This window comes from Leptodactylus fuscus, chromosome 2, assembly GCF_031893055.1.
Source record: "Leptodactylus fuscus isolate aLepFus1 chromosome 2, aLepFus1.hap2, whole genome shotgun sequence".
In the NCBI taxonomy this organism is placed as follows: domain Eukaryota; kingdom Metazoa; phylum Chordata; class Amphibia; order Anura; family Leptodactylidae; genus Leptodactylus; species Leptodactylus fuscus.
Genome location: NC_134266.1, coordinates 30510878 through 30582966, shown reverse-complemented (window position 1 = coordinate 30582966; position 72089 = coordinate 30510878).

Here is a 72089-nt window from a genome sequence, read left to right as displayed (position 1 = left end):
GGTCAAACTGTGACGCCTGCGCAGTTGCCTCTGCCAGTGAGACACCAGCAGAGCCGAGTGCGCTTCTTGGCCAGCGGCCATTTTTGGGAAGCTGCGCCTGTATTGAACTACTAGAGCAAGAGTGGCCTCTCAAAAATGGCTGCCGGCTGGCATGCGCACTTGACTCTGCTGGTGTCTCACTGGCAGAGCCAACTGCGCAGGCGTCGCAGTTTGACCCAGATGGAAGACAGAAGACAGAAGAGGTGTTTGCAGCTGAAGATGAAGGTGTCTCAGGAAACAGTTCTCTGGCAGCAATGGGGACGCCCTCATGGCTGTTTGAGCGCTGGGCCTGCCCCCATTGCTACGAGAGAACTCATTTGCATACCGGTAAAAATCAGTATTTCTATGGAATGGCGGGCCGGAGGCGACTGAGCAAGGTAGGAGACGAATAGCCTTTCTTAAGGCTATTCCGACATAGTAATTACAAAAAATGTTGGTTTTGTGGTAGAATCCCTTTAAATAAGATATATTACAAAGTTTCTTATATTCACCTGCACTATTCACTTATGGCTTTATAATTTGACTTTAATTGGCTTAAAGCAGATAAATCTCTCAAATCCCCTACAGTAAAAAAAAAAAAAAAAAAAAATTCAACATTTGAAAAGTCTTACAAACCCAGAGGTGCGGGTAACCAGATGTTATATAAGGAAAAAAAATAGAAAAACTCATTTAAAAGTCTCATTTTCTGTAGCAAGAGACCAAATGGAAAACAAAAAGGAAGCAATATCTATGTTAAGTTCTCTCCAGAGGAATCTGTCAAAACCCAAAACTGAGAGAATCTAATCTAGCCAATAACATGTCAACATGAAATGAAGTCTGACACTTCAACAGAAATTCGTATCTGCTCCAGGATCAACACTCTGCTTGTAGAAACATTTCTCAAGACAGCAGAGACCGCCTGCCTAATTCCTGAAACGCTAAAGTGTGGCGGTGTAGTGGATTTTAACCCCTTCCCACTCTATGCCATACTATTATATTATGCTAAGGCCTCGATCACATCTGCATTGGCAATCCGTTCGGGGGGATCCCCATGTGGACTCCAAACGCACTGGCAAGTGCCGTGCAGTGAAAGCACACGGACCCCATGGACTATAATGGGGTCCGTGTGTTTGCCGCGAGATCTCCGCAGGGAACATGCGGACAGGAAAGTACTTCACAATCTACTCTCAATTTATTAATCTAAATATGCTAGAATTCTGGTTTAATTCTGTGCATGATGAAATCTGTCCTGCATATTTTTACATTTATTATGTATTTTAGACACTTTCTGTGACTCTCAATAACAGGCTTGGTGCCCAAGGGGCACACCACAAAGCCCCTAGCGCTACGAGCTATTAGGCTGGTTATTGGGTTACTGAGGAGTATATTATACTTGTTCTAGAGGAACTGAGGGGGACAATATACTGATTATGGGGGCACCGAGTAGGCCAAGGGGTGACCTACTAGAGTCCTGAAAGAGTGGGCAAATTTTCTGTATCTAGCGGAATGCTCCCACATCCGCCAGGCTTGGCACTTGGTCAGTTTTTAGGTAACATAGGTATATTACGTGCAAATCATGTGTCAAAGAAGGTGAGTGACCACCATATTGCATGTCCATGTCACTAAATGATGTTAAATTAAATGAAATTCAACCCAAATAATAGGTAAACATCTAGGTGACAACCTTATGGGCTTTGTAATAGATTCAACTATTCCCACTCGTTGGCCAACATCAGCTACGTGAAGAACAATATAGCTCAGTAAAGGCTGAAAAGAGCTTTAAAAGACTCCTCAAAAATAGAAAATATCAAAGAGTTACAGTGGTGTGCAAAAAATTTAGGCATATGTGGGGAAAAAATGCTTTAAAGTAAGAGTGCCTTCAAAAATATAAATGTGAATAGTCTGTTTCTGTCAATTAACAAAATGAAGTGAATTCATAAATGAGAAATCTAAATCCCGTCAATATTTGGTGTGACCTTTGCCCTTTGCCTTCCATTAGCTCTTCTCGGTACTTGCAGACAGTTCTTGAAGGATCTCGGCAGGGAGGTTGTTCCCGCCATCTTGAAGAACTAAGCACAGATTTTCTGTAGATTTAGGCTTGTCCAATCCTTCTGTCTCTTCATGTAATCCCAGACAGACTGGATGATGATGAGATCAGGGCTCTGCGGGGGCCGGATCATCACTTCCAGGACTCCTCCTCCAAAGAGCAAAGATCACACCAAATATTGACGGGATTTACAATTTCTTAATTCATTTAATTTTGTAAATTGACAAAAATAAACTCCTAAAACATACATTTTTGAAAGCATTCTTACTGTGCGGCATTTTGTTCACTTCTGCCTAAAACTTTTGCTTGTACAATTCCAACATTTGTATTTTTTTTTACATTAAGGACAATGCTGTTCCCTATACACACAATCTATCTAGAGCCAAGAAAAGCCATTCATATATGTGAAAACCTAGATTGGAATAGACTCTTGTAGTATTATAGTGATTAGCTTTCACGGGAGCCCAAAAATGAGAAAGGCGAGCTTATTCTTGATAGTAGTTGTTTCATTCTCCCTTTGCACGTATTCAGCTTAACACACCATCTACTTTCCTACTGAAGAATAATTAGATGCCTAGTAACATTGGGAAGGATTTATAGATGGGCAATGCAGGGTGCTGACGTCAGCGTCTCCAAGACATAGGAAGATAAAGTACATTGGGGAACGCTCAGCTCTTTGGGATGTATTATAGTTCAGTTGTGTTGTTTTTGCTAGGAAAGTCTACGTTGCAATTGATTATTTCTTAAATAACTATCACCTCCTATAATACCGCATATAAAGATTAGGAAATTGTAATATTCAGACAAAAATGGCTTCTTATTAATAGATGGATACATAGGAGATAAGAGGACAATGCGACTGTAATGGGATCATCATCTAAGTACTTCATTTCTGATTAAGACGTGTCCTCTTCTGCATATCAATGATCAACGGTCTATCAATTATCAGCCTGGACGCAACAACATAAGCAAAAAGAAGGAGATGGGAACATAGAAGAGCCAAGAAGAATGCACCAGGAGATGGAGCATTTTTGCCCTGCATTTCCCAAAGCAGTGCTGAACCCAGCCCCTCTGCTGCCTGAGGCGGTCGATCAAAAGATTGGCGCGATTAGGTTTTTCTTTTGATCGTCCGCATCAGGTAGCAGAGGGAAGGTGTTCGTCTATATACAGTCCTATGAAAAAGTTTGGGCACCCCTATTAATCTTAATCATCTTTAGTTCTAAATATTTTGGTGTTTGCAGCAGCCATCTCAGTTTTCTATATCTAATAACTGATGGACACAGTAATATTTCAGGATTGAAATGAGGTTTATTGTACTAACAGAAAATGTGCAATATGCATTAAACCAAAATTTGACCGGTGCAAAAGTCTGGGCACCTCAACAGAAAAGTGACATTAATATTTAGTAGCTCCTCCTTTTGCCTCTAGTCGCTTCCTGTAGCTTTTAATCAGTTCCTGGATCCTGGATGAAGGGATTTTGGACCATTCCTCTTTACAAAACAATTCAAGTTCAGTTAAGTTTGATGGTCGCCGAGCATGGACAGCCTGCTCTCAAATCATCCCACAGATGTTCAATGATATTCAGGTCTGGGGACTGGGATGGCCATTCCAGAACATTGTAATTGTTCCTCTGCATGAATGCCTGAGTCGATTTGGTGCGGTGTTTTGGATCATTGTCTTGCTGAAATATCCATCCCCGGCGTAATTTCAACTTCGTCACTGATTCTTGAACATTATTCTCAAGAATCTGCTGATACTGAGTGGAATCCATGCGACCCTCAACTTTAACAAGATTCCCGGTGCCGACATTGGCCACACAGCCCCAAAGCATGATGGAACCTCCACCAAATTTTACAGTGGGTAGCAAGTGTTTTTCTTGGAATGCTGTTTTTTTTGGACGCCATGCATAACGCCTTTTTGTATGACCAAACAACTCAATCTTTGTTTCATCAGTCCTCAGGACCTTCTTCCAAAATGAAGCTGGCTTGTCCAAATGTGCTTTTGCATACCTCAGGTGACTCTGTTTGTGGCGTACTTGCAGAAACGGCTTCTCCATACAGCTTCTCCTTGTGCAAAATACGCTGTATTGTTGACCGATGCACAGTGACACCATCTGCAGCAAGATGATGCTGCAGCTCTTTGGAGGTGGTCTGTGGATTGTCCTTGACTGTTCTCACCATTCTTCTTCTCTGCATTTCTGATATTTTTCTTGGCCTGCCACTTCTGGGCTTAACAAGAACTGTCCCTGTGGTCTTCCATTTCCTTACTATGTTCCTCACAATGGAAACTGACAGGTTAAATCTCTGAGACATCTTTTTGTATCCTTCCCCTGAACAACTATGTTGAACAATCTTTGTTTTCAGATCATTTGAGAGCGGGCTGTCCATGCTCGGCGACCTTCAAACTTAACTGAACTTGAATTGTTTTGTAAAGAGGAATGGTCCAAAATCCCTTCATCCAGGATCCAGGAACTGATTAAAAGCTACAGGAAGCGACTACAGGCAAAAGGAGGTTCTACTAAATATTAATGTCACTTTTCTGTTGAGGTGCCCATACTTTTGCACCGGTCAAATTTTGGTTTAATGCATATTGCACATTTTCTGTTAGTACAATAAACCTCATTTCAAACTGAAATGGCTGTCGCAAACACCTAAATTTTAAGAACTAAAAATGATTAAGATTAATAGGAGTGCCCAAACTTTTTAATAGGACTGTATATTATGTCCCACAGAGGCCCCTTGAAACCTCTATTATGCCCCACAGTTTCCCACCCAACTCTATTATGCTTCATAACCGCATATACTTACCTTTGGCTGAATTGCTGGGTGCACAGGACATGGAGGAAACTCCAGTGGAGCTCTGCCTGGACAGCGGAGTAAGCTGTGATGTCACAAGAGACTCCTCCCCTCACACTCCGATGCTGAGGGGGAGGAGCGGCACAGCAAGCTGATGTGTACAGGGAAACTTTTACAAACAGCAATCGGCAGCCCCCCTCCTCCTAAAGCAGACCCTGGATAGATGCCAAATTTCTAAAGGAGCTTTGATGACATCATCACTGACATAATCAAAGGTCCTTTAACTTTAATATTGTTTAGGTAAAAAAAAAAAAGTTCTGTGGCTGCCGCCCCCTCCCAAACTGCTGCCCTGAGGCAGCTGCCTCACGTCGCCTCATTAGAGGTGCGGCCCTGGCCCAAAGCTACCTGTAGGTCAATTCACACCAAAAATTGTAAGCAACTTTACTTTAATGATACTTTTTTTTTTCTCAATGATTGAGATTTTAGCTTTTTTTCCCCTGATATTCCAATGAGCTGTTTCATGCAACAATGCATCAACATTTTTTTCCCCCTATCAGTATGTCTTTGGAGAATATGCAAATCTGTTTTCCAAATGGCACACTTCCTCTTTGGAGGAAACCCAAACAAACATAGGGAAAACATACAAACTCCTTGCAGATGATGCCCTTGGCAAGATTTGAACCCAGGTCTCCAGTGCTACAAGGAAGTAGTGCTAACCACTGAGCCATCATGCCGCCCTACACTTATCACACCAGAGAGCTATACTTTCCATCACCCAATCCGTCCACCTCTCCGTCCCTGATATGATTGATGTGCATGCTGCCTACCAGAGATGGGCGAACAGCTTTGACCCAAGCTAGTTTGGAGCCAAATTGTTTGTTTTTTAATAAGATTGAACAATTAAAATTAATCTCAGATTAACTAAAATAACCACCATGCCATGCATGGTGTAAAATTATTATACTCTGGGGCCTCTTCAGATCACAAAGTATAATAGGTGGAGGTCCATAATAATAATAAAACATATTCACCTTCCCTCTCCTCTTTTGGGCCTCCTTGCAGTGCCTGATGCTGTTCTGGTGATGACATGTGCCTGTGGTCACCACTGAGACCTATGCTTGATCCACAGTGGTCACATGGGTATACTGAGTTATGACGTAATGGTGCTCAGTGGGGTTGAGCCGATCTTGAGATTTCAAGATCGATTTTAAAATCTGATTTCCGATCATTTTCCAGCCGATCTCGATCCCGATCTCGATCGTGAAATTTGCTCGATCGCCGATCGGAATCCGATCTTTTCCGATCCCGATCTTCAACCCTAGTCAATGCTTTTCTATGGGAAAAGTCACTTTTAGGGTTGAGCCGATCTTGAGATAACCTCCGATCCCACTGGAAAAGATCGGGTTGGAATTCCAATCGCGATCGTGAAATTTACTAGATCGCCGATCGGAATCCGATCTTTTCCGATCCCGATCGCTCAACCCTAGTGCTCAGCCTGCCCATGTGACCATTGAGACCCAATGACATATGATGTCACCAAAGAGAACAGGACAAAGATAGATGCCAAGAGGAGGCCCAAAAGAAGTGAGGGTAGATGAGTATAGATGGGGTTTTTTTAATTTTTTTACCCCACACCTGGGCCTGGTGTCTGTAGAAATCTCATAGTCTAATAATTTCACAAATGGTTCGTTCTGAACCTGTTCTACAAAATCAATCAGGGACCCAAGCCCCCTGAAAGGAATCTTAGGAGGTTCGCCCATCTCTGCTGCCCATCCCCTGTCAGTCATAGTAATAAGGTAACTCTCTGATGCGATGGCAATAATGTCAATGCCCCCATTGCACCAAACAGATCATTAGCATATCAGGCAAAAAGCTAATACAGAGGCACCGATCGGGATACATAAAAATGTGTTTTATTCCCAAGACTATCTGACTGTACTTATACTTTCCCAGGGACTGCTGGCAATACTTAAAATGGTGCATTTGCTCAGTCACAGTTTGATACCCAAATTTGCCCCTAAACTTGACAGGAATAGATCCAGACATTGTATACCTGCCTCAACTACTGGACTGCCCAATGTAACATTGTTCTGTCTGCCATCTTTATTCGCGTTCAATAATGTATCGCTCTAAGGCTCTATTCACACAGAGTAACGCCAGGCGTCATTTGTGTGTAATTTGTGTGTCTTTTACGGCCGTCATAAAACGTTTACATAGAGTTCTATAGGAAAAGACATCTGTAATTTACGGCCGTCATTTCTCTCAAAGTCTGCATTATACCTTAGGTCATGTGATTCTTCTCCTTTGCTTTCTCCATGCTTTCACATGGTGGCTGCCATTTTGGCTAGTTTGTTCAAATTAAACAACAAACATTTTTGGAAAGCTCCGAACCCATTTGCTCATCTCCACTAGCAACTTCTCATGATAAAATAATTTGATTCACCGGATATTAAGGACTACATCTGTTACTGTATACGATTACTTCTGTATTACATTGACAGTCTGCATTCTACAGCCAACGTTTCCTATTCTAGAAATACCAGTGATTCTTGAACATCCCATCCCTAGACCTCTCTGATGTACCCTTCCTCTATTAACCCTCTTAGAAGTGTATGAATGAATTGAAAACCGGGTGTTCCCATTCTTGCCATCTGTACACAGTCTGATACGGACACTGTCGTCTCCAATGGATAAGACCCAGTTATAAATAAATTCATAAATTTTTAGGAACATTAAGCGGAACAGCGCAGTGCAGAGTTCCTAGAAGAGACACTTCAGCATTGTAATTTCATGGAAAATACATATATTTTCTAAAATGGACTACTCAGATGAACTGTCAGGTCCTCTTTATACAGAAATAGAAGAGACAGAGCTATAATTGAATTTGCGCATCTCCAGCTTGTGCTGCCAGATATCGGCAGGGAGTATGAATGGGCTGTTGATGTTGAGGTTTTCATTTGTTTATTCGCTTGCACTTGTTATATGAAGTCCTGAACATATTGCTGTGGGAGGCTGATTCTGATGCAAATCTTATGTATGATGTTCAGGAACCGAAACAGAAGGTAGAAAGAAGAACGAACACTATAAAGGGTGGGCGGAAAACTAAGCCCACAACTACAAAGTGATTTATTTCTATGATTTTATTATCTCTATGTTAAAGTACAAACATAAAATGCTGTATATATATATATATATATATATATATATACTACTAGGAATATGTTTAGTGCACTCAATTGTCACTTTTCATGTACAATCATTTTTCTAAAAGAAGCCATCACCTGATCCCAGTATGGAATGGGGAACACCCAGTTTGGTAAAGCCATACAGTCCTATGAAAAAGTTTGTGCCCCCCTATTAATCTTAATCATTTTTAGTTCTAAATATTTTGGTGTTTGCAGCAGCCATTTCAGTCTGATATATCTAATAACTGATGGACACAGTAATATTTCAGGATTGAAATGAGGTTTATTGTACTAACAGAAAATGTGCAATATGCATTAAACCAAAATTTGACTGGTGCAAAAATTTAGGTACCCTTATCATATTGATTTGAATACTCCTAACTACTTTTTACTGACTTACTGAAGCACAAAATCGGTTTTGTAACCTCACTGAGCTTTGAACTTCATAGCCAGATGTATCTAATCATGAGAAAAGGTATATAAGGTGGCCGATTGCAAGTTGTTCTCCTATTTGAATCTCATCTGAAGAGTGGCATCATGGGCTACTCAAAACAACTCTCAAATGATCTGAAAACAAAGATTGTTCAACATAGTTGTTCAGGGGAAGGATATAAAACGTTGTCTCAGAGATTTAACCTGTCAGTTTCCACTGTGAGGAACATAGTAAGGAAATGGAAGACCACAGGGACAGTTCTTGTTAAGCCCAGAAGTGCCCAATGCAGCGAGAGAACTCTCCAGCGCCGCCTCCATCTTTTTCTGGAACGGCCTCTCTCTGCGTCTTCATCCGGCCCTGGATTTAAACTTCTACGCATGCACAGATGGCTCTGCCATCGGCCCTCGGGCAGAGCCAACTGCCCATGCCCGTGGCTGCTTACCCCAGCTTACTGTGTAAGCTGCATACAGTTCTTGAAGGAACTCGGTAGGGAGGTTGTTCCCACCATCTTGGAGAGCTAAGCACAGATCTTCTGTGGATGTAGGCTTGCTCCAATCCTTCTGTCTCTTTTTGTCATCCCAGACAGACTGGATGATGATGAGATCAGGGCTCTGCGCGGGCCGTATCATCACTTCCAGGACTCCTCCTCCAAAGGGCAAAGGGCACACCAAATAATAATGGGATTTAAATTCTTCTTTTCTTCATTCACTTCAGTTTGAAATATAAAAAACAGAAAACTTGAGAGTCTTCAGTAGTTAATACCTTTTTTAATGGCTAACTAATAATGATGACAGATTACAAAGTTTCGAAGCACAAGTCACTTCAGTTTGGTAATTGACCAAAATAAACTATGAACACTTCTATTTCTGAAAACATTCTTAGGTTGCAGAATATTTTTCCATATCTGCCTGAAACTTTTGCACAGCACTGTATGTATGAACATACATCGCTTGAGGGCAACTGATTAATATCTCATTTCCTAATGCAAGTGAGTAGAATTTGCCGTATTCTCAGCAGACATGATGTACACCTCTATAAAAGCCTCTACCAGGTGTCAAAGCACTTAACACTTTCTATCTGTCAAAAGTAAAATTCACATTAAGTGTTAATTCGTGCCAGAAAGGTAATATCCCTGCAGCGGGAGCCATAAATTATTGATATTCCTAATTTTGATGCATTACAAAAATAAAGGATAATAATATTTGAGAAGTTTAATCTTTCCAAATCTAATTCTGGTTAATTAAGCTACAAAAATACAAGAGAAGGTATTCAGCCGAAACATTAATAAAAATGGAGATTTACTTAAAGTTATACCAAGGTGGATTCAGTCTCAACATTCCTTCTTATTACTGAAGCAGAGGTATATAATGTCAGGGGACAGACCATGCATGGAGGACCCATTTTAAAGGATCTGTTCTCCAATGGGCTTTTAGCTGCCACACGAATCTCTGATGGAACCAGGGGTGTAACTTAAGGGGGAACAGAGGGTGCAGTCGCATCGGGACCCAGGGGCCTTAAGAGGCCCATAAGCACTGGCATCAGTACTGAGATTGCAGCTTCCATCTGGCCCATAAACCAAGGAGACCCAGAGATTCCCCTAACCACACTAAGGTGGACTAAACTCCTTAACCTGTAACCATCACTATCAAGAATTTTTTTTTTTTGTAGATTGTGAGCCCCACATAGAGCTCATAATGTACATTTTTCCCTATCAGTATGTCTTTTTTTGGAATATGGGATGGAAATCCATGCAAACACGGGGAGAACATACAAACTCCTTGCAGATGGTTTTTTGCCCTTGGCGGAATTTGAACACCAGGACTCCAGCACTGCAAGGCTGCAGTGCTGACCACTGAGCCACCGTGTGGCCCCACTATCAAGAATTTTCTGTAGAGATGAAGTAGGGGGCCCCGGACAAAACATTGCACCGGGGCCCACAAGACTTTAGTTACGTCACTGGATGGACCATTTACTCCATCAATGGACTAGTAGCCGATTTTCAGAACGGACTAGTAGCCAATTGGTCAAAGATGTAGCTAAAAAAAGTTTAACCATAGACCAGGCTAAGATCTAAGATGTGTCAACTTTATCACAATTGCTTATGCATTGTTCAAGACATGTTACACACTTTTGGCACACTTTATACCACCTAATAGTTGGCTTCTTCTATGCCAATATGTTGCTCCAAGATTATAATCCATGGTATTGTATTTGGAGCCATTTCTTTCCTGCTAATCCCCAACCATTTCCATCTAAACCATGATGGAATTGTGATGGAGCCCATTAAAGTTGGCGCAGTCCATCAGGCTCCACTGGCGTCCAACACATAACAGATCCGGCACTTCCTACGATGGAACAAACCAATAGAAATGTGAACCCACCCTACCTTAGTAAGTTGAGCCGGTTGAGCATGTTTCTCTATATTACAAAGAATTCATGAAAAGAAATCCCTAAATTACAGATTTCCTCATTATAACCATTGCACATTTGTCTTATGACCCATTATACATCTTTTTGCAATTTGCATCTTTCCTTCAATTTTCTGGGACCTTTCTGACACTTGGAAATCTCTAATTGAAGCAATATTACTGCATGTAATTGAAGCAATATATAAGTGGTCTCAAATGTATCTCAATATAAATGGTAATTTTTTACCATTTGTCTGTAAAATCAAACTTGGATGAACGATGGAACATTTTTGACATAATTTATCGATGAGATGTGGTAATTCCTAAAAAGTAAATCTTAATTTTCACTATACTACACCTCTCTGTATATACGATGCACTGTACTGTGCCATGATATTGAAGTGAACTTGGACTACTAGTCGATGCCACTGCTGATGTCATCAAGACCAAAAGCCAATAATTTTATAATGTGACATATTTAATAAGTTCTACATAGTGACTGAATGAGGAAGACTGGCAAAAGAAAGTAGGTGGTTGGAATCTAGACTGAGGGGGCAATGCTAAGGAAAAGAGAAATGCCATTAATATGCATAAACTTGCTGGGAATCTGTTCCTTTTGGAATAGAAATACTAATTTGGCAATTAAATCCGCATCATGATATTAGACTTTTTAACTGAGTCATGCATGATGTTAAGGATGCTGCCCTCTAGAGGGCTGCGTACAGAGTGCACTGTTCTCCTAATTACATCCTGGAGAATAGATTTGCATATTTTTTACTCTAAACTTGCCTTGACAGATACATTGCTCCAGTCCATGCTGCAAATTTTTATGGGTGTAATAAGCAGTCTTTTGGGGGTACCTTCATAGGATGCCGATCATCTGCTCCAGGACAGCTCCTGGTAATGCTTACATGCATGGAGCCGTGCGACTCAATCGCTGTACAAAGTATAGCGTTGGCTTTAGGTACTTCAGTGCTGACTCTCAGACTTCAATGGGGCAGCACTGCAGTACCTAAAGCCACCACCACACCATAGATGACACATAAGGATAGGCCATCAATATTAACAATGATATAATCCCTTTAAGGCCATGTGTTAGTCCTGACACTCTCCGTACAAGACTTTGTACAATATACTTTCTGTATCAATTCTTCACAGATTTCTAGTTCTCTGCTTGCTGCCATTCTTTGTTTACTTCCAGTAGATAAAAATCAGTCCATGGTCATGTGATTTACAGTCCATGGTCATGTGACGTACAGTTGATGGTCATGTGATTGACAGTCCATTGTCATGTGATGGACAATCCAATGTCATGTGATGTAAAGTCTATGTTCATGTGATGGACACACTGGTGCACAGCTTGTTACAGATGTTTGATTACTTAGATGTGACTGTAATGTGCTGTGCCTCTGTGTTGTCCATCACATGACCATGGTGTGGTGTAACTACCGCCATAGCAGCAGAGGCAACTGCCACAGGGCCCGGGACATTAGGGGCCCGGTGACAGCTGCTACCGCTGCTATCATTATACTCAGGGGTCTTTCCGGACCCCCGATTATAATGATCGGCGGACCGGGAGAGGTAAGAAACATAAAAAACACTGTTACTTACCTCTCCACAATCCGTGCAGGCTTCGGCCTAGTCATCCGACGTCACATGAGCCAGGCCTGCGTCCCGGGTCATGTGACGTCCGACGTCATTGAAGATCGACTACTTCGGAGGCCGACAGCGTAGGAGCTGAAAAGACCCCAGAGTATAATAATTGTTTATGGGTGTTCATTATGGGGCATAATACTGTGTGCAGGGGCCACTATGGGACATAATACTGTGTGCAGGGGCCACTATGGGACATAATACTGTGTGCAGGGGCCACAATGGGGGATAATACTGTGTGCAGGGGCCACAATGGGGAATAATACAGTGTGCAGGGGCTGCTATGGGGTACAATACTGTGTGCAGGGGCCATTATGGGACATAATACTGTGTGCAGGGCCACTATGGGGGATAATACTGTTTGTTGGGGACACTATGGGGGATAATACTGTGTGCAGGGGCCACTATGGGGGATAATACTGTGTGCAGGGGCCACTATGGGGAATAATACAGTGTGCAGGGGCCACTATGGGGCATAATAAAGTGCGCAGGAATGCGTAGGAGGGGGTCGGTCGAGCTCATTGGTGTCAGTCGGGGGGGGGGAGGGGGCATGTCAAAAGTTCGCCACGGGGCCCCGCCATTCCTAGTCACGCCACTGTACATCACATGACCATGAACTGTACATCTCATCATGACCATGTACATCTCATAACTAGGGACTGACTTTTATTCACTAGAAGTAAACAATGAATCATAACAAGAAGAAATCCAGAAAACCGTGAAGAATTGTAGAACTTTTCCTTATGCAAACAATCAAATTTATTTACTGAAATTGGACCACCCCTTTAAGACCAGGCCACAGGCACCATTGGGGGACAGACAATACTTCTGTTATTATTTTACTATTATTATTTTTACTATACTATTCTAATTGTTTTTTTTTTATGTTTTTCGGGTCTCCAGACAGCTCCTAAGGGTGCATTCACACGGAGTAAAATGGAGTGTAATTTGGAGCGTTTACGGAGCGTTTACGGAGTGTATACGGAGCGTTTACGGAGCGTTTACGTAAACGCTCCGTAAACGCTCCGTATACACTCCGTATACGCTCCGTAAACGCTCCAAATTACACTCCATTTTACTCCGTGTGAATGCACCCTAAAACTACAACCACTACATTTCAGATTCCTATTTTTTGACAGTCACATTAAAAAACATAGCCTATCCCTGTAATATTCCAGGTCGCGCATCTCTATAGAATTATTTGATGAATCGTCTGCATTTATTTGGCGATCCAGATTTTTTTTTTTAACTTAAAACAAAGGATAAAAAAAATATAATACATTGTGAAAAGAATTGGGAGCACGCAGGTTAAACCCATCACAGGACAGTGATATTATTTCTCCGCCATTCCCTATAAATTGCCAGAATGGTCTCTCTTTGCGACGAAAGTAATCCACGTGAAATCAGGTTCAGACAGCGCTCACGTCTTCTCCATTTGAGCTTCAATTGGCAATACAGCAGATGAAATGAAGTGTGCTAAATTCAGATTTATGCATGGTTTACTGTACGGATTGTAGTTTGTTTTCTTCCTAAAAGGTGGACGCGAAGCAGAAGCTCGTAGATGAATTGGATGGCCCGGTATGTTCCAGGGCACGGGCATGACCTTGGTTCCATTACATTATTTGCTTATAATGACTATTTATTACTAGTACTGTATAGCGGCAGTGGCGTTCCTGTATATTGCCGCTGCCAATCCATATTACAATCCATTCTATTTTTGGTGCCAATTTTTGTGCTTTTCAAAGCAAAAAATAGATTCACTCTTCCAGTTTAACCCTATGGAACCAATTATATTCCCGACAATGTGAATGATAGGATGTGTCTACAGGGCGTATCAGCACTTGGCTACGCAGATGTGGTTGGTATACTGTAGATGAGGTGCTTATGAATATAAAGCAAGGACTTCGGAAAGAGCTTGGTTTAGGGGCCAAATTATGGGATGGATGGTGAGGTTTTGCAATCCAGTCTTTAATAACTTCTTGATGCTGGTGGTATGATCGTCAATGATGTAAATAATGATTACATAGTAACATAATAGATAAGATTAGATCAAGTCCAACCTATAAACCTACCAAGTTGATCCAGAGGATAAACCCAATGATGCTAATTGCAGGAAAAATGTCACCCAAACTCCAAATATGGCAATTGGACTAAGTCGTTGGACAACATGTCACCAAAATCTCTAGTTTTACACATTTTCACAGGATAGGTAATAAATGTCTGAGTATTAAGGGTCCTTTCACTGGGACCCCAACAGATGGCAAGATCAGGGGTCTTGTGCCCCCATTTACAGGTAGAAGCAATGGTGATCTTAGGACAACACCCTTAAAAGAGGCTGTGCAGTTTATTTTTACTGATGACCTGTACTCAGGATAGACTATCAATAAGGAATAAGGGGACACTTGGAACCACCCACCAATTAACAGTTTGAAACGAAGGGTCTTAATAGAGCATTGTGACCTCTTCATTGTTTGCATTACACCCCATCTGTTTCATTGCGCCCATGCACTGTAGTTACAGCTTCACTTATATAGGATGAGGCTGTAATTACATTGTACGGCCACTAGTAAACAGTCCAAGTATGACATGAACAGTGAAGAGGTCACGGCGCTTGCACTAGATCCATGGCCCTTTGAACTGTTGGGGACTAGACTCCACTGATCTCTCATTGATGACTTAGATCTTCAATTAATCTCAATTGGACAACCCCTTGGACAGTGTATAGTATTATGGAAAAAAAAATCTCTAATTCATGCATTTAAAAAAAATATATACTTATAGAATTCTCAATGCACAATGTATCATATTTTGGCAATGTGGTTTCTATAGACCCTGTGAACAAGCCTTGAGTTACAAAATCTGGTATAGAGTTAGGAGATATCTGGGGACTTTTTTTTCACAAGGAATCTGTTTCCAGAATTGAACAAGTATTGACTAATTTCACTATCTAAGGGAGCATTCACACGGAGTAACGCGGCACGCAATTTGGCGTAAACGCGGCGTTAACGCGACGGCAAACACGGTCCGTATAACACGCGGCGCAAACGCGGCGCAAACATGCCAAATTGCGTGCCGCGTTACTCCGTGTGAATGCTCCCTAAAATTGGGTGAGAAAAACAGAGATCAGCTTGTGGGTAGAGATAAATATATATAGTTTTTATGCTAAGTTCACACCTGCGTTTGGGTTTCTATTTCTTGGGTCTGCTTGGGGACTCGAAAAACAGGAACCCAATCCGCATAAAAAGCGGTTACCCGCAGAAACCTGCGGACCCTATAGGAATAGAGAATAGAGTCCCTGAACGGAAATCGTTGCGCGGGTGTGAACCTAGCCATATACAGCTTGGAGGAACTGGAAATGAATTATGACCATATCAGATTTTTATTCCATTTCTGTCATGCATTTTTGTGGGATTTGACGAAAAAAGTTGACCAGGAACTCCATTTCTGTTTTCTGAGTTATAATAAAATTTGACCAATGAAAAAATTCTAATAAAATAACAAAATAACTTATATTTACCAATTTATATCCTTGTTGTTCTATCTCCACCATCATGGTGGTCTTTACTACTCTACAGCAATGACATGACTGTATACTCACATGACTGCTGCAGCTGATCCCTGGCCTTAGTTGAATCAGACACATGGGTATATGGGCATGTCATCATTAAAGGGATCCAATCTTTCAAACACATTTTTTCTGAGTAACACATCAGAATAACCTTAAGAACGGCTATTCTTCTCCTACCTTGCGTTGTCTTCTCCGCGCCGCCGTTCCGTAGGAATGCTGGTTTTTGTCGGTATGCAAATGAGTTCTCTCGCAGCACTGGGGGCATCCCCAATGCTGCGAGAGAACTCTCTCCAGCACCACCTCCATCTTCTTCAGCAACATCTTCTTCACCCGTCTTCTTCCGGAGCAGGTTTCAAACTTCTAGGCCTCGGGCACAGCAGACTTTGCATGCCCACAGGCCACCCAGGCCACAAGAAAATGGTCGCTTACACGTTATTGTAAGCGGACATTTTCTCGTGGCCTGTGGGCATGCACAATCTGCTCTGCCCAAGGCCTAGAAGTCTGAAACCGGAAGAAGAGGATGAAGAGGCCATTGCTGACGAAGATGGAGGCAGCACTGGAGAGAGTTCTCTCGCAGCATTGAGGACGCCCCCAGTGCTGTTTGAGTGCTGGGGCCCGCCCCAGTGCTGTGAGAAAACTCATCTGCATACTGACAAAAACTGGGATTCCTACGGAACGGCGACGCAGAGAAGACAATGAAAAGTGGGAGAAGATTAGCCGTTCTTAAGGCTATTCCGACGTGTTACTCAGAAAAAAATGTATTTGAAAGATTGGATCCCTTTAAGTATAATACAATGTGGTCCGAAACTAGTGGGTTTTTGTCGCATATTATTTTTGTTTTAATGTACTGAATAAAGATTGGTTTTATGAATATTCTCGGATGTTGTGGATCATAACATAATAACATGTGACAGTAATTCTGCTTATAAATGATTTCTATAGTCTCCACTGTTTATATCATAATAAATCATTTGACCCATGTCATCATGTCTGTACATTATATTCTATATTAGTACTTTGGCATAATCCTGCATTTCCCTGCAGTCTTATCATCTGTGGATTTCATACACGGATACATCGGACCCCCCCTCCGTCTTCTACAGCACAGAACACATTCCTTTCTAAGCTAATTGAATGTCTGATGAGTTTTGCCGGCCATTCTCATTTCCATAGATTCTCAATGGCACTAGAGGTGAAGAACACAGATAGAAAGATTTTTAACTATTGTTCCATCCGAGCCAAGAGATTACAAGTAATAGTCTTAAAATTAAACCGGATTCCATTAGAAAATTAACTTTTCATTAAACATATACAGTGCACAGAATCACATTTTCAATCCAACCTTGGATTTACATCAAATCGCATCAGTCTTAACTGTTTGATCTCCAGAAAAACAAGGTACTTTGTCATTTGTAGCATCTAAAAAAAAACCCAAACGGAAAAACCGCTGGTTAGACCAGAAGTCACACATTGCTTTCAAGGGATAAATAGATATTAATGTTGCATACAGTGCCAATGTGTCCTTCCTTATCTCTCCTCTTGGCTGGACATGTCCAGATATGTGTGTCACAGGATAAGTAGCTTTTCAAGGCAATAGTGTTGTTATGGAATTATTCCACTTAAGCAGTTCCCAAGGTGATAGAATTGCTGTTTAACTAATTACCTAATATGCAACAGGTAACTCCCAGGACTAAACCAGAAAACCTATGCAGGCAAAGAGAGTGATAGATAAGCTGAAAACCAGGAGAGTATAGGAATATCCAAAATGACAGCAGAGGAATTACAGAGGTCAAGCTAGGGTTAAGTCACAGATAAAGTCAAATCAGCAAGAGATTGGATAGCCAGAAAAGTAAGCCAAAACAAACCAAAGAATCCACAGAAAACAGAATAAGATAGTGACAGTAAGTTCAGAGAACATAGAGCCAGGAAACTACTGTAATCACAGGAAGGAAAGTAGTGCCAGAGCTAGGTATGAATACCCCGCCTCAGCTCTGCTAAGACGACAAGGCAGCGCTCCAATTAGCTCTGCGTCTCAAAGCTTTAACCCAACCAGAGGTTGACTAGTAGGCAAGGCAACCTTAAAGTGACGACTATGAGCTGTGCTGCACTGAAAAGACGAACAGATGCAAGTAGGAAGGAAGGAGAACAGATACTGAGATTCCTAACAAGTGTTTTCTGATATTGTGTCACAAAGTGATATCCTATGTATGTTTATGTTGCAGACTTCCTATGGTTTTGCTACCATGTTGCTATAATGGTCTGAATTGGTTTTATTAGAAACTGTAGATAGTAACCAAAAGTTCAATGATGACACATCTGTATATACTAATATGAAATTATTTTCTACTTCTCCTTTCCCTTTGTTGCATAAAAGTGGCCTTAGTCAAGATTTCAGAGTTTTAGAACAGAAGTCGATTCCTCTCTGTAAGGCTATGAGACTCACTCTCAGAGTTGTATAATGCAACTTATTACCAGTCCACAGAGCAAACGTTGTATAAGTCACAAGTCAGGCTGCCAATCACAGAACACATGCGGGACTGTATTCCGAGACAGAAGCGCCTGGTGTGCAAATTAACAATACAGCTGTTTGCGATACATAAACAAGTTCATGTTACTTCTCCTGGTGTGTCTGTTTTAGCATATTCTTGTATTACCTGTACAATAACAATTCTAGTGCACCCTATCTTATATTGCTACATTCACACTACTGTAATTGATGTCCGTTGCTGTCATCTGTCATAGGAAGACAGCTATGGACATTAACTGTAGCAGGGTAATGGACGCAGACAGAACCCCTTCCAGTGTTCGTTCCATTGACTATAATATAGTAATATTTAATGACTATGAAGAAAATCTCGTCCATCATCTTTATTTACTTTTGTAACAGAAAATAATTCCTGCATGTCAGACCTTTTCTTCCATCATAAAAGTAGAAACATGATGGATGGAAGCTTCTGTTGTGTTGTTTTTTTTCACATTGGGATGAATGTAGACGAACACTTGACAGAGGGGGGGGCTTTGTCTGCATCACTCATTTAATGTCCTATGATAGATGAGAGCAGATGACATTAAAGAGAGCCTTTTACCACCTTCACCAATTTAAGCTATTAACATCTGTTAATAGACAACGCTCCGCTGATTCCAGCACAGTTGGAACTTTTACTCTCTAGCCTCTACCATGCGCGAGCAATCAATGCCGTTAATTTTGGTACCTGATGTTCTATTTTAGCACAGAAGTGTCAGATCAGAGCTGAGAATCACACCCTTTTCCTGCCTGACACCGCCCTCCGGACAGTATTGAGCCTAAACACTATATCAGGCACCAAAACTAACAGCACTGATTTCTCATGAATGGTGGGGGCTAAAGAAAAAAATCCCCAATTGTTCCAGAATCAGTGGAACTAAGCCTATAAAATGGTGCAAAGAGCTGGACTTATTGACAATGGTGAAAAGTCCTCTTAAAATAACAGTAATGTGAACCTAGTCTAACTGTTCTGTTCCACTGTTGCTCCTTCGGAAAACATATCAATAAATTGACATCTGGGTGTTACCATTCTGCTTGTGAAGAGTCTGACATTGGCAAAAAAAAAAAAAAGAGTTAAATTCATCTTTATTTTGTTTGTCTGTTACATATTTATTGGGAAACTTATTTTGATAAGATCTGGAATTTGTCGCCTTCCCCTGGGATCTCCATAATCAGGCTTTCTAGGAATAAAAAAATTTACCAAGCAGCATCCATCAAATCAATAATCTGTGTCAGTAAAAAGCTAAGAGGAAATAGCAGGTGGTAGAAGAGAAGTTCTTTGCATCATTTGGAGAATAAATGTAATTGCTGCTTCAGAGCGCACTATTGAATCAGGATGATAAATATAGCTGCCGACCATGGCGGTGTTTACAGAATTCAGAAATCATCTCCAAGGTCAATAAATCTCATGGCCGGGCAAGGCAAAGCGTGTCATGGACAATACATAACTGTTGCGTAAGGTTTAACCATTTAAGTCCCAACCACATGCATTATTTATCTTCAACCTTCATTAGAATTTTTTTTTACAAAATTTTTTTGATTATTTATGATTTGGTTAAAACGAAGGCTTTATTATTACTGATATACCATATAGAAGAGCAATGTTCTGAAACAAAGTGCTCAAGCTCCTTCGTGTCTCCGAATCCTTCTACAAAATAGTTTTACAAAACAATATTTCATTGGGATGGGTGCCCATTCCGAGAGCTGACTTTTATGTCCCCCTTTCCACCCATCTTTTCATGATACAATGTTCACACAGTCCTAATTAGGGTTGAGCCGATCTTGACTTTTCAGGATCGATTTTAAAATCCGATTTCCGATCATTTTTCATTCGAACCCGATCTCGATCCCAATTCCGATCCCAATGCAAGTCAATGGGATTTTTTTATTAATCGGTGATCGGATTTTAAAAGCAATCCTATTCACTATACAGCATGGAATCTAAGAATTGTTAGAATCCACGCTGTGTAGTGAATCACTAAGTAGCCAGAGGATTTTTTTTTAATCCTCTGGCTACTTAGTCCCCCCTGGTGTCCACTTAACTCCAGAGATGGCTGCTCCGCTGTTCTTCACCTCGCTGCCGCTCCAACTGCAGTCTTCTTCTCCCTTCACTGCCCCCTCCCTGCCAGGTTAGGAGAGTGTGGGCGGGTTAGGAGAGTGTGGGCCACACTCTCCTAACCCGCCCACACTCTCCTAACCTGGCAGGGAGGGGGCAGCGAGGCAAAGAAGACTGCAGCTGGAACGACAGCGAGGTGAAGAGAGGCGGAGCAGCCATCTCTGGGGGTAAGTAGCTACTAGAGATGTTACTTTAGTCTCCCATTAGAATGAATGGAGGCAGCCGGCGCATAGGGGTTTAAGGCTGTGTGCCGGCTGCTTCCATTCATTCCTATGGAACCGCAGTGGAGCCTTCACACTGAGTATACACTATATACTCAGTGTGAAGGCATTGTGGCAAATACTACCGATCTCGATCCCACCTAAAAAGTTTGTGTTCGGAATTCCGATCGCGATCGTGAAATTTTCTCGATCGCCGATCGGAATCTGATTTTTTCCGAACACGATCACTCAACCCTAGTCCTAATGAAAGCTTTGGTATTATTTGGTGTGTAGCGATACTATTCAGAACTATTCATGGAACAAACAATTGTACCAAGCGACCAAATTCTGTCTGCTCCAACAGTCCTTTTGGAGGTATTGACAGTAATGAACTGGAGCACTGATGAACAGCAGGAAACCCAACACCCACACCGGGTGGTATAACAGGGATAACAGGGATCCCCTATTCCCGAATTCTGGTCATTTATCCCTATTCAGAACTATCTGTCTCCATGGTTGCAGACTACAAACGCAACCTCTCTGCAGTCTGGCTTTGCAGATGTTCACCTTTCTCTCTGCTTTCTTCTTCATCATTATATACTCTAGGTTTACAGGGTTTGGTTGTCATCTGTAAATTTTGCAAAAGAACATTATACTGAAAAACAACCTAAAAAAGTAAACTCCACCTTGTAGAGCAGACCACTTTCTCTCCAGACTATGTTTCCTCTAACACAGAAAAGCAGGGGCGGCAAGACCCCCAAAAATGGAAGGACTGCACTCTTAGGAATGATAGAATCCCACGTCACCCATGAGAGTAAACAAGTCTCTTCATTGAAAATATGAAATCACAACGCGTTTCGGGGGATGGATTCCTCTTTATCAAGTGCAACCATATCAAACCTATAGATATAGAATTCTACAGGAGTCTTTCCTATAGGCTTGATTATGTTGCACTTGATAAAGGAGAATCTGTCCCCAAAACGCGTTGTGCTTTTGTATTTTCAATAAAGAGCCTTGTTTACTCTCATGGGGTACCTGGGATTCTGAACGCAGTCTGTACATTTTTTTAGGTCTTCGTGCTGCTGCTTTTCTGTGTGCCTATTAAGGTCCTGGTTTCCACTGGCAGTGGACTTATCTGCTGCCACCCCCACCTACTACAAGTGTATAGGTTCTTGTGACTCCTCACAACACACTAAGGTGAGGAGCCATCTTGGTCACTATAGTCTTTATTAGAGATGAGCGAACACTAAAATGTTCGAGGTTCGAAATTCGATTCGAACAGCCGCTCAATGTTCGTGTGTTCGAACGGGTTTCGAACCCCATTATAGTCTATGGGGAACAGATACTCGTTAAGGGGGAAACCCAAATCCGTGTCTGGAGGGTCACCAAGTCCACTATGACACCCCAGGAAATGATGCCAACACCTCTGGAATGACACTGGGACAGCAGGGGAAGCATGTCTGGGGGCATCTAACACACCAAAGACCCTCTATTACCCCAACATCACAGCCTAACAACTACACACTTTACACACTCAATACCACCTCTCTGACAGTAGGAAAACACCTTGAAACGTGTATTTGGCACTTGCAGTGAGGAGAGCTTGTCACCAGCAGTGAATTTGGCCCTTGTAGTAAGTTGAGGTTGGCACCAACATTTGTTTTGAAAATCAGGGTGGATTGAGCCTCTAACCAGCAGAGTTTGGGCAAATTCATGGTGGAGGGAGCCTCTAAACACCCCAGTTTGGGCAAATTCATGGTGGAGGGAGCCTCTAAAAACCCCAGTTTGGACCAATTCATGGTGGAGGGAGCCTCTAACCAGCCCAGTTTGGACCAATTAATGGTGGAGGGAGCCTCTAACCAGCCCAGTTTGGACCAATTCATGGTGGAGGGAGCCTCTAAACAGCCAAGTTTTGGGAAATTCATGGTGGAGGGAGCCTCTAACCAGCCCAGTTTGGACCAATTCATGGTGGAGGGAGCCTCTAAACAGCCAAGTTTTGGGAAATTCATGGTGGAGGGAGCCTCTAACCAGCCCAGTTTGGACCAATTCATGGTGGAGGGAGCCTCTAAAAAACCCAGTTTGGACCAATTCATGGTGGAGGGAGCCTCTAAACAGCCCAGTTTGGGCAAATTCATGGTGGAGGGAGCCTCTAACCAGCCCAGTTTGGACCAATTAATGGTGGAGGGAGCCTCTAAACAGCCCAGTTTGGGCAAATTCATGGTGGAGGGAGCCTCTAACCAGCCCAGTTTGGACCAATTCATGGTGGAGGGAGCCTCTAACCAGCCCACTTTGGACCAATTAATGGTGGAGGGAGCCTCTAAAAAACCCAGTTTGGACCAATTCATGGTGGAGGGAGCCTCTAAACAGCCCAGTTTGGGCAAATTCATGGTGGAGGGAGCCTCTAACCAGCCCAGTTTGGACCAATTAATGGTGGAGGGAGCCTCTAAACAGCCCAGTTTGGGCAAATTCATGGTGGAGGGAGCCTCTAACCAGCCCAGTTTGGACCAATTCATGGTGGAGGGAGCCTCTAACCAGCCCAGTTTGGACCAATTAATGGTGGAGGGAGCCTCTAACCAGCCCAGTTTGGACCAATTCATGGTGGAGGGAGCCTCTAAACAGCCCAGTTTGGGCAAATTCATGGTGGAGGGAGCCTCTAAAAAACCCAGTTTGGACCAATTCATGGTGGAGGGAGCCTCTAACCAGCCCAGTTTGGACCAATTAATGGTGGAGGGAGCCTCTAACCAGCCCAGTTTGGACCAATTCATGGTGGAGGGAGCCTCTAACCAGCCCAGTTTGGACCAATTCATGGTGGAGGGAGCCTCTAAACAGCCCAGTTTGGGCAAATTCATGGTGGAGGGAGCCTCTAAAAAACCCAGTTTGGACCAATTCATGGTGGAGGGAGCCTCTAAACAGCCCAGTTTGGGCAAATTCATGGTGGAGGAAGCCTCTAACCAGCCCAGTTTGGACCAATTAATGGTGGAGGGAGCCTCTAAACAGCCCAGTTTGGGCAAATTCATGGTGGAGGGAGCCTCTAAAAAACCCAGTTTGGACCAATTCATGGTGGAGGGAGCCTCTAAACAGCCCAGTTTGGACCAATTAATGGTGGAGGGAGCCTCTAAACAGCCCAGTTTGGACCAATTAATGGTGGAGGGAGCCTCTAACCAGCCCAGTTTGGACCAATTCATGGTGGAGGGAGCCTCTAAAAAACCCAGTTTGGACCAATTCATGGTGGAGGGAGCCTCTAACCAGCCCAGTTTGGACCAATTAATGGTGGAGGGAGCCTCTAACCAGCCCAGTTTGGACCAATTAATGGTGGAGGGAGCCTCTAACCAGCCCAGTTTGGACCAATTAATGGTGGAGGGAGCCTCTAACCAGCCCAGTTTGGACCAATTAATGGTGGAGGGAGCCTCTAACCAGCCCAGTTTGGACCAATTAATGGTGGAGGGAGCCTCTAACCAGCCCAGTTTGGACCAATTAATGGTGGAGGGAGCCTCTAACCACCCCAGTTTGGACCAATTAATGGTGGAGGGAGCCTCTAACCAGCCCAGTTTGGACCAATTCATGGTGGAGGGAGCCTCTAAAAAACCCAGTTTGGACCAATTCATGGTGGAGGGAGCCTCTAAACAGCCCAGTTTGGGCAAATTCATGGTGGAGGGAGCCTCTAAACAGCCCAGTTTGGGCAAATTCATGGTGGAGGGAGCCTCTAACCAGCCCAGTTTGGACCAATTAATGGTGGAGGGAGCCTCTAACCAGCCCAGTTTGGACCAATTCATGGTGGAGGGAGCCTCTAAACAGCCCAGTTTGGACCAATTAATGGTGGAGGGAGCCTCTAACCAGCCCAGTTTGGACCAATTCATGGTGGAGGGAGCCTCTAAACAGCCCAGTTTGGGCAAATTCATGGTGGAGGGAGCCTCTAAACAGCCCAGTTTGGGCAAATTCATGGTGGAGGGAGCCTCTAACCAGCCCAGTTTGGACCAATTCATGGTGGAGGGAGCCTCTAACCAGCCCACTTTGGACCAATTAATGGTGGAGGGAGCCTCTAAAAAACCCAGTTTGGACCAATTCATGGTGGAGGGAGCCTCTAAACAGCCCAGTTTGGGCAAATTCATGGTGGAGGGAGCCTCTAACCAGCCCAGTTTGGACCAATTAATGGTGGAGGGAGCCTCTAAACAGCCCAGTTTGGGCAAATTCATGGTGGAGGGAGCCTCTAACCAGCCCAGTTTGGACCAATTCATGGTGGAGGGAGCCTCTAACCAGCCCAGTTTGGACCAATTAATGGTGGAGGGAGCCTCTAACCAGCCCAGTTTGGACCAATTCATGGTGGAGGGAGCCTCTAAACAGCCCAGTTTGGGCAAATTCATGGTGGAGGGAGCCTCTAAAAAACCCAGTTTGGACCAATTCATGGTGGAGGGAGCCTCTAAACAGCCCAGTTTGGGCAAATTCATGGTGGAGGGAGCCTCTAAACAGCCCAGTTTGGGCAAATTCATGGTGGAGGGAGCCTCTAACCAGCCCAGTTTGGACCAATTAATGGTGGAGGGAGCCTCTAACCAGCCCAGTTTGGACCAATTCATGGTGGAGGGAGCCTCTAAACAGCCCAGTTTGGACCAATTAATGGTGGAGGGAGCCTCTAACCAGCCCAGTTTGGACCAATTCATGGTGGAGGGAGCCTCTAAACAGCCCAGTTTGGGCAAATTCATGGTGGAGGGAGCCTCTAAACAGCCCAGTTTGGGCAAATTCATGGTGGAGGGAGCCTCTAACCAGCCCAGTTTGGACCAATTCATGGTGGAGGGAGCCTCTAACCAGCCCACTTTGGACCAATTAATGGTGGAGGGAGCCTCTAAAAAACCCAGTTTGGACCAATTCATGGTGGAGGGAGCCTCTAAACAGCCCAGTTTGGGCAAATTCATGGTGGAGGGAGCCTCTAACCAGCCCAGTTTGGACCAATTAATGGTGGAGGGAGCCTCTAAACAGCCCAGTTTGGGCAAATTCATGGTGGAGGGAGCCTCTAACCAGCCCAGTTTGGACCAATTCATGGTGGAGGGAGCCTCTAACCAGCCCAGTTTGGACCAATTAATGGTGGAGGGAGCCTCTAACCAGCCCAGTTTGGACCAATTCATGGTGGAGGGAGCCTCTAAACAGCCCAGTTTGGGCAAATTCATGGTGGAGGGAGCCTCTAAAAAACCCAGTTTGGACCAATTCATGGTGGAGGGAGCCTCTAACCAGCCCAGTTTGGACCAATTAATGGTGGAGGGAGCCTCTAACCAGCCCAGTTTGGACCAATTCATGGTGGAGGGAGCCTCTAACCAGCCCAGTTTGGACCAATTCATGGTGGAGGGAGCCTCTAAACAGCCCAGTTTGGGCAAATTCATGGTGGAGGGAGCCTCTAAAAAACCCAGTTTGGACCAATTCATGGTGGAGGGAGCCTCTAAACAGCCCAGTTTGGGCAAATTCATGGTGGAGGAAGCCTCTAACCAGCCCAGTTTGGACCAATTAATGGTGGAGGGAGCCTCTAAACAGCCCAGTTTGGGCAAATTCATGGTGGAGGGAGCCTCTAAAAAACCCAGTTTGGACCAATTCATGGTGGAGGGAGCCTCTAAACAGCCCAGTTTGGACCAATTAATGGTGGAGGGAGCCTCTAAACAGCCCAGTTTGGACCAATTAATGGTGGAGGGAGCCTCTAACCAGCCCAGTTTGGACCAATTCATGGTGGAGGGAGCCTCTAAAAAACCCAGTTTGGACCAATTCATGGTGGAGGGAGCCTCTAACCAGCCCAGTTTGGACCAATTAATGGTGGAGGGAGCCTCTAACCAGCCCAGTTTGGACCAATTAATGGTGGAGGGAGCCTCTAACCAGCCCAGTTTGGACCAATTAATGGTGGAGGGAGCCTCTAACCAGCCCAGTTTGGACCAATTAATGGTGGAGGGAGCCTCTAACCAGCCCAGTTTGGACCAATTAATGGTGGAGGGAGCCTCTAACCAGCCCAGTTTGGACCAATTAATGGTGGAGGGAGCCTCTAACCACCCCAGTTTGGACCAATTAATGGTGGAGGGAGCCTCTAACCAGCCCAGTTTGGACCAATTCATGGTGGAGGGAGCCTCTAAAAAACCCAGTTTGGACCAATTCATGGTGGAGGGAGCCTCTAAACAGCCCAGTTTGGGCAAATTCATGGTGGAGGGAGCCTCTAAACAGCCCAGTTTGGGCAAATTCATGGTGGAGGGAGCCTCTAACCAGCCCAGTTTGGACCAATTAATGGTGGAGGGAGCCTCTAACCAGCCCAGTTTGGACCAATTCATGGTGGAGGGAGCCTCTAAACAGCCCAGTTTGGACCAATTAATGGTGGAGGGAGCCTCTAACCAGCCCAGTTTGGACCAATTCATGGTGGAGGGAGCCTCTAAACAGCCCAGTTTGGGCAAATTCATGGTGGAGGGAGCCTCTAAACAGCCCAGTTTGGGCAAATTCATGGTGGAGGGAGCCTCTAACCAGCCCAGTTTGGACCAATTCATGGTGGAGGGAGCCTCTAACCAGCCCAGTTTGGACCAATTAATGGTGGAGGGAGCCTCTAAAAAACCCAGTTTGGACCAATTCATGGTGGAGGGAGCCTCTAAACAGCCCAGTTTGGGCAAATTCATGGTGGAGGGAGCCTCTAACCAGCAGAGTTGGTGGAAATCAGGGTGGAGGGAGCCTCTAACCAGCAGAGTTGGGGGAAATCAGGGTGGAGGGAGCCTAATATTAGCAGAATTGTGCAACGCTTATGGTGGATGAGTATGAGGATGCGGAGGAATTGGAGAGGTTGAGTACAGACATGGAGTTTCATGTTGGGGTGCTTTACACAGGTGGGCACAAAAATGACGGCTCTACCCAGTGGTGGTTCATTTTTATCAAAGTGAGCCGGTCGGCACTCTCAGCTGACAGACGGGTGCGCTTGTCAGTGATGATGCCACCGGCTGCACTGAACACCCTCTCAGATAGGACGCTGGCGGCAGGACAGGACAGCACCTCCAAGGCATATAGGGCAAGTTCAAGCCACAGGTCCAACTTCGACACCCAATACGTGTAGGGCGCAGAGGGGTCGGAGAGGACAGGGCTGTGGTCGGAAAGGTATTCCCGCAACATGCGCCTATACTTCTCACGCCTGGTGACACTAGGACCCTCCGTGGCGGCACTTTGGCGAGGGGGTGCCATCAAGGTGTCCCAGACCTTAGACAGTGTGCCCCTCGTTTGTGTGGACCGGTGAGAACTTGGTTGCCTACTGGAGGAACTGCCCTCCCTGCCGCCAACGTCACATGCTGGAAACATCTCCATCATATTCTGCACCAATTGCCTGTGGCAAGCATTGATGCGATTGGCCCTCCCCTCTACCGGAATAAAAGACGAGATGTTGTTTTTATACCGGGGGTCAAGGATAGCAAAGATCCAGTACTGGTTGTCCTCCATGATTTTGACAATACGCTTGTCGGTTGTAAAGCACCCCAACATGAACTCAGCCATGTCTGCCACAGTGTTAGTTGGCATGACTCCTCTGGCCCCACCGGAAAGTTCAATCTCCATTTCCTCCTCATCCTCCATGTCTACCCATCCGCGCTGCAACAATGGGACGATTCGAAGTTGCCCGGAAGCCTCCTGTATCACCATCACATCATCGGACAACTCTTCTTCCTCCTCCTCCTCCTCCTCCTCCTCCATTAAACGCAGTGAAGCGGACAGATGTGTGGACCTACTCTCCAGCTGTGACGGATCGGATGCTATCCCTAACTCCTCTGTGTGATCTGAGTTATCCCTGATGTCAATCAGGGATTCTCTCAGAACACACAAGAGCGGGATTGTAAGGCTCACCATCGCATCCTCAGAGCTCACCCTCCTTGTGGACTCCTCAAAGACCCGTAGGATGTCACAAAGGTCTCTCATCCATGGCCACTCATGGATGTGAAACTGAGGCAGCTGACTTTGTGGCACCCTAGGGTTTTGTAGCTGGTATTCCATCAAAGGTCTCTGCTGCTCAACCACTCTATTCAACATCTGAAACGTTGAGTTCCAGCGTGTGGGGACGTCGCACAAAAGCCGGTGTTGTGGCACATGCAGGCGTTGCTGGAGAGATTTTAAGCTAGCAGCGGCTACTGTCGACTTGCGAAAGTGGGCGCACATGCGCCGCACTTTCACCAGTAGCTCTGGAACATTGGGGTAGCTCTTTAGGAAACGTTGCACCACTAGGTTGAAGACGTGGGCCAGGCATGGAACATGTTGGAGTCCGGCAAGCTCCAGAGCTGCTACCAGGTTCCGGCCGTTATCACAAACGACCATGCCTGGGCCCAGGTGCAGCGGCTCAAACCATATTGCCGTCTCATCGAGGAGGGCATCCCTCACCTCGGAGGCAGTGTGCTGTCTGTCCCCCAAGCTGATCAGCTTCAGCACAGCCTGCTGACGTCTACCAACGCCAGTGCTGCAACGTTTCCAACTCGTAGCTGGGGTCAATCTAACAGCGGAGGAGGAGGCGGTGGCGGAGGAGGAGGCGGTGGCGGAGGAGGAGGCGGTAGAGGAGGAGGAGGAGGGGGGTGTTCTTCTCGTGTCCCTGCCAGGAATGTTAGGCGGGGAGACGAGGTACACCGGGCCAGTTTGGGAAGCAGTCCCAGCCTCAACTACATTCACCCAGTGTGCCGTCAGTGAAATGTAGCGTCCCTGTCCGCATGCACTTGTCCACGCGTCGGTGGTCAAGTGGACCTTTGTGCAAAGCGCGGAACTAAGGGCCCGCCTGATGTTGAGTGACACGTGCTGGTGCAAGGCGGGGACGGCACACCGGGAGAAGTAGTGACGGCTAGGGACGGCATAGCGAGGTGCCGCAGTTGCCATCAGGTCCAGGAAGGCGGGAGTTTCAACAAGCCGGAACGCCAACATCTCCTGGGCCAGCAGTTTAGCGATGTTGGCGTTCAAGGCTTGCTCGTGTGGGTGGTTAGCAGTGTATTTCTGCCGCCGCTCCAATGTCTGAGAGATGGTGGGTTGTTGTAAAGAAACGCCTGATGGTGCCTTTGATGGTGCAGGAGAAGGAGATAAGACAGGACCAGGGGAGGATGAGGTAGAAGTCAACAAAGTGGCGGAGGCAGATGAAGTGGTGTCCTGGCTCGTCCTCTGGAGTGCATCGCCAGCACAGTCAGCAGTGGCAGTGGCAGAGGCAGTGGCAGAGGCAGTGGCAGTGGCGTGAACGGCAGGCGGCCTTTGTCCTGCCGTTGCTGCCTGCCACTGATTCCAGTGCTTGGATTCCAAATGACGGCGCATTGAAGTGGTGGACAGGTTGCTCTTCTCAGAGCCCCTAATCAATTTCGAGAGGCAAATTGTGCAGACAACACTATATCTGTCCTCGGCGCATTCCTTGAAAAAACTCCACACCTTCGAGAAACGTGCCCTCGAGGTGGGAGTTTTTCGGGGCTGGGTACGAACTGGAACATCTTGGGAGATTCCGGGTGTGGCCTGGCTTCGCCTAAGCTGCTGACCTCTGCCTCTGCCTCTAGCTACCCTTTTTGGTGCTGCACCTGCCTCAACATCCACACTACTTTCCCCGCTTGACATCCCCCCTGTCCAGGTCGGGTCAGTGTCCTCATCATCCACCACTTCCTCTTCCAACTCCTGTCTCATCTCCTCCTCCCGCACAATGCGCCGGTCAACTGGATGCCCTGACGGCAACTGCGTCACATCATCGTCGATGAGGGTGGGTTGCTGGTCATCCACCACCAAATCGAACGGAGATGGAGGAGACTCTAGTGTTTGAGCATCTGGACACAGATGCTCCTCTGTTAGGTTCGTGGAATCGTGACGTGGAGAGGCAGGTTGAGGGACAATGAAAGGAGCGGAGAACAGCTCTGGGGAGCAGGGACAGTTTGGGTTATTGTTCTGTAAAGCTTCGGAATTTTGGGAGGAAGGAAGACAAGACTGTTGGGTAATAGGAGGAGAGGAGGCAGAGTCTGACTGGCTGCTGGACAATGTGCTGTAAGCGTTCTCTGACAGCCATTGCAAGACCTGTTCCTGGTTCTCGGGCCTACTAAGGTTTGTACCCTGCAGTTTAGTTAATGTGGCAAGCAACCCTGGCACTGTGGAGTGGCGCAATGCTTGATGCCCCACAGGAGTGGGCACGGGACGCCCTGTGGCTTCACTGCTACCTTGCTCCCCAGAACCATTCCCCCGACCTCGCCCACGGCCTCGTCCACGTCCCTTTCCGGGAGCCTTGCGCATTTTGAATTCCTAGTTAGAAATTGGCACTGTATACCAGTAGTAAAAATTGTGGGTGCACGTAACCCCAATATATTCTTTGAATTACCAGTCAGAAACTGGCACTATATGGCAGTAGCAAGAAATGAGGGTATTTGTATTCCCAATATATTCTTTGAATTCCCAGTCAGACAATGGCACTGTATACCAGTAGTAAAAATTGTGGGTGCACGTAACCCCAATATATTCTTTGAATTCCCAGTCAGACACTGGCACTATATGGCAGTAGCAAGAAATGAGGGTATTTGTATTCCCAATATATTCTTTGAATTCCAGTCAGACAATGGCACTGTATACCAGTAGTAAAAATTGTGGGTGCACGTAACCACAATATATTCTTTGAATTACCAGTCAGAAACTGGCACTATATGGCAGTAGCAAGAAATGAGGGTATTTATAACCCCAATATATTCTTTGAATTCCCAGTCAGACAATGGCACTGTATACCAGTAGTAAAAATTGTGGGTGCACGTAACCCCAATATATTCTTTGATTTCCCAGTCAGACACTGGCACTATATGGCAGTAGCAAGAAATGAGGGTATTTGTATTCCCAATATATTCTTTGAATTCCCAGTCAGACAATGGCACTGTATACCAGTAGTAAAAATTGTGGGTGCACGTAACCCCAATATATTCTTTGAATTACCAGTCAGACACTGGCACTATATGGCAGTAGCAAGAAATGAGGGTATTTGTATTCCCAATATACTCTTTGAATTCCCAGTCAGACAATGGCACTGTATACCAGTAGTAAAAATTGTGGGTGCACGTAACCCCAATATATTCTTTGAATTACCAGTCAGACACTGGCACTATATGGCAGTAGCAAGAAATGAGGGTATTTGTATTCCCAATATACTCTTTGAATTCCCAGTCAGACAATGGCACTGTATACCAGTAGTAAAAATTGTGGGTGCACGTAACCCCAATATATTCTTTGAATTCCCAGTCAGACAATGGCACTATATGGCAGTAGCAAGAAATGAGGGTATTTATAACCCCAATATATTCTTTGAATTCCCAGTCAGACAATGGCACTGTATACCAGTAGTAAAAATTGTGGGTGCACGTAACCCCAATATATTCTTTGAATTCCCAGTCAGACAATGGCACTGTATACCAGTAGTAAAAATTGTGGGTGCACGTAACCCCAATATATTCTTTGAATTACCAGTCAGAAACTGGCACTATATGGCAGTAGCAAGAAATGAGGGTATTTGTATTCCCAATATACTCTTTGAATTCCCAGTCAGACAATGGCACTGTATACCAGTAGTAAAAATTGTGGGTGCACGTAACCCCAATATATTCTTTGAATTCCCAGTCAGACACTGGCACTATATGGCAGTAGCAAGAAATGAGGGTATTTGTATTCCCAATATATTCTTTGAATTCCCAGTCAGACAATGGCACTGTATACCAGTAGTAAAAATTGTGGGTGCACGTAACCCCAATATATTCTTTGAATTCCCAGTCAGACACTGGCACTATATGGCAGTAGCAAGAAATGAGGGTATTTGTATTCCCAATATATTCTTTGAATTCCCAGTCAGACAATGGCACTGTATACCAGTAGTAAAAATTGTGGGTGTATATAGCCCCAATTCTATTGCTAGGGGACTTGCAGGGTATTTCTGGGGTGAAGGTGGGGGGGCACACCGTTGGAACGGGTATCGGGGTATATATCGGGTATACGGGAATACACTGACAGTGTATTCCATTCAGGATCCTGGGAAAGCTGGGTTGCGGCGATTGAGCCCGTCAGTGCCACGTTACACTGACAAGCTTCTCCCTGGAATTTAGCTCTTACAAGAGCTGTTGGTTGTCTTCTCCTTCCTATCCTAGCCTGTCCCTGCCTACCCAGAATCTAAGCCCTAGCTAGCTGGACGGAAACCTCCGTCCCCGGTGAATTGCAAGCTCAGAATGACGCGAAGCTGGGCGTCGCTGTTCTTTTAAATTAGAGGTCACATGTTTTCGGCAGCCAATGGGTTTTGCCTACTTTTTTCAACGTCACCGGTGTCGTAGTTCCTGTCCCACCTACCCTGCGCTGTTATTGGAGCAAAAAAGGCGCCAGGGAAGGTGGGAGGGGAATCGAGTAATGGCGCACTTTACCACGCGGTGTTCGATTCGATTTGAACATGCCGAACAGCCTAATATCCGATCGAACATGAGTTCGATAGAACACTGTTCGCTCATCTCTAGTCTTTATCATCTACAATTTGCAATTCGGTTTTCCCGACAGAACTTCACTATCTGTGCCACTCAGTGTCTCCTTTTTTTGTGTTTGTGTATATTTCCTGTGAACCATGTTTAGTTATACTATATAGTATATTATGCATAGTAGCCATCTTCTCTCAGAAGACCACCCATTGCTTTATGCATCTGAATCAGTGTTTATTCAACTTTTTAGGACTAGTACCACCTTAGTCAAAGACATTTGGCCAAGTATCTGATAGCAGATGTTACTTATCAGTCAATGTGGAAATTCACACATTTCAGCCAATTACTGTAACGTTGTCATAAAATACTCGCCTTGCGTCGTCTTTACATAAACAACGAAGGTTCCTATTGAATGGCAGAAAGAAATGATATACAGTCCTATGAAAAAGTTTGGGCACCCCTATTAATCTTAATCATTTTTAGTTCTAAATATTTTGGTGTTTGCAGCAGCCATTTCAGTTTGATATATCTAATAACTGATGGACACAGTAATATTTCAGGATTGAAATGAGGTTTATTGTACTAACAGAAAATGTGCAATATGCATTAAACCAAAATTTGACCAGTGCAAAAGTATGGGCACCTCAACAGAAAAGTGACATTAATATTTAGTAGATCCTCCTTTTGCAAAGATAACAGCCTCTAGTCGCTTCCTGTAGCTTTTAATCAGTTCCTGGATCCTGGATGAAGGTATTTTGGACCATTCCTCTTTACAAAACAATTCAAGTTCAGTTAAGTTTGATGGTCACCGAGCATGGACAGCCCGCTCTCAAATGATTTGAAAACAAAGATTGTTCAACATAGTTGTTCATGGGAAGGATACAAAAAGTTGTCTCAGAGATTTAACCTGTCAGTTTCCACTGTGAGGAACATAGTAAGGAAATGGAAGACCACAGGGACAGTTCTTGTTAAGCCCAGAAGTGGCAGGCCAAGAAAAATATCAGAAAGGCAGAGAAGAAGAATGGTGAGAACAGTCAAGGACAATCTACAGACCACCTCCAAAGAGCTGCAGCATCATCTTGCTGCAGATGGTGTCATTGTGCATCAGTCAACAATACAGCGCACTTTGCACAAATAGAAGCTGTATGGGAGAGTGATGAGAAAGAAGCCGTTTCTGCAAGCACGCCACGAATAGAGTTGCCTGAGGTATGAAAAAGAACATTTGGACAAGCCAGCTTCATTTTGGAAGAAGGTCATGTGGACTGATGAAACAAAGATTGAGTTGTTTGGTCATACAAAAAGGTGTTATGCATGGCGTCCAGAAAAAAACAGCATTCCAAGAAAAACACTTGCTACCTACTGTAAAATTTAGTGGAGGTTCCATCATGCTTTGGGGCTCTGTGGCCAATTCCGGCACCGGGAATCTTGTTAAAGTTGAGGGTCGCATGGATTCCACTCAGTATCAGCAGATTCTTGAGAATAATGTTCAAGAATCAGTGACGAAGTTGAAGTTACGCCGGGGATGGATATTTCAGCAAGACAATGATCCAAAACTCCACTCCAAATCGACTCAGGCATTCATGCAGAGGAACAATTAAAATGTTCTGGAATGGCCATCCCAGTCCCCAGATCTGAATATCATTGACCATCTGTGGGATGATTTGAGAGCGGGCTGTCCATGCTCGGCGACCATCAAACTTAACTGAACTTGAATTGTTTTGTAAAGAGGAATGGTCCAAAATACCTTCATCCAGGATCCAGGAACTGATTAAAAGCTACAGGAAGCGACTAGAGGCTGTTATCTTTGCAAAAGGAGGATCTACTAAATATTAGTCACTTTTCTGTTGAGGTGCCCATACTTTTGCACCGGCCAAATTTTGGTTTAATGCATATTGCACATTTTCTGTTAGTACAATAAACCTCATTTCAATCCTGAAATATTACCGTGTCCATCAGTTATTAGATATATCAAACTGAAACGCCTGCTGCAAACACCAAAATATTTAGAACTAAAAATGATTAAGATTAATAGGGGTGCCCAAACTTTTTCATAGGACTGTAAGTGTTAATAATGAATAATTAAAAGAGAACTCTAAATCCCATCAATATTAACTGCGACCTGAACCCTTTGTCTTCCATCAGTTCTTGGTACACTTGCTGATTTTTGAAGTAACCTAGCATGGAGATTGTTCCCGCCATCTTGGAGAACTAAGCACAGATCTTCTGTGGATGTAGGCTTGCTCCAATCCTTCTATCTCTTCATATAATCCTAGACAGACTGGATGATGTTGCGAGCAGGGCACCGCGGGGGCCGTATCATCACTTCCAAGACTCCTCCTCCAAAGAAAGATCACACCAAATATTGATAGGATTTAGATTTTTCTTCCTTCACTTTATTTTGTTAATATAAAAAAATAAGCTATTTTTGAAAGAATCCTTAAGTTGCCGTATTTTTCCTCGCCAGTACTGTAATTCTGTGATAAAACATTTTTTTTTAGCTATGTGGTTTTGTCCTTTATCTACCTTGGAACAGCAAGCCAGAAGGACAAAAAACATAAGAGTGTGTTCCATATTTCCATTTAGATTGGTCATTTATTCTATTTCTATAGCTCCAGGATATCTGCTGCTTTGTATCCTCGAGTGCTCATTAATCAGGGATCCTGGATTGTATTATACAGATATATCGGGGGCCATGCTACAGCGCACTCATCATTTAAATACAGAATCAGATATCTGCTGCCGATCAATGCTTCAGATCTTCCTTGAATAGTTGTCATTTTGACAAAGGATTCCATGGAGGCTTAAACCGTAGAAATATCAATGTGCTATTTAGGTAACTGATAAGCAGGTTTTTGTTAGGTTGACAGTGTTCTGGTACTAGAGCTCCGTACGTACAAAGAATAGTAAAGGCAAGTAGATGTATCAACTCCATTCCCTACTTACAAGTGCATTTTCTTCACTTGAACTTGAAGTCACTTTCTTTTACAAGAGCAACACTCCCATCTCCTGCTGCTAGTATTGTTGTGTTGTAGACTTCCAGTTAGGCTAGGTAGGCATGGATCCAACTAGGTCATAGTAAATCAAAGAATTGATAACATGCCTATACCCTTCATTGTCCCCTACCTGACACTAGCTACTTAGTATCCCCTTTAGAAAACTGGGGTCAGGGGATAATCGTACACATCAGGGAGAGTGTGTGCCTACATAGGCAATACGGAGACTTACAAGTCATTCCTGCTCCGCTAGGGATTCTGGGTAAAAAATATGCAAATCTATTCTCCAGGATGTAATTAGGAGAACAGTGCACTCTGTATGCCGCCCTCTAGAGGGCAGCATCCTTAACATCATGCATGACTCAGTTAAAAAGTCTACTATCATGATGCAGATTTAATTGCCAAATTAGTATTTCTATTCCAAAAGGAATAGAAAAGGAAATCTGAATAGAAATACTAATTTGGCAATTAAATCCGCATCATGATAGTAGACTTTTTAACTGAGTCATGCATGATGTTAAGGATGCTGCCCTCTAGAGGGCTGTGTACAGAGTGCACTGTTCTCCTAATTACATCCTGGAGAATAAACTTACTTAAGAAAACTGTATTATTAAAGGGACTCTCCACTGTACATGGATTCTGTTCTAATGTGTGGAGGAAGGTGATTGCAACACCTACAAGTACAGTATATCCCAAGAAGATGGATAGTGAGTCTTCCTGACTGCAGACAAGGCACGCACATGCAAGCCAGCGACTGGTTCCTATATGCCGCATCATCGAGGCTCAGCTTGCATGACTTCACTTGACCTGACTTGACCTCTATTAACATATCTGGTGGGTAAAATGTGGGGATCTTTATGCAGAGATGGAGGGAAAAATAAGTCACAAGAAATGGTTGATAGATTATTTGACCTCAGGGATTATTACTGTCAAATATTAACTGATAACAATTGACAAGATGCTGGAAATACTTGTGTGTAATGATGACCTTAAATGACACGTGGAATAGATTCTTCTTCTTCTTCTAAAAAAATCTAATTTACTATACTCTCCTGGCCTGAAAAATCTGCAAACATTGTTGTTACCCATAGACCTTCATATAGCATGGGAAAAGGTCACGTGGTCAGATCAGACCAAAACAGAAGGAGGAGTACAACTCCCAAGAACACTGTCCCAACCATACCGTACTTTGGGGGTGCTTTTCTGCAAAGGGGGACAGGGTGACCTTGCTGCACTGTGGTTCAGTGGTTAGCACTGCACCACTGGAGTCCTGGGTTCAAATTCTGCAAGGACAATACCTGTAAGGAGTTTATATGTTCTCCCCGTGTTTGTGTGGGTTTCCTCTGGGTACTCCAGTTTCCACGAACAATCCTAAGACATACTGATAGGGAAAGTAGATTTTGAGCCCTATATAGGACAGTGACTGTCAATAACTGTAAAGTGCTGTGGAATATGATGGTTCTATACAACTAAGCATAATAAAAGACTGTACCGTATTGAAGGGAGGATGGATGGGGCCATATATCATGAGATTTCAGCCAACAACCTCCTTCCCTCAGTAAGAGCATTGAAGATGGGTCATGACTGGGTCTTCCAGCATGACACTGACCCCACACACAGCCACATGTTTTGTCTCCATGTGTATATTTGGATAACATATCTAATTTCTATAGAAGGTACAGGTTCTCCTTGTGGAGATTTTACTGGCATACGAAGCCTTATGGGTAATACCTCCTGGCCAAAAAAAAAGTATGCAAAACAGTTCTTCTCCAAAGGGAAGAAAAGTGTCTCTAGTGCCTCCTATAGGTAGCTACTACAGATGAAACTATTATTTAAAAATTTGATTCGGCAGCATTGCCAAGTTTTCCTAAACAATTTGATCCAAATTAATTCCTGGAGGAAGGGAGCCTGCATTGTGGTGCAGAACACTGTGTCTTGCAGTGATCTTTAGTTATGTTCCACTAGGGGACCTGAACCAGTGATGCCCTGATCGCTGGTTCAGCACTATAGACTGCAATACACATGTATTGCAGTCTATAGAGGAAGTCAGCCTATGCAGAAGGTGCATATCCGCAACCCCCATTCTCGCTGCAGGGGGCGCCAAGGAATACATGGAGTATGGTGGAACCCCTTGGATGTCATGTTTAACCCCTGAGTTGTACTCAGTTACAGCTTTGTGGGTGGTCATAAAGGAGTTAAAGAGCTGTGACATCATAGGGCTAGCTGGCTGCTGATTGGCTGCACATATGGGATTATGGGTGATCCCGCGTTCCCAGAGTTCCTTGCCCAATGTCCTAACATGTGCAGCAGCCATTTTAGAAAAAATGTGATTCTTTTACCATGAAACGTGAGGAAATCTGGATTCGATGTGAATTAAACATTTCCTGAAATTTGGATCGGATTCCACTTCGTCAGCTTCGATTTGCTCATCTCTAGTAGCTTCCAGGTAAGTCAATGCCCAACCAATTAAAGAACCTTGAAATATAACTAACTCATTTAGACCACGGTGTTTCAGAGTTCATGCTCCTCATCAATACACAGTAGGATATTGGTTTACTGGATAAGATGCGTTTGACCCAGCACTTCAGAGATCGCTTTCCTCATCCAGAGAAGACCTGATGTACATATACTGTATAAAAAAGGACCCTTTAATGGACGTCTGTCACCAGAACCCAGCAAATCAACCCAACCCTGCAAACAAATAGGTTACAGTCAGCAGAATCAAACCAGAGCTCATTTGCACAGTGATATCTCGGCACCAACACCCTACTGGTGCCATAGTGGAGAACGTACTTTAGTTACAAGTGATACATTGTCTTGCATTGAGTTCTCGCTGGAATCATGTGCTGAGACATCTTTGACGTATTCTCTTAACCCCTTCTTGAGACATCTCTACCTACTAACAAGTGGAAGAGGTGAGAAGATATTGGCAATTTAGGGTCTTCTTGTAAAATAATACCAACATAGAAAAGAATCGCAGTATGTAAATGGAAGAGCTAAGTTTCATAATAGCCTTGTTGCACAGTATATCTCAATGTGGTATTAATGAGTTTAAACAAGACTCCCAAAACGCATCACTAACAAAGATACTATATCAGTAACACAATGCACAGTGAATGCAGATCCGAGGGATTATAACAGGGGTAGGGAACCTTCGGCGCTCCAGCTGCTGTGAAACTACAACTCCCATCATGCTCCATTCACTTCCATGGGAGTTCCAAGAACAGCAGAGTAAGTGTGCATGTTGGGAGTTGTAGTATTACAACAGCTGGAGAGCCGTACGTTCCCTACCCCTGGATTATAATAATATATTCCAACTGGCTACAACTGTAACTGCCGAAAACAACAGTATACAAAAAAGGTTCCTCGGTATAATCTTTGATTTCCATCCAGACGGTATTTTTTCAAGTGCTGATAAGTGATGACTGATACGAGGTAATTACGTCCCATACAATTCCATCATCTTCTGCCTGATCATACTCCATGTCCTTGCATGACTGGAGAAAAACAGAATGCATTTCAAAGTTTTATCAAATCCAGTCCGTCTATTGCCCCACAAATATGGAGGAGAAATATCTGAAGAATAATGTAATTTTATTGAATGTAGCAAAGATGGATCATCACACGTCAGATGTGCAAAGTGTAGACTGTTATTGCGTAGAGCAATTTATTGAATGTTCTCTATCATGTGAGATATTAGATACCCCATGTACCGTATAGTAAATATCTGTAGAATACTGTAATCCTTCTATTGAATGTTGCGAACATACGGCATCATCTGTGGCTCGTAGCGTAGCCTAGGACATGGAAGTCAAGATTTACAGCCTGACAAATACTGTAAGATATGGAAAGGACTGGAAAATCCATTCAACCTATTCCATAAGGTTATTTGCTCAAAGTCTTTTGCAAAAATATGACTGACAGCCGCTTACATTGAAATGAATGGGCGAGTTTGCAGTGCTAGTTCCCAGGGTACTTGTGTCTTGTTGTGATTATGTGAAGCCTGTAGGCCCCAATGCAAAATCTGTAAGAGGACCCTAGAGATAAGTGAATCTCCGGAAATTTGTTTCAGGTCAATTTGATCGAAATGGCATCAAGATTTGATTCTGTCCAAATAAATTTACCAAAAAGATTAGACTTTTTTTTGGACATGTGGTATAATACTACTTGTCTAAAAAAGTCCAATAGTAACTCTCAATCGTTGGTCTAGCTTCAATGACTGAGAGTAACCGATGTAAACCAGCCAATGGTAACCCAAGTCAATTTACAATGGTCATTGGCTGGTTTAGATCATATGGTAAAGTAGATTACTCTTACTGAAAATAGGTAATTCCATACAAATGGATGATATATTTTGGCTATTGTAGGTCATTGAAAGTAGGTCACGTAGGGTTAATGGATTCATCTGAAACAAATCCCAAACGTTTCAGTTTTGCCGAAATTTTGGGGAAATTCAAGCCAAATTTGTTTTGTGTGGAATCCTCTTATTCATATCCTTATGAATATGGGTGCTTGGTGCACCCATACTGATCAGATGAGCCCCAACACTGTTACTACACAGTAGACAAAGCCCGAAGTAGATAACTCAGTTTGCTGTGTAGTAGTTACTGCAGTTCAGCTCCCACATAAATTTTTTTGGGTTCACCCCAAGTGTGAGAAGGAGCGCTACTGAAGATCCTTCCTCCCAACCGCGGTCAGGATGTATAATTAACATCAGGCTAAGCGAAGATCACTCCGCACAGAGAACTAAATGATCCTGAAGTCTTCTTTCTTCTTAGTTGCTATGAATCTTAGTATCTTTTCTATCTGCTATGAGCTTGTATGTGTTCTTTCTTGTAATATATTACTGTATTATCCATGCTGCTGTAACACACCGAATTTCCCCATGATGGGACTATTAAAGGATTATTTTATCTTATCTTAATCCAGCAAGGCCACTACACAGTAGACAGAGGTACGACTTTCAAAAACAACTGATCAATGGTGATACAAGGTGTCAGATGCCAGCTTCCGAATTGATGGCTAACACTTGTCACATGTCATCAGTCAAGCTGTTAGTGACAGAAGTAACGTGAGAAAATGCTTCCTAAAGTAAATGAAAAAAGAGGAAGTAACCACATTGACGCTTCCACGGATATAAAAACACGTGCGAAAGATAATAATCACCTCTAGGCAGCCAACAATAGATCAGCACCAATGATGTCAGTGCCTGGAATAGGATGGAATGACCCGCTTATATCCCATAATCTATGGATATTTTTTATAGATTTCCCTCCATTATTTATTTATTTATTATATTTTATAATTATTATTTATTTATTTTTATTATCAATTTTTTTATTTCATTTATTTTTTTATAGATTTGCTTGTAAATGGACGAACTTAGAGTATTCTATATGGAGACGACTGCCCAAAATTGCGTTACAAAGTGGTCTTCTAGGGATATGGTCTTCTCAAAGAAGATGGCTAGTATGGCGGTCTTTTTTTCTAAAGGTAGATTGTGAGCTCCATATAGGGATCACAATGTACTTTTTTAAAAATCTTTTCATTTAAGTATGTCTTTATAGAATGGGAGGAAATCCACGCAAACACAGGGAGAACATACAAACTCCTTGCAGATGTTGTTCCTGGCAGGATTCAAACCCAGGACTCCAGCGCTGCAAGGCTGCAGTGCAAACCACTGAGCCACCGTGTTGCCCCAAGTATGGCAGTCTTTTGGTGAGGTTTTACTATGCTTAGAAAAGGCTGAAAATTGTGCAAGAAAATCCACCTTACCGATCCCTTGCGGCTCCCATTGTGATCTATGAGGATTTTATAAAATAGGAAACAGCAATTCTGGTTAAAGTCGCCATTCGCTTGCCCTTGAACCGTTCGTGTGCGGCTCAGAGGACACACTGAATAGATTTATTAAGAATGGACCAGTCGGGTGATTTTCCTATAATGATCATTTTTATGGGTTTTATAATTATGGGTTAAAAATAAACATTTTCACGGGCCAAGAAGACACTGGGAAGAGACGTAGCTTCATGTTCTATTAGCACACAGTGCAGATACAGGCTGTGCTCAGTCACCCACAGAATTAATCTCCTGCCGGCTGAAATCTACAATTTATGACAAACATGTACTATTAGCATATGCTTCAATGTACGGTGAAGTGCGGAGGCTTCAGAGGGTTGTGCAGGATTAGAAAAAAGACATTAGAGGAATCAGTAACAGCGCCACTTTTTGTCTATAGGTCATGTTTGGAATTGCAATTCAGTTGCAGACCCGTATACAAAAATAGGCAGGCACAATTTTAGAGGGTGACAGCCTAGGTAATCACTTAGGACCTTACATTGGGACATATGCTGATGGTATAGCAGTATTATGAGGACATTGTAACATAGTAGATAAGGCTGGAGGAAGACGCAGGTTCTTCAAGTCCAACCTATAACCCTACAGTGTTGATCCAGAAAAAAAGGCCTTACAATATAAAGTTCCCATCTATAGTACATACCGTATATTACACAGCCACAAATATTTAATTTGATATTGTTAAGGGAATACTAAACTTTTAGCGTGTTGAACACACAGACTTGCTATGTTATATTCTATTTCTTGCAGGGTCATGCTTGTGCTAGTAAGGGTTTATTCATCTCATTCCCACACATAGTCCAAATTCTTACAAGCATATTTGGTTGAGACATAAAAAAAATAAAAGTGCATACCCTTAGTTCTAGTATTGTACTAGATAAGTGCCATAACAATTTTTACCCAAATGTTAACAATACTTGAATACTGCCACGTAATGCCAAGTAATAATTCCAAACAATGCCCATGTAATACAGTCATTCTGTGCTCAAATTGTATATTGCAAAACAATGCTGAGTAATACTTCCATACAGTACCTAGGTAATACAGCCACCCAGTGCCCAGCTTGAAAACTGGAAAATAATACTAAATAATACTTCTATACAATGCTCACATAGTACTGTACAGTCATTCAGTGTCCAAGTCAATACTGAGAAACAATGCCAAGTAATACAGTATTTCTATACAATTGCTAAGTAATACCGTCATCCAGTGAATAAATAATACCACCATACAACACCTCAATATTCTTTATGGGCCTGTCAGCAAGGAAATCCTTGTTAAACAACAACAACAAAAAAATGCTATTATTATATAATGGGTCTTTTCAGACCCCGGAGAGTAATAAGTGCAGGGCCAGGGGAGGTGTGTAGACTTAAAGGGGTATTCCCAACTCCCCTCTTCACCACCTTGCAGGCTGCTTGCTCTGTTCACTTCCTGGTTTTCTCGGTACATTGGTGGGCGGGGATTTCACTTGCTGTCTCCCAGACAAAGCCAGCTCTGCTATCTCTCTTTATAGCAGTACATGTTTGCAGTTAGTAATGAGGGATGGTTGTAAATAAATTAGCACAGTATCACTGGAAGATGCACAATATGAAGCTGATGTAGCAGAGCAGGATTTGATAGGTGATCAGAATCCCAAATTTACATGTTAGAGGACCAAGAGTCAGCTTGCAAAAAACTCAATTTTAGGTCAGGTATCAGACTCCCTGTCTCAGCCCTTATCAGCAAAATTCAATTAGTCGACCTGATAACTGTAAGAGGGAGATAAACAGCTAAGAAATACAAGCTCACTCTGAGCACTCAGCTCCTCCTCCCCTCCTGAGAGCAGGGAGCTACATCACTTGTCCTGGGTGGAGAGATAAGATCATCCCCAGGTCCGTGGTTATGGAAACGCAGTGTAAACAATGAAGTGAATAATCTCAGATAGCAGCCAAACAAAGCAGTTTTGCTGAAGCAATGTATTTAGGAAAAGTCTTAAATCCACATAAACTAGTAGTATAGATAGGATCCTTGAGCTGGGACAACCCCTTTAACAAACAGTTGTATTCACAAATTTTTGAATGTCAGTGATCCTTCGGGTCCGCATAGGGTCCCGAAAGAGGGAAACCCTGTCCTCTTAAAAAGCAGTTACATGCAGAAATCTAAAGACTTGATAGACTATAATGGGGTATGCCGGGTTTCCGCCGGTTTCTGGATTTTAGATAGATTCAGTATTGGGGTTTCCTACAGAGATTACATCACTAGTGTGAATCCAGCTGTAGATGTAAGTTTCATAATGTCATCACACCCCACATGACTATTGAGAGCCTATCACAAGCCTCCATGATCACCCAGATCCATTGAAGTCATTCAAAGAGGCCAAAAGCCTGCGGAGAGAGAGACTCACACTGGATGCCATGATAGAGAAAGGAGAGGTGAGTATGCCGCCCAATATGTGTCCAGCTGTCATCAAATGAGGGGAAGATGAGACCCCACAGACTGTTATACCCGATTACCACCCCCTCTAATCACCCATTCACCCCCAGACGTCCCAAGCCAACCTCCCCCCGCCATACCAACCACTCCCTTTGGCATCAATAAAGCTCTTCTGACTTGATCTAATATGATTTGGTGAGAAGAGAAAACTCTACATCCTACTGGGAGAAGAGGTGTCAACTGTGGAGATCACTGCCCAATACGTGTCCATCTGCCACCAACTAAGGGGAAGATGAGACCCCAAAGACTATTATACCCCAGATCACCCACCCATCCACCCTACCCCTGCCCTACCTTCCCATAGCCACCACCCTCCCCCCAATTCCAACTCCCCCCCCCCCACACTTTACCTGCTTTGGCAATGCCAAATATCTATTTGGACATGCCAATAAAGCTTCTTTGATTCTTGATTCCTGTTACATCTGCACACTTCCCTTGGGCCTCCGCTTATTATACTCTAAGGTTACTGGTTGGAAGACCTCAAAAATTTGCTGAACCCAAACTTTTTGGAAATTCACAAAGCGGTGTACTCATTGCAAATCTGTTCCTGTTACTTAGTAGTCCTTCAAGCCGTGGGGTCGTGTGCAGCAAGATGTCTCATAGCACGTTCATGAAACCAATCATGGGAAGGATCTGTGTTGCAGCAGTGAGCGAGACGCACAAGGGATTGTAACTTTGGCACTCTATGGCAGCAGAAACCCTATATTGTTGGGGGTGAGTATTATGGTTATGTTGGCTTTGGCTTTAATATTTGATACCTTTTCACGAGTTCTGTGATGTGTGATTATAAATATTAACTATTTATTGTTTTGTTTGTATGAAATAAAAGGAGCCCCAATAATGGCGTCATACAAAGCTCTATTACTAAATAACACAAGTGTCTTCAGTCAACACAAACATCCGTAGAAATGCCACAAATTCGCTGAATAGTAATGTTCATGTTCCACATGTAATCCATAGACAAATAACATCTAGCTATGTAGTTCATAGGATATTCTATCTCCAGCCTCACAGCTGTACATGTATATTAATCATATTAATCTCGGTTTCCTGGAAACTCATGAGCGGAAGCTGAACACCTGGTAGCTGTAATGTGTGTGTATGTATATGTATATATATATATATATATATATATATATATATATATATATGGAATATCTGGGCTAATTATATACTTTTAGTTTGATGTAAGAATACTACAAGAATCCAAGAATAACCTCAATATCATTTTTGATATACAGTACTGTATATACTTGAGTATAAGCCGAGTTTTTCAGCACAGTTCTTGTGCTGAAAAAGTCCGCCTCGGCTTATACTCGGGTTATTACGGTCATTCAGCAATATCATAGTTACAGACCAAGCATCCGGACCCGGCATACAGACACTGGGACAGGTGCCGGGCCGCAGCATCGCCACGCTCATAGCAGGAGCGTAGCGATGCTGTTAATTTCAAACTGCGGAAATACTTACGGTACTTCTGCTAGCAGGTCCGGAATACAGACCCTGCCCCCCACTCCATCACACGCCGGGTGACGTGGCCACGTAAGCTCAGGCCAGCACCCGGCGTGTATCTGCGTTCCGGGCCTGCTAGCAGAAGTACCGTAAGTATTTCCGCAGTTTGAAATTAACAGCATCGCTACGCTCCTGCTATTAGCGTGTCGATGCTGCAGCCCGGCACCCGGCATGTCTGTATGCCAGGTCCGGATGCCGGGTTTGTAACTATAATGGCGCCGTTCTGCTTCAGAGTGGTCACCATACCAACCAGCACCTCCGCTGTAACTTTTACAGCGGTAATGTCGGAGCTCCCTGCAATCATGCCTGCAATCAGAGATTGCAGGCATGGGGAGCTAGGACATCTCCGCTGTAAATGTTACAGCAGAGATGCTCTACGATGTCCCAGTACGAGGGGTCCGGGCAGGTGGCGCATGCTGCTGGAGGGAGGAGGGAGCGGCCGCGACTGCTCTCTCAAGGGTGATCCTTTAGACAGGAACTGCGGCCGGCTGCCGGCAGAAGCACTTCTTCCGGGGATTCCCCTCAGCGCTCCTGCACCGCCGACTGCAGTTCTCCTTCAGGTTTGGCCAGCTGGGGATTCCCCTCAGAGCTCCTGTAAAGGCTCCTCGGCCAGCAGTGCTTCTCTTTTGCAGGCTGCTCTATGCAGCCTGCAAAAGAAATTACAATTTTTGCAAAGTATTGCAATGCATTGCATTAGTGATCAGACCCCCTGGGGTTCAAGACTCCTAGGGGGTCTAATAAATGCAAAATAAATAAATAAATAAAAAAGTAAAAAAATAAATAAAAATAAAGTATTAGTAAAGTATTAGTAAATAATGTTCCTGTGTCTACCGTGCGCAGTGTCATCAAGAAGTTTAAAGCCCATGGCACTGTGGCTAACCTCCCTAGATGTGGACGGAAAAGGAAAATTGACAAGAGATTTCAACGCAAGATTGAAATCCATAAAAAAGCCAGGCTGGAGTTTGCCAAAACTTACCTGAGAAAGCCAAAAACGTTTTGGAAGAATGTTCTCTGGTCAGATGAGACAAAAGTAGAGCTTTTTGGGAAAAGGCATCAACATAGAGTTTACAGGAAAAAAAAGAGGCCTTCAAAGAAAAGAACACGGTTCCTACAGTCAGACATGGCGGAGGGTCCCTGATGTTTTGGGGTTGCTTTGCTGCCTCTGGCACTGGACTGCTTGACCGTGTGCATGGCATTATGAAGTCTGAAGACGACCAACACATTGTGCAGCATAATGTAGGGCCCAGTGTGAGAAAGCTGGGTCTCCCTCAGAGGTCAGGGGTCTTCCAGCAGGACAATAACCCAAATCACACTTCCGGTCAGCACTAGAAAATGGTTTGAGAGAAAGCCCTGGAGACTTGTAAAGTGGCAGCAATGAGTCCAGACCTGAATCCCATAGAACACCTGTGGGGGAGGAGAGATCTCTTGATGGCAGTTTGGAGAAGGCCCCCTTCACATCTCAGGGACCTGGAGCAGTTTGCCAAAGAAGAAGGGTCTAAAATTCCAGCAGAGCCTTGTAAGAAACTCATTGATGGTTACTGGAAGCGGTTGTGCGCAGTTATTGTGTCTAAAGGTTGTGCTACCAAGTATTAGGCTGAGGGGGCTAATACTTTTGTCCGGCCCATTTTTGGAGTTTTGTGTAAAATGATCAATGATTTGACTTTTTTTAAATTCTCTTTTGTGTTTTTTCAATGTAAACAAAATAAATGAAGATATTAACCCCTTCCCGCCGATGGCACTTTTTGACTTCCTGACCAAGCTCGATTTTTCAAAACTGCCATGTGTCACTTTATGTGGCAATAACTTTGGAACGCTTTAACTTACCAAAGTGATTTTGAGATTGTTTTTTCGTAACACATTGTACTTCGTGTTATTGGTAAATTTTGGTTGATATGTTTTGTGTTTAATTATGAAAAAATAGGAAATTTGGTGGAAATTTTGAAAAATATGCATTTTGAAATGATGTACATTACATAAACATAGTAAGACCGCCAAAATTATATCATAAATCTCATGTCCCAGATCTCTGCTTTATGTCGGCATCAAACTTTAGGCGCCCTTTTAATTTTTACGGACATTATAAGGTTTACAAGTGAAACAACAATATTCAAAATTTTCAAGAAATTTCCAAAACCCATTTTTTAAAGGGACTAATCCAGTTATGAAGGGGTTTTCAAAGACCCTTGTATTAAAGCCCCCCATAAATCACCCCATTTTCAAAACTGCACCCCTTAAATAAGCCAAAACAACATATACCTAGTAGTTTAACCCTATAAGTGCTTAACAGGAATTAATACAAAATGGAGGTGAAATTTTCAAATTTGATTTTATTTTACTAATATTTTCGTTTAGCCCTACAATTTGCATATTCACAAGGGGTTAAAGGAGAATACGCATCCCACAATTTGTTAGGCAAGTTCTCCTGACTACCATAGTACCCCACTTGTGGGTGTAAACTAATATATGGACGCACAGCGAGCCGCAGGAGGGAAGGCGCACCAAGGAGCTTTTAGAGGGCAGATCTGGCTGGGATCAGTTTCAGGAACCATGTCGCATTTACAAAGCCCTTGAGGAGTCAAAACAGTGGAAACCTCTCGAAAGTGACCCCATTTTGAAAAGCGTACCCCTAAAAAAGCGATGTAGTGAGCATTAGTAACCCAGAAGTGAATATGTAAGCTGTGCGGAGTAAATTGGGTACACCAAATCCCATTCTATTTTCCCACTAGCTCCTATGACACGGACGGGGAAGAGGGGCATTCTGGGGGGTCAGCGCTGCTGTATTATCTCTCATAAGCTCTAAATATGGGGTGTCCCCTGAAAACACTCGCACCGCTTACACATTTCCTTCTAGTCGCAGCCACTTATGTCCTAATGATTTGGCGACTTTTGGGGTTTTTGTCTTCACATTGTACAAGCTAGATTTTTATTTTTATCTTCTGGCAATGTGGCCATATGAGGGCTTAGTGTTTGCGGTATTAGATGTACTTTTCAATGCCACCATTTTGGGGCCTGTAACTTATTGACTACATTTTATTAACTCTTTCTGGGTGGGATGTAAAAGGAAACATCATTTCTAGCATTGCTTTTTAGCATTTATTTTTTTTTCCGTGCAGCGTACACTATAAGTAACATGTTACCTTTATTCTGCGGGTCGGTACGGTTACGGCGATACCTCATTTATATTATTTTTTAATGCGTTGCTATTTGTGCAGAATAAAATTCAATTTAGGGAAAAAAATCAATTATTTTTGCATCGCCATCTTCTGAAAGGCATAACGTTTTTATTTTTCGCTAGACAGAGCTGGTTGAGGGCTTATTTTTTGCGGGAAGACCTCTTCTTTTTATTGGTATCATTTTGGTTTTCATCTGACCATTTGATTACTTTTTATTGAACATTTTGTAAGGGAAAGGTGGTGAATAATCATTATTTTGTGCGATTTTCTCCTTTTTTTTTTTACACCGTTCGCCGTTCGGGTTAAATAATGTTTTAATTTTATTGTTCAGGTTATTATGGACGCGGCGATACCAAATATGTAATGTTTTTTTCTATTTTTCTTTATTTTACATAATAAAACATTTTATATGGGGAAAAAGGGATTTTTGGGTCTTTATTTATTTCTATTTTATTTTAAACTTATTTAAACTTTTTTATTTTTACTTTTTTCTAACTTTTTTTTTCTGTCCCCATGGGGAATTGAAGCAGTGATCGGCTGATCACTGCTTCAATAGAGATACACTGCAATACACGTGTTACACGTGTATTGCAGTGTATAGGAAGCTGTCAGCCTGTGTGGACGCACAGGCTGACAGCTTCCTTTTTAGGCAGGATCAACCAGGTACGTGCAGGGGGTAAGTGATGGGGCAGACCCGGGGTCACTGATCAGACCCCGGGCTGCCCCCTACGAACACCGGCACCCCCCGAAACCGGCGCGGGGGGTGCCGATCGGCACAATTTGAAAACGAAACCCCGGAGGTGCCGGCGGTCATGTTGATCAAAGGCATCTCAGGGGTTAACACCCGCGATCGGACCCGGTTCCGACTGCGGGTGTTACGGGGCATTGTCAGCCGTGTATTACGGCTGACACCCGCTGTGCATGGTGCGCACACAGTTTCTGTGTGCGCTCCATGCATCCGCCGTAATAGTACTGCGGTTTGCGGGAAGCCCTTCCCTGCAGCGCCGTACTATTACGGCGAATGTCGGGAAGGGGTTAATACCAAAGAGTTTGTGCTTGCAATCATTTTCTGGAAGACACTGAGTATTATCTGACAGAATTGCAGGGGGGAGCCAATACTTTTGGCCAACACTGTAAAAGTTAAACAATTTTGCAAGACGCTACATGTATGAGAAGATAACCTGACCACAATAAGAACATCATGGCCGCTCTGACTCTTTTTCAGCCGCTGTAACTGCTTGTAAAATTGCGCCAAGTGTTCTTCAAAACTTTTATGTATTTCTTCCACTGCTTTGATAACATTTTTTAATATGTTAAACATTTTTGACCCCAAAAGCAACACAAAGGCTTCTATACATGACATGTGGGTAGACATTTAAATCACTATATAGGTCATCCATGAAATATATGTGGAGGACGCAGGTTGCCCGCGCACCTAGCGAATCCCATTCACACATTGCAGAAAAACGTGCAGCGGAAATGTTGCGATCTCCAAAACTGTCACGGTTTTGGAAATTGCAGCATGTCAATTATACCTATGTAAACGCAGAAGGTTTCCATATAGGTATACTGTAAACTCTGTGGACTTTCTGTGAAAAGTGCTGCAGGAAAAAATGTAATGTGTTTCTGCTGCGGTTTGTCCTGCACCGCTTTTTAGCTGCAGCCCGCTACGTGGGGTTTTAGATTAAAAAAAAATAAAGCAAAGAGAAAGGCAGCAGAAACTCAGTGAAAAACGCTACGAAAATAAATGCAATGCAATTTCATTACTTTTTTTGCAACATTATTTAGCTGTCTTTCGCTACGTGGGGTCTTATCCTCAAAGTAACATCTGGCTGCCCTCTGACCTCAAAACAAACTGTGAAAAATGAAGCCGAAAATGTGTGTGAATCCAGTCTTAGCGGGTATACCTATGTAGCAGATCTCGTGCTCTATTTCCAAAATCCGACCCTCTAGCGCCCCCTGATTGGTTGCAGAAATGTCTGGGACTGTCCCATTTATCTGAATGGGGTTTGCAGAATTGCAGAAATCTGCTGCAGTTGAATATTCCCTAAATACGTCCATAGATGTTTCTCATGAATACAATCATTAGCTAAAAAAAAAAAGTATATAAGATATGAGAAAGTACCAAACAACAAAGCTACAAAGTCGCCATCATACAATCTAAATATACGACTGCAAAACGTAACAAATAAATAAAACTGTAACAAATCGATTTCTGTAGATATATTGTAGCAGAGCTGAACCTGGCACTTAGGACTTCAGAGCTGTATTATACAATGCCAAACACTATCTGCAGTCCCATGTAAGACAATGTGGATTGGTGCCAAATGACTAATCCAGATCAGCAATCCTACATAGCAATCGATGCATCTGTGCAGGATATTTCCACACTACTAGATATGTCACTTTGATATATACATCACACCAGACGTTCAACTATTATCTTAGTTTTGCATTTGCAAAATGGATTTTGCCATGTTGTTTCTTATAATGGGGATGGTCAAGTGAGGTCTTCTTACCTGTCTACTGTGCAGGTCCCATCTGGGGGTCCCTTCAGAATGTGCTACAACTTTCTTATCATTTCCCAAACACATACAGGATAAGAGGAAGAAACAGCTTGGACTCAGATCCCTTGTTAATCCATGTGTGTGCTCAGAGAGGAGGACAAGGCAATGTGAAGACCCTTAAAGTACTAAATAAGACAAGGCAAAATATTGTAGGAAAATAAGGCAAAAGCTGTTCAGAGAGAGACTTGCAGGCTGCCCAAGAGCTCCTTGCTCTGAATGCATCTCTACAGGCTTATGTGTGCAACATTCCAGGAGCTGGATGGGGAACACAATGGCTCTCTACTGCCACCTGCTGGCCACATTGTATACTGTGTAATGTTCAAGTATGCAGGTCTAATGATAATGATATTGACAGTCAGTGACCCGCACACTATTAAACTCCACAAGCTGTTACAGCACAAGATAATATATGCAGCCATATTTGGAGTAGTTTATGAAGTATATTACAAATTGAACTGGTAGAACATAGACATTATTACATTGCTGTCCTCTCGTTGTCATTCATTATTTATTATGCTTACTTGGATAGCGCCATCATATTCCGCTGTGCTTTATAGATATTGTCAACAGCGCTACGGTCAAAGCAAGAAGTGGTAAAGGGGTTAAAATGGAAATAAAACTGTAGATGTTTGCTATCGTCAGAATCGTACCGACCCTTAGAATACAGGTGACATGTCATCATGGCTGCGCAGTAAACGCTATAAGCCTATAAGAAAGTCACACAAATGCACTTTTTCTCTAATTCCACCATATTTTTCCAGCTTCCCAGTACATTGTACAGAATATTAAATTGCGTCAATATGAAGAAAATTTTTTAAAAAAGGCAGGGAGTCATAAACAAAAATCCAAGAATGCCTGTTGCGGGAAGGGGTTAAAGGGCTTCTTCGGGTCAATAAATTGAAATGAGTAGAGTTCCGACACCCAGGGCCCCCACCGATCAGCTGTTTGAAGAGGACCATGGCGGTTGTGCAAGCACCGTGACCCCTTCTTTGTTTAGAATGCAATGTAAACAGTGTTGTGCTTGCATGTGCACCATGGCCCCTTCAAACAGCTGATCAGTAGGGGTTCCAGGTCATACCCCAAATTATCAATTATAGATCATCTATCCTAAGCATCTCAATACTCTATTGCAGAATACCAAAGTTAAAAAAAAGCCTGATATTTAGTGACATAGAGATAGATAAACCATTAAACAAAGGGAAGGGGCACAGAAATACTCTGATGCTGGGTTTACAAGGACCCCTGATGGCCCCTATGATGCTGTACTGAAAATAGGGATGATGAACCAAAGTCCACAAGAAGGGGCACCCACTGTAAATGAAAAAAATTACAAAGATAAAACTGCTACTAATAATAACAATTAAAATAAAATAAAATAAAATAATATAAGGGCCGGTTCACATCTGTGCATGGGTTTCCCCGAACGGAAACCTAATCCGCATAAAAAAGCAGTTGCCTTAGGAAACCGGCGAACCCCATAGACTATAATGGGATCTGTGTGGTTTCCGCACACTGCTGCTCACTGACTGTTCTCTCCATATGTTTCATGAGGAGAAACAGAATGGCCCAAACGCAGATGTGAATCGGGCCTAAGACGTTAATGCATTAGTCTTCATATTTCATGAGCCTTTCATTTAGGCAATGTGCACACGATATGGCTATGATTGAATGGCATAGACAGCACATATATGATATCCGTGTTCTGCCCGTGCACCACTCGAGCCTCCCTGGCCCGGAAAAGGACCTGTCCTGAGTTTTGCTTAAGGTTCGTCTTATGGGCCATAGAAAAGAAAGGGTTAATGTTCTAGCCAAAGCTGATGGAACAACTTGGAACTGGAACAACTTGATGGGTTTATACATTGGACTTGATGGTCACCTGTCCCATCCATCCTTATCATGCTACAGTCACATCTGCGTCAAAGTTTCCTAAAACTGTCAGCCAAAATTTTATTTTGCTTTCAGTTATGCAAAACAGACCCCATTATAGTCAAGCATAATAATACTTAGACTTGTAGGCTCCATACACACTAGAGGGCTTGGCAACCCTCTGCTGAATTTGGGTGGTTTGGCTGCTGTTAGTCCAATGTGTACGGCACCTTATCGCACATCAAACCTGACGTAAGGTCATACAATAATTACAAATGGCTGATACACAGCGAAGAAGATAAGAAAATCAATGTATGAGAATATCCAGAGGAAACACCGAGACGTCCGCCGAGTGCTGACCAGAGGGTTTGTGCATCTCCAGTACACATGACTCATAGTATCAGACGCAGGGGCCCAAGCTCATATTTTAGCAATTATTTAGCTCTTACATTTCCATCATGACTACGCGCACTCTGTATTCAGTCTTACCCTTGCTGCCGGTTTGAAGGGCTTCTCAATGGTGTTCTCTTATTCCCCATAGATCTGCTATATCTTTCCAATTTCCACTATCTTTTATCTTCAGCTCTCACCCCTATCAAGTTGACTTTTCCCCTTGTATCAAAACAATAGAACTTTCTGGAAGACGCGTCTCATCATTATTCTACTTAATTCATACCAAACATCTACTTGTCTTTCATTGTATTTATCAATCAGGATTAACTATGAGGTGTCCGGACCATCCGTTTACTCCGTAACTTCACCAGTCCATCCAATAAGGACAGAAAGAATAAAGATTGTCCAATATATATTATCTAAGTAGTCTGTAAACCTGACTTATGACATGCGGCCAGCAGAGATCTTCATAAATCACTCGTTCCCTACACAATTTGGGGTGCTTATTGGCGTAGGATACCATGGCGTCCAGTGGCTTATATTCCAGCTTCCATGAAGATGTCCATTGGTTTGATTGGAAAAAGAGCAATAATGTATTTCTCCAAAACTATGGAGGCCGCATACACATGGCTGTTGTTCTGATCCATAATCTATGGGTTAATAAGGTTCCATAAGAACAGATAGCATACATTCATTTCTATCAAACCATACTTTTTGTGGATCTGTGTGGGGGTTGTAAGACCAAGAGAAGGGCCAATTCTTTTTTTTTTGTAGATTATGAGCCCCACAGAGGGATCACAATGTACATGTTTTTCCCTATCAGTATGCCTTTTCTAGAAAGAGAGGAAATCTACACATACATAGGGAGAACATACAAACTCCTTGCAGATGTTGTTCTAGGCAGGATTCAAATCAAGGACTCCAGCGCCGCAAGGCTGCAGTGCTAACCACTGAGCCACCGTATTGCCCCTATACTTGCCTATTTTTGCAGTCCAATCCATCCATTTTATTCATAGGGCCTGTAGAACACACAAACTGCTGATGGGTGCCATCCGTGTCCCGTCCATTCTGATTTACACAGATCCATACATGACTATGGTCATGATCAGCTTTCCTGTAGTTGTGACACAAAATTACATTAGTAGAAAATGAAGTTAGCAAATCTATTTAGCAAAAAGAGAAAACTGAAGGAAAAATTAACAAAAAGAGCGGTTGGGCTAGGATTGCACTTTGGAAAAGTAGACTTACTTATTGCTTGGAACAGTCCGTGCTGCAACAGCAAATCCCATAGCAGAGGGTGTGTTAGCATACCTCCCAACCGTCCCGATTTCCGCAGGACATTCACGATTTGGGTGACATGTCCCGCGGTCCCAGTTGGAGGGAGGTATGTCCCAATTTCAACTCAGATCTGCGTCCAGAGGATGATCGTGTCTACAAGCCAGTAGCCAGCGGCGAAGCGAGGAGCTGACACAGGTCAGCTCCTCGCTTCAGCCGCATATGTGTCAGCGGGAGAGGCGCACAGAGAGCTGCGAGGGTGCAGAGGAGAAGGTAAGTGTAATGTGGAGGTGGAACGTGAAACTGGGGGCAGATGAAGGAGAGGATGGCATGGCACTGGGGGCAGAGATGGAGAGGACGGCATGACACTGGGGGCAGAGATGGAGAGGACGGCATGACACTGGGGGCAGAGATGGAGAGGACGGCATGACACTGGGGGCAGATGAAGGAGGGGACGGCATGACACTGGGGGCAGAGATGTGGGGACATGAATCTGGGGGCAGAGATGGAGAGGACATGAATCTGGGGGCAGAGATGGAGGGACATGAATCTGGGGCAGAGATGGAGGGGACATGAATCTGGGGGCAGAGATGGAGGGACATGAATCTGGGGCAGAGATGGAGGGGACATGAATCTGGGGGCAGAGATGGGGGACATGAATCTGGGGGCAGAGATGGAGGGGGCATGAATCTGGGGCAGAGATGGAGGGGACATGAATCTGGGGGCAGAGATGGAGGGGACATGAATCTGGGGGCAGAGATGGAGGGACATGAATCTGGGGGCAGAGATGGAGGGGACATGAATCTTGGGGCAGAGATGGGGGGACATGAATCTGGGGGCAGAGATGGGGGGACATGAATCTGGGGGCAGAGATGGAGGGACATGAATCTGGGGGCAGAGATGGAGGGGACATGAAACTGGGGGCAGAGATGTGGGGACATGAATCTGGGGGCAGAGATGTGGGGACATGAATCTGGGGGCAGAGATGGGGGGACATGAATCTGGGGGCAGAGATGGAGGGGACATGAAACTGGGGGCAGAGATGTGGGGACATGAATCTGGGGGCAGAGATGGAGGAAGGACATGAATCTGGGGGCAGAGATGGGGGGACATGAATCTGGGGGCAGAGATGGAGGGACATGAATTTGGGGGCAGAGATGGAGGGGACATGAAACTGGGGGCAGAGATGTGGGGACATGAATCTGGGGGTAGAGATGGAAGGGGGACATGGAACTGGGGGTGATGAAGGGTGTATATGAAACTGGAGGAGAGATGGAGGGGGGACATATAATTTACGGGTGACTGTAGGAGGATTATACTGTGTGCGGGCACATGAAAAATTAACAAGTGGGTGGAGTCAACACAAAAGTGGGCAGGGATAAATCTGCCGCGACGCGCGTAGTGCGCCACACATTTTGTCCCTCTTTCGGTTCTTCAAAAGTTGGGAGGTATGTGTTAGGTATGATGGGCCAAATCACACAGCTAACACGTCAGGGGCCAAGGAAGTGCCATATACTGGATCCACTAAAGAGAAGCCCCTTGGGGGAAAATATGAAGGCGGCATTATACTGTGGGAACAGCAGGAGAGGGCAACTGGAAGTTGACAGTATAATGTCTGAAGGGCCATTATCTTATATGTGGCCCATAGAGGGGCATTTAGCTGTATGATGGGCCATTATATTATATGGGGCCACTTAGAAGGCATTATACTGTGTGAGGCTCTATAAGGGGCATTATACTATGTGGTGCCATTACAGTCACATCATTATTTGTATGCGTCAGGTAGGTCTGAAGTGGTGGTAATTTGGGGGGCTCACACTACCTTGGCCCAGGGCAGCTCAAATTCCTACTGAAAAATCTGGACAGTCCAAGCAAATTAATATTAATAAAGAGGATTTCATCAAGAAGAACCTGGGTAAGCGCAAATCTTTTTACAGTTTGGAATTGGTCTTTTGTACCATAGACACCATGGTCTGGAACAGACTCTATGAGAGTCTACTAAAGTCGCGCTGCGATCTCTGCGGAAGTTATAGGGAGGAAAGTAGTAACTGTGAAATCATCGCTTGTGACTGGTGAATTCTGCAACTTATCTACATACACTAGTATATGATAGATATGATAGCTGTAACCATCGGTGTGTGGAAAAGTCAGCAAGAAATCGCCTACAGAAAACAGGAAGCATCGGCATATTATTTTGCTTAGCGGTGAGAGTTAGAACTGCATTTTTAGGTTGTGTTTTTTTAACCTAGAGAATAATAACAGAAAATTTGAAAAAAAATAAATCACCAAATGTAAAAAACAAACAAAAACGTTTAACATAAAAGTTTATTAAAAAGAAAATATATCATTTTCAGGCCACAGATTGGCTTTAGGGTATTTTGAGAAGGGCGGGGGGGAATTTATGATACTTGGACTCAGTGGTTTAACTAGGAATGGCGGGGCCCGTGGTGAACTTTTGACATGCCCCCCCCCACCCCGACTGACACTGACACAGAAGACCTCGACTGACCCCCTCCTCCGCATTTCTGCATGCTCTATTATGCCCCTAGTGGCCCCTGCACACAGTATTATGTCCCTTAGTGGCCCCTGAGCACACACTATTATGCCCCTTAGTAGCCACTGCACACAGTATTATGTCCCTTAATGGCCACTGCACACAATATTATGCCCTTTAGTGGCCCCTGCACACAGTATTATGTCCCTCAGTGGCCCCTCCACACAGTATTATGTCCCTTAGTGGCCCCTACACACAGTATTATGTCCCTTAGTGGCCCCTGCACACAGTATTATGTCCCTTAGTGGCCCCTACACACAGTATTATGTCCCTCAGTGGCCCCGGCACACAGTATTATGTCCCGTAGTGGCCCCTGCACACAGTATTATGTCCCTCAGTGGCCCCTGCACTCAGTATTATCCCCCAAGGTGGCCCCTGCACTCAGTATTATGTCCCACTGTGGACACCCATAAACAATTATTACAGTCCTATGAAAAAGTTTGGGCACCCCTATTAATCTTAATCATTTTTAGTTCTAAATATTTTGGTGTTTGCAACAGCCATTTCAGTTTGATATATCTAATAACTGATGGACACAGTAATATTTCAGGATTGAAATGAGGTTTATTGTACTAACAGAAAATGTGCAATATGCATTAAACCAAAATTTGACTGGTGCAAAAGTATGGGCACCTCAACAGAAAAGTGACATTAATATTTAGTAGATCCTCCTTTTGCAAAGATAACAGCCTCTAGTCGCCTCCTGTAGCTTTTAATCAGTTCCTGGATCCTGGATGAAGGTATTTTGGACCATTCCTCTTCACAAAACAATTCAAGTTCAGTTAAGTTTGATGGTCGCCGAGCATGGACAGCCCGCTTCATATCATCCCACAGACGTTCAATGATATTCAGGTCTGGGGACTGGGATGGCCATTCCAGAACATTGTAATTGTTCCTCTGCATGAATGCCTGAGGATTTGGAGCAGTGTTTTGGATCATTGTCTTGCTGAAATATCCATCCCCGGCGTAACTTCAACTTCGTCACTGATTCTTGAACATTATTCTGAAGAATCTGCTGATACTGAGTGGAATCCATGCGACCCTCAACTTTAACAAGATTCCCGATGCCGGCATTGGCCACACAGCCCCAAAGCATGATGGAAGCTCCACCAAATTTTACAGTGGGTAGCATGTGTTTTTCTTGTAATGCTGTTTTTTTTGGACGCCATGCATAATGCCTTTTTGTATGACCAAACAACTCAATCTTTGTTTCATCAGTCCACAGGAACTTCTTCCAAAATGAAGCTGCCTTGTCCAAATGTGCTTCTGCATACCTCAGGTGACTCTGTTTGTGGTGTGCTTGCAGAAACGGCTTCTTTCTCATCACTCTCCCATACAGCTTCTCCTTGTGCAAAGTGCGCTGTATAGTTGACCGATGCACAGTGACACCATCTGCAGCAAGATGATGCTGCAGCTCTTTGGAGGTGGTCTGTGGATTGTCCTTGACTGTTCTCACCATTCTTCTTCTCTGCCTTTCTGATATTTTTCTTGGCCTGCCACTTCTGGACTTAACAAGAACTGTCCCTGTGGTCTTCCATTTCCTTACTATGTTCCTCACAGTGGAAACTGACAAGTTAAATCTCTGAGACAGCTTTTTGTATCCTTCCGCTGAACAACTATGTTGAACAATCTTTGTTTTCAGATCATTTGAGAGTTGTTTTGAGTAGCCCATGATGCCACTCTTCAGAGGAGATTCAAATAGGAGAACAACTTGCAATTGGCCACCTTAAATACCTTTTCTCATGATTGGATACACCTGGCTATGAAGTTCAAAGCTCACTGAGGTTACAAAACCAATTTTGTGCTTCAGTAAGTCAGTAAAAAGTAGTTAGGAGTATTCAAATCAATAAAATGATAAGGGTGCCCATACTTTTGCACTAGTCAAATTTTGGTTTAATGCATATTGCACATTTTCTGTTAGTACAATAAACCTCATTTCAATCCTGAAATATTACTGTGTCCATCAGTTATTAGATATATCAAACTGAAATGGCTGCTGCAAACACCAAAATATTTAGAACTAAAAATGATTAAGATTAATAGGGGTGCCCAAACTTTTTCATAGGACTGTATACTCTGGGGTCTTTTCAGACCCCAGAGTATAATAATCGGAGTCGCAGGGGGAATAAAAACATAAAAAACCCACTGTTACTTACCTGTCCCCTGTCTCCGCTGCAGTCCTCCGCTGTCGTCCTTCTTCAATGATGTCAGGCGTCACATGACCTGGGACGCAGGCTGGGTTCACGTGACGTCAGAGATGTCAGACAACTAGGCCTGAGGCCTGCCCGGATCGTGGAGAGGTAAGTAACAGTGTTTTTTATGTTTCTTACCTCTCTCTGGCCTCCGATCATTATACTCGGGGGTCTGCAAAGACTCCCGAGTATAATGATAGTCTTTGTGGGGCCCGTGGTGTCACTTACTGATCTCGGCCCAGCCAGGATTGGTAAGTAAATAGGGCCCGTGCCTGGCTGGAGTAACTCCAGCCGGTAACGGCCTATTAAGAAAAAAGAAAAACCACAGCGGTAGCGGCTGTCACCGGGCCCCCTAATGTCTGGGCCCTGTGGCAGCCGCTACCCCTGCTACCACGGTAGTTACGCCCCTGCTTGGACTGTTCATCAAACATCAAAGCAGATCAAAGTGTTGTGAGAGTCACTTGCAGGCCCCCTCCCATCACAGGCCCCATAACAATTGCCTCCATAGTATGTATAGTATAACCTGCAAAGTATAAAATACAACATATACTGAGTCCTTTCCTACATAGCTATATCAGTCTGCTCAGCTGCTCCGGCTCTGTAACACAGTATCCACAGATCGGAATACATGTATAACATGACAGATTCCCTTTAACTATGAATTACCTACAAGAATCCAACAATTGTAAACTAAAAGTATTTGTTATATGGTTACATATAAGTTATAAGTCAGGCAAAAATATATTGATTGTAAAGATACATTGTTACATACACTCACCAGCCACTTTATTAGGTACACCTGTCCAACTGCTCGTTAACACTTAATTTCTAATCAGCCAATCACATGGCGGCAACTCAGTGCATTTAGGCATGTAGACATGGTCAAGCCAATGTCCTGCAGTTCAAACCGAGCATCAGTATGGGCAGTGGCGTAACTAGGAATGGCGGGGCCCCGTGGCGAACTTTTGACATGGGGCCCCCCCTCCCCAAACCGATGCCGAAGACCTCGACTGACCCCCTCCTCCGCACTCTATTATGTCCCTTAGTAAGCCCTGCACACAGTATTATCCCCAATAGTGTCCCCTGCACACACAGTATTAACCCCTATAGTGTCCCCTGCACACACAGTATTAAACCCTATAGTGTCCCCTGCACACACAGTATTAACCCCTATAGTGTCCCCTGCACACACAGTATTTACCCCTAGTGTTCCCTGCACACACAGTATTAACCCCTATAGTGTCCAATGCACACACAGTATTAACCCCTATAGTGTCCAATGCACACACAGTATTAACCCCTATAGTGTCCAATGCACACACAGTATTAACCCCTATAGTTTCCAATGCACACACAGTATTTACCCCTATAGTGTCCAATGCACACACAGTATTATTAACCCCTATAGTGTCCAATGCACACACAGTATTATTAACCCCTATAGTGTCCAATGCACACAGTATTATCCCCCATAGTGTCCCCTGCACACACAGTATTTACCCCTATAGTGTCCAATGCACACGGTATTATTAACCCCTATAGTGTCCAATGCACACACAGTATTAACCCCTATAGTGTCCAATGCACACAGTATTAACCCCTATAGTGTCCAATGCACACAGTATTAACCCCTATAGTGTCCCCTGCACACACAGTATTTACCCCTATAGTGTCCAATGCACACACAGTATTATTAACCCCTATAGTGTCCAATGCACACACAGTATTAACCCCTATAGTGTCCAATGCACACAGTATTATTAACCCCTATAGTGTCCAATGTACACACAGTATTAACCCCTATAGTGCCCCTGCACACACAGTATTATCCCCCATAGTGTCCCCATATGTCCCACTGTGGACACCTATAAACATTTATTATACTCTGGGGTCTGAAAAGACCCCAGAGTATAATAATCGGAGACCCGGGGGATTAAAACCATTAAAAGAACAGAGACAGTTGCTTACCTGTTCCTGTCGGCTGTCCTGTCCGCTCTTGTCCAGCTTTAATGACGTCAGACGTCACATGACCCGGGAAGCTGGCCTGGGTCATGTGACGTCAGACACGAATGACGGAGGCCTGGCAGGATCGTGGAGAGGTAAGTAACAGTGTTTTTTATGTTACCTTACCCCTCCCGGTGCGCCGATCATTATACTCGGGGGTCTGCAAAGACCCCCGAGTATAATGATAGCCTCTGTGGGCCCCGCGGTGTCACTTGCCGATCCCGGCCCAGCCAGGATCGGCAAGTGAATAGGGCCCATAACGGACTTTAAAAAAAAACAAAAAACGCAGCGGTAGCGGCTGTCACCGGGCCCCCTAATGGCCCGGGCCCTGTGGCAGCTGCTACTGCTGCTACCACGGTAGTTACGCCCCTGAGTATGGGGAAGAAAGGTGATTTGAGTGCCTTTGAACGTGGCATGGTTGTTGGTGCCAGAAGGGCTGGTCTGAGTATTTCAGAAACTGCTGATCTACTGGGATTTTCACGCACAACCATCTCTAGGGTTTACAGAGAATGGTCCGAAAAAGAAAAAACATCCAGTGAGCGGCAGTTCTGTGGGCGGAAATTCGTTGTTGATGCCAGAGGTCAGAGGAGAATGGCCAGACTGGTTCGAGCTGATAGAAAGGCAACAGTGACTCAAATAGCCACCCGTTACAACCAAGGTAGCCAGAAGAGCATCTCTGAACGCACAGTACGTCGAACTTTGAGGTAGATGGGCTACAGCAGCAGAAGACCACACTGGGTGCCACTCCTTTCAGCTAAGAACAGGAAACTGAGGCTACAATTTGCACAAGCTCATCGAAATTGGACAATTGAAGATTGGAAAAACGTTGCCTGGTCTGATGAGTCTCGATTTCTGCTGCGACATTCGGATGGTAGGGTCAGAATTTGGCGTCAACAACATGAAAGCATGGATCCATCCTGCCTTGTATCAACGGTTCAGGCTGGTGGTGGTGGTGTCATGGTGTGGGGAATATTTTCTTGGCACTCTTTGAGCCCCTTGGTACCAATTGAGCATCATTGCAACGCCAAAGCCTACCTGAGTATTGTTGCTGACCATGTCCATCCCTTTATGACCACAATGTACCCAACATCTGATGGCTACTTTCAGCAGGATAATGCGCCATGTCATAAAGCTGGAATCATCTCAGACTGGTTTCTTGAACATGACAATGAGTTCACTGTACTCCAATGGCCTCCACAGTCACCAGATCTCAATCCAATAGAGGAGCATCTTTGGGATGTGGTGGAACGGGAGATTCGCATCATGGATGTGCAGCCGACAAATCTGCGGCAACTGTGTGATGCCATCATGTCAATATGGACCAAAATCTCTGAGGAATGCTTCCAGCACCTTGTTGAATCTATGCCACGAAGAATTGAGGCAGTTCTGAAGGCAAAAGGGGGTCCAACCCGTTACTAGCATGGTGTACCTAATAAAGTGGCCGGTGAGTGTACAGTACACATAAAATCTCCCGCTCCTTATCTCCTCTGCATGCAGATCACTTCCAGGGAGTCTTAGCTGTACTAAATTTCTCGGTCCCTGGAGGACGCTATGCTGAATTATTTTTTTGCAATTTCACAGTGCAGCTTGAGATGAGCGATATACTGTTCTGTGAATTAGAATGAAACGCTATGAGAGACATGCATCGCCAATAATAACCTCTCCCTGAACCAAATAACGCTCTGCAGAGTGGAGTGACGTGAGAAGATAAAGAAATAAGGTCATCAAGCAGCGGCAGATTAAGGCAGATGTGTTTCCTGAGCTTCTGTTACTCTTATTGGGTAGTTCAGATTGTTGCTGTTACTTCACGTTCCCTGGAAATACATCCGAGGCGCAGAGAACCCAGACCATAGAAAGAAACAATCATCTATATGTATATTACTCCGAACAGCCAATGTCCTCTTCTTTATGGGAAAAAGACCAAGGAAAGTGGCTTCAGCCATCAAAGATGTTATAGCTATAGACCTGTATTATAGTCAAGAGGGTGAGTGATTACTGATATGCAATAAATACAGAAAACAGGTTGGTTAGGAAGTGATATGTGTCAGGTTGGTAGTGTGTCTCCTTGAGAAGACCTCCATGAAGGCCTAGAGAAACATAAAGGGGTTTCTGAACTGAAATGTATGGTTGTGACTGATGACTCAACCACAGGATAGGTCAATATCTGATCTGAGGAGGTCCAACACCCAGCACCCACACAGATCAGCTGTTCCGGCAGCCCTACGCAGTAGATGAGGAGTGGTAGTGGGTCTGCTCCGGTGATAGGTGATATGATGCAGTATCTTGGTGCCACCACTATACAGTGGACAAGGCTGCAGCTCCACTACTATTACTTGTATAGGAGCAGACTGTCTACGTTCCTTAGTATTCACTGCAGTAGCTTCCAATACCCGGAGGCTGGAGGTTTGGCTCATCTGTGCAGGGTCCAACTGTCGAACCCCACAGATCAGATATTGATGGATAGGTTAACACCAGTGGCATAACTACCATAGAGGCAGCGGAGGTGGCTGCCACAGGGCCCGGGCCATTAGGGGGCCCGGTGACAGCCGCTACTGCAGCGTTTTTTTTTTGTTTTTTTTTAATAGGCCATAACGGGCCCTATTCACTTGCCGATCCTGGCTGGGCCGGGATCGGTAAGTGACACCGCGGGCCCCACATATATTATCATTATACTCGGAGGTATAAAATTATGTAGGAAATGTTAGTAAAGATTCAGTCAAATTCTCTTTTGTGTATTAAGTAGTCCTAAGAAAAGTTAAGGGGATTGTCCAGTTTCAGACCAATACAGACCAATATTAAGAGACATATGTTATTTTTTGTATAATGAAAAGTTGTACAATTTTCCAAATATAATTTTGGCATCAATTCATCATGGGGTTCTAGATTTCTGCTTGGTATCATGTACTATGTTTACTTCCAGTGGATAAAAATCAGTCCATAGTCATGTGATATACAGTCCATAGTCATGTGATATACAGTTCATAGTCATGTGATATACAGTCCATAGTCATGTGATGTACAGTACATGGTCATGTGATGTACAGTCCATAGTCATATGATGTACAGTTCATGGTCATGTGATGTACAGTCCATAGTCATATGATGTACAGTTCATGGTCATGTGATGTACAGTCCATAGTCATGTAATATACAGTCCATAGTCATGTGATATACAGTCCATGGTCATGTGATATACAGTTCATAGTCATGTGATGTACAGTCCATAGTCATATGATGTACAGTTCATGGTCATGTGATGTACAGTCCATAGTCATGTAATATACAGTCCATAGTCATGTGATATACAGTCCATGGCAGTAGCGTAACTACCGTGGTAGCAGCAGTAGCAGCTGCCACAGGGCCCGGGCCATTAGGGGGCCCGGTGACAGCCGCTACCGCTGCGGTTTTTTTTCAATAGGCAGTTACGGGCCCTATTCACTTGCCGATCCTGGCTGGGCCGGGATCGGCAAGTGACACCGCGGGCCCCACAAGGGCTATCATTATACTCGGGGGTCTTTGCAGACCCCCGAGTATAATGATCGGCGGACCGGAGAGGTAAGGGAACATAACAAACACTGTTACTTACCTCTCCGCGATCCTGCCAGGCCTCCGTCCTACTGCTGTCTGACGTCTCTGACGTCACATGAACCCGGCATGCTTCCCGGGTCATGTGACGTCCGACGTCATTAACGAAGGACGCGAGAGGAGGACAGCACAGCACAGGAGCCGGGGAACAGGTAAGAAGCAACAGTGTTTGTTTTTTTTTTATGTTTTTATTTCCCGGGTCTCCGATTATTATACTCTGGGGTCTGAAAAGACCCCAGAGTATAATAATTGTTTATGGGTGTCCACAGAGGAACATAATACTGTGTACAGGGGACACTATTGGGGTTAATACTGTGTGCAGGGGACACTATTGGGGTTAATACTGTGTGTGCAGGAGACACTATTGGGGTTAATACTGTGTGTGCAGGGGACACTATTGGGGTTAATACTGTGTGTGCAGGGGACACTATTGGGGTTAATATTGTGTGTGCAGGGGACACTATTGGGGTTAATACTGTGTGTGCAGGGGACACTATTGGGGTTAATACTGTGTGTGCAGGGGACACTATTGGGGTTAATACTGTGTGTGCAGGGGACACTATTGGTGTTAATACTGTGTGTGCAGGGGACACTATTGGGGTTAATACTGTGTGCAGGGGCAAGTAAGGGACATAATAGAGTGTGGAGGAGGGGGTCGGTCGAGGTCTTCGGCGTCAATTGGGATGGGGGGGGGGGCCCATGTCAAAAGTTCGCCACGGGGCCCCGCCATTCCTAGTTACGCCACTGGTCCATGGTCATGTGATATACAGTTCATAGTCATGTGATGTACAGTACATGGTCATGTGATGTACAGTCCATAGTCATATGATGTACAGTTCATGGTCATGTGATGTACAGTCCATAGTCATGTAATATACAGTCCATAGTCATGTGATATACAGTCCATGGTCATGTGATATACAGTTCATGGTCATGTGATATACAGTTCATGGTCATGTGATATACAGTCCATGGTCATGTGATGAACACACAGGTGCAGTTCTTCATAGTCACAGCACAGTAATCAGACATCTGCCTTGTAACGAGTTGTACACCTGTATCCATCACATGACCATGGACTATATTTCACATGACCATGGACTATATATCACATGACCATGCACTGATTTTTATCCACTGGCAATAAGCAGAATGGATGACAACAATCTGAGATCTAGACAACTGTGAGGAAATGATACAGAAAGAATATAGGAAAATTGTACAACTTTCCATTACGCAAATTGAAACCGCCCTTTTCATATCCAGCACCTACTGAGAACAAGAGTCAGCTGGGATGGTGCTTAAAGGGGTATTCTGAGTTTATAACTTCTTCATACCACGATAAGCTATGCAATATTATTGATATACTCTCTTTACCAGTTTCTCATGGTTTTCATGATCTCCTCCTCCTCCTTATTTGGACTCTTCTTGAGCTGACCATAAACCTACAGACATGTCCACCCTTACCTTACCACAAATTTGGCTAATGGCTCATGATACAAATTTAATACAATATTGACACCAGGCTAGAAAAAAAATAAAAAACATTAATGGCTGCAATACACAATACAAACACTAGGTGGCCACAGATAGAGACATTTAGGATAGGCATCTTGTGGCAAAGTATCACAAAATCATGGTTTATTACAAAAAGAATAAGAGAGGACAGATCTACAATACATATCTGTCGGTCACACCATAAACTGACATTTGGTTAACTTCTCCAGCACTACCCTGTAAAGAGGTCAGGTCAGGTAAGTATCTAATATCTAATAGTATTCTATATTACTCAAATATTGAGTAACAGTCTCTTACATGTGACCATGATCACGACAACATCTATACTTCTGGGCTATTTTATATGCAATGCACAATATTACATTGTATTCTTTGAAACAAGTAAGACTTTCATCTAGTAGTACATAGGGATAAATATATTTGATCTTATGAAATTTGGAAACGCACAGGAACGTCATTCTGCCTTTATGAAAAAATAGTCCATAATTTACACTGTGCTGTTATGTAATATTCTGACAAACAAATGGGCTCTTATCTCTACAGTACATTGCAATAATAGGTATAAATTACTCTTAGTATATGCATGTCTATGTCAGTGAGATGTAAACATGGTCTACAGCCCGTCCTCGCTAGGATCTGGAACACTCAAGTCCTGCCTTCATACACTCATTGCATTCTAATTGTTTATATATTAGTCCTACGCTTTCTACATTACTCTCCATGGTGACGTTGTGCCTTGACATATTGGTCTGTGTCCTGAGGAGCAACTATACCGCCACATAGACTCTCGTGAAAAATTAAATATTCAAACAGTATATACACTCATTCACAAAAAAATAAATAAAATAAACCCAAATGGAAATGTCACATTGCTGCAAAACTCGTCATACAGTTATGTCTCAGGCAGATGTGTAAATGGTTACAGGTGTAGTCTGAGAAGATACTAGATCTTGGCACAAAATGGTATAAAAGTGCTTATAATAAGGCTCTCAGAGGATACTTTTGGGTAGTGTACTTCTCAGTGAGAGATCTTTGACTTCTAGACATGTCTCTACCACACACTTGAAGACATTTTGCCCACTGACAGACTTTGAGAGGGGACACATCATTGGACTGAGAGGAGCAGAATAGTTGTTTCTATGAATTGCCCGCCATCTAGGCCATTCTAGGCTATTAGGATGTGTTGGGAGCAGTGGTTACATTAGGGTACACAGATATAATGAACAAGGGGCCACACGGTGGCTCAGTGGTTAGCCTTGCAGCACTGGAAGTCCTGGTGTTCAAATCCTGACAAGGGCAAAAAAACATCTGCAAGGAGTTTGTATGTTCTCCCTGTGTTTGCATGGATTTCCATCCCATATTCCAAAAAGACATACTGATAGGGGAAAAATGTACATTGTGGGGCTCATAAAATATATATATATATATATATATATATATATATATATATATATATATATATATATATATATATAATGAACAAGAATCGGATGGCCCAGACAGACCACTAGAAGGATCCATTTGATCCATCACCAAACTTGAGTGGTTCTCACAGTTTCCTGTGATCCTCGTAGAACCTTCATTACACACTCGTGTTTCTGCCCAGATTATTTCCAGTAGAGGAACATTTGGTGTCATGGCGCACATTACGTGGCCTACTAACAGCCACCATCACCTTCATTTGCAATGGACTGCTACAGACTGGAACCATACTGTCTTTAGTGATGAATCCAGGTCTTTTTTGGAATCTGATGATGGTTGGACTCAAGTATGGAGACCTTCTTTTCCCTTGTCACAACACTCTGCCCAACTGCAACCTATAAGTTTGCAGGCTCTACAGCAGCGGTTCTCAACCTGTGGGTCGAGACCCCGGCGGGGGTCGAACAACCAAAACACAGGGGTTGCCTAAAGCCATCGAAAAATACATATTTCCAATGGCTTTAGCCGCTGAGAAGCCGCTCTACGGTTTCAGTAGCGCTTTTCAGCTGGAATGAACATCGTTATGGACGTGCGTTCCAAACTGAATGCCCGCGCGCATGCGCGGACGTGATAGCATCATCCGTCCGGTGACTGCGGAGAGAGCAGCGAGGGAGCGTTGGAAGGTGAGTATAAGTGGTGTTTTTTTTGTGTTAAACATTAAGTCGGAACATAGTGAATGGGGCCCATGAAACTGGGGGGGGAGAACGGCATGACACTGGAGCAGATGAAGGGGGGAGAACTGCATGACACTGGAGCAGATGAAGGGGGGGAGAACGGCATGACACTGGGGCAGATGAAGGGGGAGAACGGCATGACACTGGGGCAGATGAAGGGGTGGGAGAACGGCATGACACTCGGGCAGATGAAGGGGGGGAGAACGGCATAACACTGGGGCAGATGAAGGGGGGGAGAACAGCATGACACTGGGCCAGATGAAGGGGGGAGAACGGCATGACACTGGGGCAGATGAAGGGGGAGAACAGCATGACACTGGGGCAGATGAAGGGGGAGAACGGCATGACACTGGGGCAGATGAAGGGGTGGGAGAACGGCATGACACTCGGGCAGATGAAGGGGGGGAGAACAGCATAACACTGGGGCAGATGAAGGGGGGGAGAACAGCATGACACTGGGCCAGATGAAGGGGGGAGAACGGCATGACACTGGGGCAGATGAAGGGGAGAACAGCATGACACTGGGGCAGATGAAGGGGGGAGAACAGCATGACACTGGGACAGATGAAGGGGGGGAGAACGGCATGACACTGGGGCAGATGAAGGGGGGAGAACGGCATGACACTGGAGCAGATGAAGGGGGGAGAACGGCATGACACTGGGGCAGATGAAGGGGTGGGAGAACGGCATGACACTGGGGCAGATGAAGGGGGAGAACGGCATGACACTAGAGCAGATGAAGGGGGGAGAACTGCATGACACTGGGGCAGATGAAGGGGGGAGAACGGCATGACACTGGGGCAGATGAAGGGGGAGAACGGCATGACACTGGGGCAGATAAAGGGGTGGGAGAACGGCATGACACTCAGGCAGATGAAGGGGGGAGAATGGCATGACACTGGGGCAGATGAAGGGGGGGAGAACAGCATGACACTGGAGCAGATGAAGGGGGGGGGAGAACTGCATGACACTGGGGCAGATGAAGGGGGGGAGAACGGCATGACACTGGGGCAGATGAAGGGGGGGAGAACGGCATGACACTGGAGCAGATGAAGGGGGGGAGAACGGCATGACACTGGGGCAGATGAAGGGGGGGAGAACGGCATGACACTGGGGCAGATGAAGGGGTGGGAGAACGGCATGACACTCGGGCAGATGAAGGGGGGAGAACGGCATGACACTGGGGTAGATGAAGGGGGAGAACAGCATGACACTGGGGCAGATGAAGGGGGGAGAACGGCATGACACTGGGGCAGATGAAGGGGGGGAGAACGGCATGACACTGGGGCAGATGAAGGGGGGAGAACGGCATGACACTGGGGCAGATGAAGGGGGGAGAACGGCATGACACTGGGGCAGATGAAGGGGGGAGAACCGCATGACACTGGGGCAGATGAAGGGGGGAGAACGGCATGACACTGGAGCAGATGAAGGGGGGAGAACTGCATGACACTGGGGCAGATGAAGGGGGTTGAGAACAGCATGACACTGGGGCAGATGAAGGGGGGAGAACAGCATAACACTGGGGCAGATGATGGGGTGGGAGAACAGCATGACACTCGGGCAGATGAAGGAGGGAGAACGGCATGACACTGGTGCAGATGAAGGGGGGAGAACAGCATGACACTGGGGCAGATGAAGGGAGGGAGAACGGCATGACACTGGGACAGATGAAGGGGGGGAGAATGGCATGACACTGGGGCAGATAAAGTGGGGGGGAGAATGGCATGACACTGGGGCAGATGAAGGTGGGGAGAACGGCATGAAACTGTGGACAGAGACGGGGGGAAATGAAACTTGGAGCAGAGATGGGCGAACATGAAACTGGGGACTGAGATGTAGGGGGGACATGAAACTGGGGGCAGAAGAGGTTATATGAAACTGGGGGAGAGATGGAGGGGGGCCATATAATTTACAGGTGACAGTAGGAGGATTACACTGTGTGGGAGCACATGAAAATGAATGAGAATGGGCGGAGTCAACATAAAAGTGGGCGGTCTCTTTCTGGTCTTCAAAAGTTGGGAGGTATGCCTATGTTTAAATTATGTTTGTTTTGTAGCAATGAGAATACATAATGTATATCAGGTATTTACATTCTGAATCATAACTATAGCTAAATTACAGTTATGAAGTAGCCACCAAAATTATTTTTTGGTTTGGGGTCACCGCAACATGAGGAACTTTATTGTGGGGTCACGGCATTAGAAATGTTGAGAACCACTGATCTACAGGATCCCTGCAGTATTTGTGGGTAAATGTTTCACAGGACACCATACACAACCCGTATACCACCATGACCCGTGCAGACAGGCAGACGGAAAAGTTGTAGATGGCAGGTACCTTCCACTGAGGTGGCTGGTATCTACATGGTGACTGGCTGGAGTATGGGTCCAGGATTTAGGCGTTGTTGTAGACCCAGGCCTATGGTTTGGTAAGTGACCCAAGGGATCAGCTGTAAAAGAACTGAGGCTGCCCAAGGGTGGGGGTGTGGTCGTCTCTTGTGGGAGAAAAGCTGGTGTACATGGTGCCCTGTGTGTCTGGAGGAGAAAGGCAAAAATCACCTGGTGCATTGGTGAGAAAACCTTGGAGACTTCCCTCCTTTGTATCCTGACT